The following is a 72,089-nucleotide window of genomic DNA, read 5'->3' as shown; positions in this document are numbered from 1 at the left end:
AGAGTCACATTAAAGACTCATAAAAATTCATAAGAGTTGGCAATGGTTACAAAATGAAGAGTCTTGTGTCATTGAATAATTTTTATGACTCCATAACTTGTCCTCAAGTTATGGAAGTTCAAGAGTCACTTCATTAAAGGAAAATATGTAACCATAATTAAATCCATAAGTTATAAAATAAAGAAAAAGTTAGTTCTTTTATTAGTTTAAAGTCTTCCATAACTTGTCCTCAAGTTATGGAACTTGAAGAGTTTTTGGATTAAAACTACTTTAAACACATAAGTTATGGAATTAATTAGTTTTGAATAGTTTCAAAACTTGCCCTCAAGTTTTGGAATTTGAAAAAGTTTTCAAGTATGAATACTTTAATTCCAAGTTAGCCCTTAGAATTTTAAAAGTTAAAATTCAACCCTTATACTTTATAATATTATAAGTTAATAATATATATATATATATATATATATATATATATATATATATATATATATGTGTATAAGAGTAAAGTCAGTCTTACCGCTAGTACGCCTCATTCACGAAGCCGGTCTATAAGGTGGGTATAAGGTTGTTGCCTATAAAATGGCAACTTAATGGGTGTCCACTCTCACCCACCGCTTGCTTGACCGGTGGAGGGTCGTTAGCCGAACGGGTTTGACAAGACTATAATTCTCCCTTCATTAAAAGTATTAATGATAATACTAAGTAACTAAACTCTTAATAATACCCAATCTTAGTTACTTAGGAAAATGTGAATAAGGTGCTAATCCATGAAATTACACTTTACACTTTGTCTAAGTCGTTAGTGGAGCGTGTGTGGTTAACCGGCACACTAACTTGGACTTAACAAGGTAGGTAAAGGGTGACTTAATATTTATCATAGTATCGATGGAGCGTGTGTGGTTAACCGGCACATCGATTGAGGGGTAATTTATTAAGGGTACCAAGTGATTTGCATGGTTACTTCACACCTTGTTTTGTGATCCTCGGCATCCCAGTCACAAAACCTGAAGGGCACACTAGAGATTGAAACATGCCTTTGAACAGTTCAATGAATCTCAAAGATCTAGGAGTTTCAAAACCTAATAATACATTTCGTTTATCTTGGTGGAAATTGGTGAATCGTCATTCACCTACCTTCAAATATTTTATAGCTTGGATTACGGCATACCTCTTCTAAGTTATAAAATAGTTTGTTGGGTCCTAGCCTTAATATTTCATATTGGGTGTCATATTAAGGACTTAAAATCAACTATCTTGAATATCTCCCAAAAGATGTCTGGTTTAGACACCTATGATCTTCCCAAATCTCTTGAAACAAGGTTTCCTAATGAAGATGATGTCCCATGGATATCATACTTCTTTCTCCTCCTCTAATTATTCTCCCTAACCCACAAGTTCTTGAAAAGTTTAAGGTCACTCAAGCCCTATTGGCAAGGCAAGGTCTAGGTGTGATCACATCTTGGAGATGTAGTCACATATTGACAAGCCGGGAGAGTTGGGTGTCAAAGTCTTGAGAAAGTTGGTGGTTCAACTACTTTCTAAGTCACATAGTGAGTTCTTTTGGAACACCTATGAAACAGACTATGACAAGACCCTTAATGATCTTATCTATTTGCTAAGATCAACTTCCTGAAACTTTATGGACATTGACAATAGTGACACAGGAAATCCAGAAAAGCATTCTCTTCCCAATGGAAAGGGATCGGCCATAGTCAACTCGGTTGACCAAATGGTAAAGAGAAAAGCTAAGTCTGTGATAGTCCTGTGTACCTTTATCAAAGGGTCCATATGTTTATATTGCCAAAGGAAGGGGCATTGGTTGCAAAACTGCCAAATTTACCTAAGGATGTTAAAGTCAATAAGTTTGACTCTACTTCAAGTAAATTCCACTATCCAACTCTGTTAAGTTTCTATTCTGAGATTCTTGATACATGATGTGACTGGGTCACATGGTGATGTTTTAAGAATCAAAGAAAAAGGTGAAGAAACTTAAAGAAAGAATATGTTGAATCTGATCGCATAGATGGATTTCTATCGCGTAGTTTGAAGATCGGATTCTTGAGCTACTTCTCAGGAGTTATGAGATATTGCTTAGGAATAGATAACAACAAGTTTTCATATGGATTGTAAGGATAAGTTTTTTTTTCCGCAAAGTTTTAAAATAAAAGAAAATTTTTGATTTTATTTTTAAAATATCCTTACAATGGCATTTGAGGAAAAATTGTTGCTTATAAGATTCCATTAACAGCAAGAGTGGAAATATGAAATTGATTCTTTCATTTGTGGTAATGTCTATATTTACCAAATAAGGAAAGATTCTCATCACCCAAGTTTCAATTGGACCGGAACTTGGAATCATGCAAGTTGTATAGCATGATGAATGAGAACTTTCAAATTTTGGAAAATTAAGACTAATTACTTATTCACATGGATGTGTGAGTCAAGTAATGGACTAAGGGATCGAGTACATAGTCTTGTGCACTGGTCAAGTCCACCACAAAAGATTGATTAAACTATTCGTCATAGTTTACAAAAGTTCAGTAAATATGATTATACTTACAAGCTTAAGTGTAACTCTGAGACATTGGAAAAAGGTTTCAATGTATGGCAGAGCGAATAAGAAGAATCAAATTAGGCAGAAGGATAAAAGTTTCTCAAATCTGAAAAGATGGGAGAGTACTTTAGTATCAGTTTTGTGATCATCTTAATGATTAAGAAACCATATCAAAATTATTTCTCAAAGGAAATCTTAGTGCATTCTTATGACTAAGAAGAGGAACTTGAATTGTTGAAATGGTTAAATCAAGAATATGAGTCATACTACAAGCCTTAGAGTCATACTCCAAGATTGTAACTTGAGTGACATGTCTTAAAGAAGGTTTAAAACACTTGTCAAATGTAAGAGTAAAAGTTTTCTACTCTTGTACATTTGAAATTGGTAAGTTGTGATGTTTTGGATAAAACAAAGATCAACTTAGGCCAATTGTGTGAAGTGTTTATCTTGATTAGAATCCGCACTGTCTCTTGGATGTTTGACAAGGAAGTCTTATATGTCAAGAGGACAGTGGGAGTCTTAAAGGTCTTGAAAGTCTCAAGAACTAATCAACAATAGAACCTGAAGTTCTTCACTAGCACACGACTTGAGGTTTATAACCTATCGTGTTGACATATCTGTGCCCATTCCAGTTAAAGTTGGCTTTGCATATGAGTTCTTAGAGTTCTCAATTGGTTGCACAACTACTTGGAAGCAATGGTAGGCCCTTGAGCTGCCAGGTGGCAAGAAGTTAAGATTGAGTTCAATCCATACGGTTTTGGATTTGTCATTATCTTTGTCTTGTGATTATGGTTTTGACAAATTCATATGGGTAGGAACTCATACACCATATAAATCTAAGTGTCATAAGGTTTCTCTCCGATTCATGAAAATGATGGTGAGAAAACACTTTCACTAAGTAGATTTTATCTAGATAGCAATTGTGATATTTGCATTCTCAAAGTCGTTAGTGGAGCGCGTGTGGTTAACCGGCACACTAATATGGACTTGTGAGAAGTGGCAAAAAGGTCTAACCATTATGATTACGGCATACCTCTTCATAATTGTTTAGACACACAAGTGTGCTATCTAGGGGAAGGTGTATGTTTTTGATAAAGTCTTATCCAAACAATCTAGTATCCGAAATCTGAACTTTGGAAGAAAGTCAGCTGATTTCTGGATACATGTCAGAGCTAGTGGGAGCATAAGTGTTATGCTAATAATCATCATGTTAGTGGGAGCATGATAATTATGATAAGTATTGCAAGTTAGCAATGTTAATTATAGAAAACAAAAGTTTCAATTGGGAAAGAGTTGTTTTGCTATAATTAAGGGAGAGGAAATTATACTTTGTCTCAAATCTATAAGCTTAGATCGTGAGGTTTTAATCATTTAGTCAAGGATATATATATATGAATTTCATGTTGGAATGGCTCAACATAAGGAAATTCTGTATATGGGTCCATTATTTGCGTTCTAAATCGAGTTTTTCAGCATTTTTCAGCAATTTCATGTTGGAATGGCTCAATGTGCAACTGACGCGCAACTACAACTCACACATCTCTGTTTGAAGAATATAATATATTATCGTCTCATGATTCGCTTGTGATAAAATCCATTAAGTGATTCAAATGAGCGTGGGTATAATCCAATACTCATAACTTATGAGCACTCATGAATGTTGTAGCAACTCTTGCTATGTCCGATACCTTAGACATCTACAAGCCAACTTCATGACAGTCTTGATTCATACCTACTTCCAACATATGACCGACTGTGGAGAATTTGAATAACCCAGTTATTCGGGAAGTCAAAACATGCAAAGTGAAACACATGAATAATACTAATCCAATATGGCCCCAAGCACCATTGAAAGTAAATAGAACACCTTTTATTTAAATACCATATTTATTACTCATTATTCATTGTATAATGTTTCGAATGATCAACTTTATACTTGAATCTGAAACAATAGTCATGTCATGCTCCAAGCATGTATACTATGTTTGTCCAAACAATAGTCATGCCATATGCACACTATGTTTGTCTATGATCCTAACTTTGTGAAATAGACCAATTGAACATGATTCCAATGATTCTCATTTCACAATCCCAAATCCTGAACGTAAATGTAAGAATTCCAAATTCTTGCCATTTACTGAAATCTCTTAGATTCTAAACTTATATGCATTGATCCTATTGTAATGACTATGTACAAAGTCACAAAGACTTGACAACAGACATTTACAAAGTATTCCAATGGAGAGAAATTCCTAGGAAACGAAGTCTTAAATTCAAAGTACATTCCTTTGAATATCCTTCTTGCATTAAGTTTTCTAATTTTACACAGATTTAATGAATAACTTCCACCTATGGAAATATTTCGACATTCCCATTTTGACTATCACGTCTGAACAAGAGTTGCCTCTTTTCAAAATATGTGAATATGGCCCTTTCAAAAATTTACACCATACTTCTAACTGTCCATGAGCAACCAATCTTTGGTAAACCTTAGATTGTCTTCGACAATTGCTTAATCATTTTAGTCATATCCAATTCAAGACCTTTTCCCCTCTTAATTCCTTAGGCATTTGGATAATTTAGAAAGGATAAATATTATAGCACATGTAATCGATCATATACCCAAACCATATGGGACACGATTCATGATGTCTCACATAAAGACATGATCCTAGACCAGTCTTTTACTACAATATTTTTTATTTGTCATATTTTCATAATTCGACTATGAAGAGGGATGTCGTAATCATAATCGAATTTTGAGAACGCAATATATACAAAATTTCCTTATGTTGAACCATTCCAACATACAATTCATATATACATCCTTGAATAAATATTATTAAAATCTCAATCTAAGCTTTTAGAATTCAAATGAAGTATAATTTACTCTCCCTTAATTATAGCAAAACAACTTTTCCGAATTGAAACTTTTGTCTTCTATAATTAACGCTCCTAACTTGCAACACTTATCACAATTATTATGATCCCACTAACATGATAATTATTAGCATAACAATTATGCTCCCACCGGCTTTGACATGTATCCAGAAATCAGCTAGACTTCTAGAAATCAATACTTTATTGACTTTCTTACCAAAGTTCATATTTCTGATACTAGGTGCTTTGATAAGACTTTATCAAAATCATACACCTTTCCTTAGATATCTCACACGCGTGTCTAAACTATTTTAGAACTATGAAAAGGGATGTCGTAATCATAGTATCAATTATTTAGACCTTTGCCATTTCTCACAATTCCATGTTAGTGGGTCGGTTACCCACACACGCTCCACTAACGACTTTGAGAATGCAAATATCACAATTGTTATCTACTTAAAATCTACCTATTGAAAGTATTTCCTCACCATCATTTTAATGAATCGAAGAGAAACCTTATGACACTTAGATTTTACGGTGTATGTGTTCCTATCCATGTGAATTTTTCATAACCACAATCACAAGACAAGGTAAGTGACAAATCCAAACTCATATGGACTAAACTTGTGCAATCTTAACTTCTTTCCACTTGGCAGCACAAAGGCCTACCATTGCTTCCAAGTATTTATGCAAACAACATAGATTTCATAGAACTCTCATGCATAGTCAACTCTAACTGGAATGGGCATAGAAAACAAGAATATGTCAACACGAGAGGTTACATACCTCCAGTCGTGTGCTAGTGATAAACAACAAGTTTTATTCTTGATCAGTTCTTGAAACTTTTTCAAGATCTTTAAGACTCCCACCGACCTCTTGACATATAAGATTCTCTTGTCAAGAACCATTCTTTGACAAAACAAATATTCAAGAGCTAGTGTGGATTCTTATCAAGACAACACTTCACACAAATGATCTCAGTTGGTCTTTATCTTATCCAAGACATCACAACTTACCAACTTCAAATGTACAATAACATCTTATTCTTTATTTGAAAAGTGTTATAAACCTTCTAAAGATTATGTCACTCAAGTTACAATCTAGGAGTATGACTCTAAGACTTGTTTTTGGAACGAAGTATGATTCATCTTTTTGATTTTAACCATTTCAACAATCCACGATTCCTCCTCTTAGTCAAACAAATGCACTAAGATGTCCTCAGAAGATCAATTGTGATATGGTTTCATAATCACTAAGACAATCATAAAACAAGACAATCAAGTACTCTCCCATCTTTTCCGATTGGAGAAACTTTTATCTTTCTGCCTAATTTGATTCTTCCCATTCGTTCTGCCATACATTAAAACTTTTCCAATGTATCAAAATTACACTTAAACTTGTAAGCATAACCATATTTACTAAACTTTAGTAAATCATGATGAATGGCCTAATCGATCTTTGTGGTGGACCTGACCAACGCACACTCAACTGTACCCGATCCCCTAATCCTTCACTTGACTCACATATACATGTGATGAAGGAATTAGTCTTAATTTCCCAAAGATGAAAATTCTCATTCATCATACAATACAAGTTGCATGATTCCAAGTTTCTATCCAACTGAAACTTGGTTGATGAGAATCTTTCCTTATTTGGTAAATTATGACACTACCATAAACAAAAGATTCAAATCCATTTTCCAATATTTCTATCAATGGAATCATATAAACAACAATCTTTCACAAAGGCCATTGTAAGGAAATGTAAAATAAATAAAATAAAAAATTTTCCTTTTATTTTAAAATTACGGAAAACTTATCCTTACAATGCAAATACGTATGAAAATTATGTTATTATACATTCCTAAGCAATCTATCATAACTCTTAAGCAGCAGCTCAAAATTCTGATCATCGAACCATGCAATCGAAATCCATCTCTGCGATTAGAATCAACATATACTTCCTTTAAGCTTCCTTTCTTTTCTTTTATTCTTAAAACATCAACATGTGACCTAGTCACATCATGTAATAAGAATCTCCAAATAGGAAGTTACTAGAGTTAGATAGTGGACTTACCTGAAGTAGATTCAAACTTTTTGATTAGACCAACCTTATGATCTTTCAAGTAAATAGGGTAGCTTCGCAACCAATGCCCCTTCCTTTGGAAATAGAAATATATGAACTCTTTGGGAATGGTACGTGGGACTATCACAGACTTAGCCTTTCTCTTTACCATTTGGTCAACCGAGTTGACTATGGCCGATCCCTTTCCATTAGGAAGAGAAAGCTTTTCTGGATTTCCAATGTCAGCATTGTCAATGTCCCTGGAATTTTAGGAGTCGATCTTCCAATCGAATTTGCTTTACCGGTGCTCCAAATCATTGCCGATTTAGCAGCATCAAGCACATAGGTAAGATCATTAAGGGTCATGTCATGGTCTGCCATATAGTAGTCCTAAAGGAACTTACTATGTGACTTAGAAAGTGATTGAAGAACCTAGTCAACAACCAACTTCCTCAAGACTTTGACACCCAACTCTCCCAGCTTCTCAATAAATGTGACTTCATCTCCAAGATGTGAGTACACATAGACGTTGCTTGCCAATAGGGCTTGAGTGAGCTTGAACTATTCAAGCACTTGTAGGTTAGTAGAATAATTGGAGGAGGTGGAGGAATTGAAGTATAATTTCTATGATCCAACCACGGGACATCATCTTCATTAGGAAAGCTTGTTCCAAGGGATTTGGGAAGATCATAGTTGTCTGAACCAGACATCTATAATGGGAGATATTCAAGTTAGTTGATTTAAGTCCTTAATATAACACCTGATAAGAAATATTAAGACTAGGACCCAACACAATATTTTACAACTTGGAAGAGGGATGTCGTAATCCAAGCTATAAAATATTCGAAGGTAGGAAAATCACGATTCTCCAATTTCCACCATGATAAACGAAATAGGTATTAGGTTTTAATTGGTTTGAAACTCATAGATCTTTTGAGATTCATTGAACTATTCAATGGCATATTTAAATCTCAATTGTGCCCTCTCAGGTTGGTGACTGGGATGCCGGTGATCACAAACAAGGTGTGAATAACCATGCAAATTGACTTGGTGCCCTTAATATTTATCACCTAATCGATGTGCCAATTACTCACACGTGCTCCACCGATCTATGATAAACATTAAGTCGCCATTTGCCACTCTTACTAGTCCATGTTAATGTGCCGGTTACCCACACACGCTCCACTAACAACTTGGTAAGGTACAAAGTGTAATTTCATGGGTTAGCACCAAATTCACATTTTCCTAAGTAACTAAGATTGGGAATTTATAAGTGTTTAGTTACTTAGTATTTATCATTATACTTTTAATGAAGGGAGAATTATAGTTCTGTCAAACTCGTTCGGCTAACGACCCTCCATTAGTCAAGGAAGCGATGGGTGAGAGTGGACACCCATTAAACTGTCATTTTATAGGCAGTAACCTTATACCCCCTTATAGACTGGCTTCGTGAATGAGGCCTACTAACGGTAAGACTGACTTTGTTCTTATACATATATATATATATATATATATATATATATATATATATATATATATATATATATATATAACTTTTAACTATTAATATTATAATAGTATAAGGATTGAATTTTAACTTTTAAAATTCTAAGGGTTTAACTTGGAATTAAAGTTTTCATGGGGAAACTTTACAAATTCCAAACTTGAGAGCAAGTTTTGAACAATTCAAAAACCTTTTCAATTCCATAACTTATGAGTTTAAAGTAGTTTTAATGAAAAAAAAACTCTTCAAGTTCTATAACTTTAGGACAAGTTATGGAAGACTTTAAAGCATTTAAAAATAAGACTCTTCATTTTATAACTTATGGAAATCTTATGAGTTTTATAAATCATAAATGTGACTTTTTATATAACTTGAGGACAAGTCACAAAAATACATTTTATGAACAACTTTTAGATCAATTTGGACTGAAAACATATTATAACATAATTTTTCTATTAATCTAAACTAACTTATAAGAACAAGATAATTCAAATCATCAATCTTCAAGAAATTAGCATGAACATGTGAACTAATAAAAATCTTGAAATTATGACAATTATCTTTGAAATTGGATTAGCATGAACATTACCACATCAAAAATAGGTTTATAAGTTCAAAAACAGCTTAGGGTAATGTTCCTTGTCGATTGCCAACCAAAAAACCTGAAGATATGCTGTCATGGGTCCAACTCGTCGAGTGCATGAACAAACTCAATGAGTTGGATGATTTTAGGCATGGACTCGTCGATTCCCTCTGCTGACTCGTCGAGTCAGCTGTCCAGACAGCATATAAACTTCGATTTTCAACCTATTTTAGCAATAGCATCAAGTATAATTGAAAACAATCCATGGTTCAGATACCACTGATGGGTTTTAGTATATTACAACATCCTATGGTGCACATAAAACCTAAATACCTTGGAACTATGTTTTCACTAATTATACATGCAAATGATTTCTAAGGCATTAAACCTATGACTATCATGCATTTTCATATACCAACAACAACTTGGAATAACTTGAGAAAAAGTTTAAAAGCTCAAATGGTTCACACAACACAAACAACAACTTGGAATAACTTGAGATAAAAGTCTTTATGCTCAAAATCAGCTAGCCCTCTCATATGAAACCTTAGGGCCGATTTCTTGGGCTATGGGGTCTTTATATGTTGTGGCTATTAGGGTTACACCATGTAACTCATGTCTTTCCATATTCTTCATGCTCCATGGGTTAAAACCTCCATGGAGTATCCATGGGTTACTCCATAGGTTTAGCCCAACATAAAGAACTATGGATCATAAGCCCACATAGATAAGAATGAATGATTTACACAATCAATCTCCATATATTTAATTAGTGTCTTTTGATCACAGAATTAATTCCAAATTAATTTTTGATCAATACTAATTAAATAATATGATTTCATATTAATATATTAGAACTTATATATCCTTTTCTTACAAAAGTCTATCCAAATTGTTCCGATGCCTTGCAACCCAAATGGACCATGCCAAGTCGGGTCGAATACATGCCATTAATAGTTATGGACTTAGACACTAATCCAACAAAAAGTTCGAACATATGTGGGAGTGATTGCAATTAGAGTTTTTGGGTTTTTGATCTCGTATTGAACCTTCTGTTCTCTCTAACAGCTTCATTTAACTTATAAGCTTTCATGACTTCCTCCGGGTCAGGCTGTGGCCATGGTTGGATTTGGATCCCTTGTTGGCCAACCACCACTCTGCTACTGGTTCTAACAGAAGAAGTAGTATTAGTCAACGACGGCGAGAGGGGCCGAAAGGAAGTGGTAAAACATAGACTTTCTGCTATATCGGTGGCAGTTCCAAATGACGTTAATGTTGAGGTGTAGAGATTGTTAATGGAAGAAGTTGAGAAAAGGAGAAAGAATAAGAGATGATAGAATATAAATCCAAGACTAATCAGACTAATCCGACCCCGATTTGCATAGCTCTGCTGCAACACTAGCAGCTTTATATTTTCCCCAAATCAATTTCTACTCCACAAAAGTTTATATTTGATATGGGTTTCGATTTTTACACTTGAAATTGATGGTTAATGATATTAAATAATTATACCACTTTGAGAGAGGCGGTGGTTTGGGTTTTTGGAAGAAACCATGACACACACACACATAGACCCTTTAATATTAAAAAATTATTTATTTATTTATTAAGCAAAAACTTCATAAATGGTCCCTATGGTAGTAAAATGACAGAAATGCCCATCACTTAACGGCCAAAAACCTACGGAGTTAGTGAAAAGGACCATTTGTTAAAAGTTCTTAGGCACTAAACTTCAGATTTTAGGATACCATGGAGACCCTTTATAAAGGTTTGTCTATATATATATATATATATATATATATATATATATATATATATATATATATATATATATATATATGTATATATATATATACATACATATATATATATATATGTGTGTGTGTGTGCATGTGTTTGTGTTGTATATAAAAGAATTGGTGAGATATAAATACATTAATGAAGCCATATTTTGTTTACATACTTATTAGAAAATGGATGTATGTGAATGAGTGTGTGTATTTGTGTATGTATACAATTACATGTGTAAGTCCCCAAATCACTATGTATCAATTAGATTTCACTATGATGGTGTAGAATCTCAATCAAGTTAATGATGCAAGATATAATATTGAATAAGAACAAGATGATTAATCTTCAATTCACACTATTATAGATAAATAGGCGGGCACATAAGATTCTTGATTACACTTGGTTTTCTCTTTGTTTCTCTGTAAATCACGTTCTTGGCTTACGACAGCCCCCAAAAACGTCCCTCACTCATTACAAGGCTACAATAACACTATTTATACCTAGACCTAATAACCAAATCCCAGCCCAAAACCCAAACAAGACAATATTAAGCCTAATCGAAATCACATGTGATTTTGGTCCAAACAACACCAAAACATGGTTTTTCGGTCCTAGACCGAGAACTTTAATAGCTTATGAAAAGCAAAGTATAAACCACAATTTATGACCTAACAATCTCCCCCTTGGTTTATAGTTTTCTTTTCTTATGTCCTAACAATCTCCCTGTGGGTTTGTAGCTTCTTTTTGTTTTCAATCTTCTCTTCATTCTTGGCTTCAGTTTTAATATTTGATTTCTTCACAAATTTAAAATGAACACATGAATTTCTGCATGAATGACTTTATCTTGAAAAGGTCGGCTTCCTTCAAAGATTTGACCTTGAATGCACATTGGGTGTAGAGGCTTCTTGTAAAGATTCTTGAAAATCAACACTTTCAACTTTGAAAAACTTCAGAGATAATAACAGAGAGACCGATTCTTCTAGATCACTTCAGCAAGTTCATAGACAGCAGCAAATTGATTGAGGAGGCTTCAATGCAACTGTCACATAACTTCAAGTACAACTTCACCTTGCTTCTGGGGTTGAAAGATTGAATGTTGAAAAATAATCTTCACTTCTTGTTCCTTCGAATGAGAATTATTTAATGATCACCATTGTGCCTTGAAAAGTAACCATGACTAAAAAGTCTCTGTGGATCACAGAATCATAAAGACCCTTCTCACCATAGTTGTTCAAGGACCTAGCCTTGGCTCGGAAGGAGACTACTCACAGTATCTGTGTGAACACGGAGGAACGCACTGCGATTTGTTGAGTCTCATAGAACTACTCATGACCTTTTTGACGCTAGCCCCTGTATATCCTAGATCAAAGATCTCAATATAGTTTTTCAAGTTAAACAAGTTAACTTGGCCCTTGGCGAGACGTTCAGCGATAATCGTGCCTTGCGAGGTGCATCGCCCTGGTGCCATGACATTTGTACAGTTTCAGACTTTTAATTCCTTAAATATGACAGTTCTTTGAAAGATACTTCCTAACTGACAATTTGTAAAGTTTCAATCCTTCAATTCCTTGTGAAAATAGAGTGAAGTGTAATAACCATCAACTCATTTCGTAGTTACTTCTCCTTGCTCGGAAAATTCCGATACAGTCTCATTGACTCTTTTTTTTTAATTCGCTTTTTAAGACAAACAAAACTTTGAGATAAAAAATAAAAGTAAAAATAAACTTAGCACACAGTAGGAATAACTAAGAAATAAAATTAAAATTAAAAATACACTCAAAATAAAATATTTTTGGATTTTTAATTTTCTGAAAAGGAAATATGATAGAAATAAGCATATTTTTGGATTTTTTTTAAAAAATTTATGATTTTTTTAATTCTCCCATTATATTTGTGCATAGAGGAAAAATATGAAAAAATTTAACAAAAACAAAAATAATAACTAAATTTAAAACTTTTTGGGATTAAAGTTGACAAGAAATTTTATATCGTTTATCAGCACACACCTACATGTTTAGCTCTGGTCAATCACCAATATTGTGGTCCACTTAAACACAAAGGGTATTGACAAGTTGGACATAATATAAGTGATAAGACATTTCAACTATATTCCAAAATAGACCATTTTGCTGATGACGACCAAGGATATTTTTGTCCACTTAAATTCAATAGCAAGATCTACAATCAACCTTTAGTCATGAACCAATTCAATTTTAAGTTCACCAGAACATGTTCCCCAGTTCATGACATACCCTAGCAATCAAGGAATTCCAAAGAGATCTTTACTTTAGGTGAGTGTTCAATTATTTTAAAGAGAAGATGGATATAGAGATGCATATGTTGTGCCCCAGGTTGGATCTCTTCCAATCACATAGAGGGGACAACATACGACTAACATATATAGAGGGTTAGAGAGGTAGAAAGGTGCATATGTTGTGTCCCAGGTCAGATCTTCATATCACACAAAGGGGAAAACATACGACTGACATAGATAGATAGAGATAAGCTTAGAAATAGAGTGCATATGTTGCGTCCCAAGTCGGATCTTTCGATCATGCAAAGGGGGCAAGATATGACTGAACGAGAGGATAAGAAAGAAAAACAATTTCACATAGACCTACTTTATCAGAACCCCCCAGTCACCCTATCAACACCAGAATTAAGCACATTAGTCCGTATATCAAAGAAATGTTGAGCCACAGTTCTAGATGATAATTAACTTTAATGTATCTTGTGGCTCCCTTGTTTATCTCACTACTCAATCTATCCAAGCATCGTATGGTCAGTCCAAATGAAACTAAATAAGTCCAGATGAGTTAACATTGTCTAGTCCTTTCATTGTCAGGTATGTCTAGTCTTTTAATTTTGAATCCTTCGTGCCTACCAGCACATTGAACACAGAGCCTAAACAATTTAGCTTCAGTGCATTACACGCATCTCATATTGCCCTTTAGCAGTAAACTTCATATCACTTCCCAATAACACTTACCAAAGAAGACATATTTTTGGAATTTTTGAGTTTTTATAATTTTTATGTATTTTGATTTCTCCCCCTTAATTTGTGCATGTGGAAGCAAGGAAATAAAATAACTGCACAAATTAAAAAAAATCTTCAAAATGAATCATTTTAAAAAAAAAACTTTGAAGTATCGAGAAGAAAACTCAAACCATAATTCAGCAATTGAAGTTGCATCCAGATGAGTTGAGAACAGCACGCATATGCAGCAACATGTTTAGCCTCAATTGTGTTTCAATTCCGAAATAAAGTTAAGATGTTCAATATTCATCATGCCATTAAATATGATCCCTATTTGTGATTCTTTCCTTCTTCCTTCCCGCAAAGGATACATACTCTCAATTAAAGTTCTTAATGTAATGAAGTTGACAGATGTCTTTTATCATGTGCCTGGAACAGCCACTATCAACATACGGAAGTCTGATGATATTCCACCATAACTGCTCCAGCACATAGTGCGGATTAGTTGCTTTTTGGAACCCATTCCATTTTGAAGTTGGGTCTACCATCACTATCAACCCAAGATACTCTTTCCCATGACATACCTTGTTTATCACACACAGGAGATGAAGAAATGTTAGAATCATTAAATGATTTAGGAATGTGAACTTTTGGTTCACATATGTAGTCGGGTTTAACCCAAGTAAGCTATGATGTCTTACTGTATACATTAGGGTCATTTATAATTAAGATTTGGAGGCTTAGAGTGAGTGATTCCGCCTAATTTCATGTTCCTTGTCTGGTTGTGGATTTAGGAAAGAGTCACTTAGTCGATTATCTTTCCAATCTTAATTATACATGACTTGTATACCCCCAAGCGATTATAGAAAGACCTGGTAGGGATTATATTATGAAATTTCATCATTTTCAATTATCAAAATACTCGTACTGCTAGTACTCGCTAAATGCGGTACAAAATGTTCGCAGTAGTAATAACAAGAATAAAACTGAAAGCACTGAAAAAATACACATAGAATGCATTAGCACTCTAACAAACACTCTTCCCAAACTGACATAACACCTATTACCATAAGAAGTTCCGACGACGTCATTTGACATGGATTTGCTTGGTCCTCACCATACCAATTTCATATGATATGAAAAGACCTTTTGTGACAACCCAATATTTCAACTCTATGTAATGACCTAAAAAGTCAAGTATTGTAACCACTTTTGATATAATGAAATTACTTCGAAAATTAAAATGTTCAAAAGTCTCTTTTTGGTTACCTACTATGTTAGATATCATTAAACCGTGATCGTACGTAAAATAACGCCCAAATCTGACTTCATATAAGGAAGTTATGATTTTTCAAAGTTCGGCTTAGCGACAGACAGCTAAAAACTCGAAATGGAGATCGAGCGAATTTTGGCCGGAATGACCTAAATGAGAATCGAAGGTCTCGACAATGGTTTTTCAACGGTAAAAAGTCTGGCAAAACGGACGTCGGATAATGAAGTTATGAATTTCTAACAAAATTTTCTTACTGCGACCTTTTAAAAACAAATAATAAAAATAATTTCAAAATTTGCCGACGGAGTCTAAAAGAAAGTTGTAAAGCGTAGTCTCACCTACGCGTGGATATAAAGAACGTCGAAAATGGAGTTCGTATGAAGAAGATATGAATTTTTGAAGTTTATTAAATAATAAAAATATAAATTTTAAATCAAAATTCGGTATTATCCGAAGGAGGAGTCACCAGGCTGTACACTCGTACGCCCAGTGTACTCGAGGTCTAGGCCTCGGATCGTCCACGTCGCCCCTATGCAAGGCTATGCCCCGTCCCATCCGAAGTTCCAAAGCAGTCGAGGATGTGGTCACGCATGACGCACGCGTACGCCCAACGTATCGAGGCGGTTCCCAGCCCCTATAATAGGGATGCGAGGGTTCCGAAGAAAAGGGCCAATTCCTCTCATCTTTCTTGCGTATTTGCCTCGTTTTCCGTGATCGTGATATCCCGAAGCCCCGGTTTCCTTGCCCAAGTCCCGAAGGTCGTTTGTGCTCCCGAGATTCCCAAGAATCCCGAGAAAATCTGCTTTCTCGAGTCGAAGTTCTGCTCGGTTTTCATCTCGCCTTCTCCGATGTTTCAAGTGATTTCATACCCCTATAATCCACACTTTTAAATGTTTTATAAATGCTTTTATATACTTTTAGGGGGGAATACATGTAAAACACACGATTATTATCATGTGTTATATAAAGTTTCATTATACACTTTTATCAATGGAATCATATGTGATTTATAACTATTATAGGGAAACTTTTGTATGCAAAATATATCACGATAACATCTTGTCTTTTGAAATGAAAAATGTTGTTATATATATATATATATATATATATATATATATATATATATATATATATATATATATAAATCAAACACTCTGCTTGTACTATATATATATATATATATATATATATATATATATATATATATATCAAACACTCTGCTTGTACTGTATGTATAAGTGTCCATTTTTGGCACTACAAAAGTTATACTTTCATAACAAGTGAGCATTTCACTAGGGTTTACTATACAAACGAGACACACTTTTAGAAAACTATAATAGGTATAGTTTTACGAGAACATCACGAACTTTTACTTACTAGATACACTATTTCAAAGAGATACATTCATATACAAGAGCAAACGAACATTTTCATACGTAAATCTGTTTTATACTAAATTTTGTGAGACATTAACCTTCACGTACGTTCGAGTACACATTTCAAGCCCTGTATTATATACCAGAATCCCTTGGAGGAGGAGCATAGTGTTTGTGTATAGATTTATACGGGATTGACAACCCCGCGCCCTAACTGTTAGCTACAGTACACCATTTGGGGTGACAAACGTCAGAACATTCCAACGCCTGAAGAACGTTGTGTATAGGCAATTCTAGTCAATAGCATGGTTATAAAACTCACATGGAGTATTAAAAACACATTGATTTACGGGGTTTTTCAGACGTCTTGGCGACTTTACACGTACATAAATTAACTACTTTAGGCATGAAAACATTATTGTGTTACAGTTTTGGAACTTCTAAATTGCCACCCACATACGGAAAAACATAAATTTTCTAGAAACAAACATTGGTCTTAATAGAAGGCTACATTTATACTAGTAGAAAATATGGGATTTTCTAGGAAGAAACAAACAAAAACAAAACATTTCATTTTAGTTCATACAAACATTGTCATTTAATACTTATGAAACTCACCAGCTTAAATGTTGATCTACTCTTTCAAAACTACTTGTATGTCCCAGGGATTCAATAATAACAAGTAACAAACAGCTTTTGAAGAAGGGACGCAGTGTCGCCAGTTTAAATTCATATTTTGGCATCATATTGTAATTGGTTTTGAACATGTACCTTTTAACAATGTAAACTTTCAATTATATATATGATGGTTATATTGCTTTCTTTACTATGTATTCAATTGTTACAGTACTACATGAAGTCATCCGCCCCCGAATGTTTCCGCCATTCCAGTTTGGGGGTGTGACATATTGGTATCGGAGCATTGTTTATAGTGAACTAAGTATATCGAACCACATAAGATATACAAACTATAAATTCTTAAGGGACTAATACCCTCTGACAAAACATTTTTTTGTTTTACGCCTAAGCCGCGTTTCGTTTAACTTAAATTGTTAGTTCATTTAAGTACAAATACATGCATGCAACAACTTTTTTTCATGATTATAACTATACAAAAAGTATTTTGACAAGTTGGACACTACGATTAAGACTCGATATATGTAATCAGATTTGGGCCAAATATAGCATGATCAACTATATTTGTCCGAGATTGGACCAATGTATATCGAGGAATGTTCGTAGTGAGAAACAAGTCAAAACTTACCAAAACATCACAAGAATCAAACACATGAATTTAAATACTATAGGAGTATTTGTTACATAAAATAGCTTAACTTACATGTTTAGTCTTACAAGTTCCAAATTTTATTCAATTCTTATAACCCTATTCTCATATAGTCAAATGGCTGGATTTCATCACCCCGGCGACCCCTACTATCCCAACCAAGGCAACGGAGGATGGATCGAAGAGGATCCCGAGGAGGACGAAGAACCCATTGAATTGGATGAAGAGGAGGACTCCGGTACTGACTCAGAGCTGGAAGTAATCAACCCACCACCCGCATAACCTCCCGTCTTCGTGAGAAACTTTCAAGGACCGACTCCCATTTGGGGAAGTCACCTCCACCATTGGAGCCAACAACAAAGTCTACGCCCTCCCTATGGCATATGTCGAGAATTCTACGATGTCCGCGGTGGAGGTTCAGCCGATCGAGCACTCCCATTCATGGTGGGCAAACTAGCCAACCAGTCCTACCAATCCGAAGTTCAAGCTAGCCGGATTCGGGAAGTCAACGTGGAAGTACAGGTTCACACTTCCGACATCCGTAGGCTGGACAGAGCTTAGGACAATGCCCAACTCCAAACCGAAGCATTTTAAACACAAATGATTGCAGGCCTCTCCGAATTAAGGGAACAACAAGTCACCTTCGATAGGCGTCTTATGGAATCAAAGCAATCGGATGCGGAGTCAAGCTCCAAGCACAACCTACGTCGCAAGTAGTGCTTGCCAAAATCCCAAATTTTGTTATAAGTTAGGACCTCGTCTAAAAGTTTTATTTTTCTTAAACTTTGTAACCGGAGACCCTTATAGGGGTCAAATTTTCATGATCGTTGTATCAACTATTATATTAATATAATTGGCACGCTATTATTACTACGTTGAGAATTTCGTTCAATCCTTAAAATATTGTGGAGAAACCATACGCTTGTTTCGTATATTCGGATTTATGAATAACTTTCATTCTTCTATCTTTGAGACTCATATTATCATCTGTTGTTGAACTATAGCGATTTAGTTCATGAGACACATTCATTTTCTATGCTATGGAATTCTTATCTTTATCTTCTCAACCTATAGTTGAAGGATGCCTCCGCATAGAAACCCAAGAAGAAACAACGGTGGGGAAGCACCGATGCCACCACCGCCTCCACCTCCTAAATTTGATGCTGCCATGTTCCAAGCAGCAGTCACAACAGCTGTGGTGACTGCCATGTCACAAATCAATACCCCTGTTACTACTGGTTCGGGAATTGGCACACTTCCTTCCAACGATGGCGAGAGTCATAGGCAACCCTGAGAGTGCACCTATAAAGACTTTATGAATTCCAAACCCCGTATGTTTAATGGAACTGGTGGTGTAAGAATACCAAAATCTTGCCATTTACTATAATCTATGAGATTCTAAACTTACATGCAATGATCCTCTTGTAATGACTATGCACAAAAGTCACAAAGACTTGGCAGCAGACATTACAAAGTATTCCAATGGAGAGCAATTCCATGGAAATGAAGTCTATTCAAAGTACATTCCTTTGAACATCCTTCTTGCATTAAGTTTTCTAACCTTACACAGATTTAATGAACTACTTCCACCTATGGAAATATTTCCATATTCCCATTTTGACTATCACTTCTGAACAAGAGTTGCCTCCTTTCAGAATATGTCAATATGGTCCTTCCAAGATTAACACTATACTTCCAATTGTCCATCAGCAACCAATCTCTGGTAAACCTTAGATTGTCCTTGACATTTGCTTAATCATTTTAGTCATCTCCAGTTCTATTCCTTTTTCCTCTTAATGCCCTAGGCATTTGGATAAATTAGAACAGATGAATATGACAACACATATAATCGATCCTATATCCAAAGCATATGTGACACGATTCATGATGTCTCACAGAAAGACATGATACTAGACCAGTCTTTTGCTATAATATTTCTATTTCTATTTGCCATGTTCTCATATTTCGAATTATGAAAAGGGATGACGTAATCATAATTGAATATTAGAACGCAAATAATATTTCCATATATGGATATCCATATGTTGAACCATTCCAACATAATATTCATATATATACTTGACTAAATTTGATTAAAATCTCAATCTAAGCTTTTAGAATTGGGATGAGGTATAATTTCCTCTCCCTTAATTATATTGAAACAAGTTTTCAAACCCTGCAACTTTACAAATTGAAACCTTTTGTTTTCTATAATTAACATTGCTAACTTGCAACACTTTCCATAATAATTGTACTCCCACTAGGATTATAATTATTATCTTATTTGCATAACACTTATGCTCCCACTAGCTTTGACATGTACCCAGAAATCAGTTAGACTTCTAGAAATCAATACTTATTGACTTTCTTACCAAAGTTCAGATTTCTGATACGAGATGCTTCGATAAGACTTAATCTAGGCATCTCAAAATCATACACATTTCCTTAGATAGTTCACATGTGTGTCTAAACAATTTCAGAATTACAACCATAAATCTGTAATGTTTAGACCCTATGCCATATCTCACAATTCAAATTATGAAAAGGGATGTCGTAATCATAATTGAATTTAAGAATGCATATGTCACAATTCTATCTTCTTAAAATCTACTTAGTGAAAGCGTTTTCTCACCATCATTTTCATGAATCGGAGAGAAACCTTATGATACTTAGATTTTATGGTGTATGTGTTCCTATCCATGTGAATCTGTCATAACCGTAATCACAAGACACGGTTAGTGACAAATCCAAACTCATATGGACTGAACTTGTTCAATCTTAATTTCTTGCCACCTGGTAACACAAGGGCCTACCATTTCTTCCAAGTAGTTATGCAAACAACCGAGAACTCATAGAACTCATACGCATAGTCAACTTTACTGGAATTTGCACAGAAACAAGAATATGTCAACACGATAGGTTACAAACCTCAACGCGTGTGTTGGTGATTATCGATAGGTTTACTCTTGATTAGTTCTTGAACCTTTTCAAGATCTTTAATACTCCCACTGACCTCTTGACATATAAGATTCTCTATGTCAAGAACCATTTCTTAACAAACAAATATTCAAGAGTTAGTGTGGATTCTTATCAAGACGAACACTTCACACAATTGGTCTTACTTGGTCTTTGTTTTATCCAAAATATCACAACTTACCAATTTCAAATGTACAAGAGTAAGTAAACACTTTACTCTACATTCGACAAGTGTTATAAACCTTCCTAAGATTATGTCACTCAAGGCACAATCTAGGAGTATGACTCTAAGACTTGTTTTTGGAACGAAGTATGACTCATCTTCTTGATTTAACCATTTCAACAATTCACAATTCCTCTTCTTAGCCATATAAATGCACTAAGATATCCTTAGAGGATCAATTGTGATATAGTTTTCATAATCATTAAGATGATCATAAAACATGATACTTAATTACTCTCCCATCTTTCAGATTTGGAGAAACTTTTATATTTCTACCCAATTTGATTCTTCTCATTCGTTCTGCCATACATTGAAACTTTTCCAATTAAGAATTATACTTAAACTTGTAAGCATAACAATATTTGCTAAATTTTAGTAAATCATGACGAATAGTCTTATTGTTCTCTATGGTGGACCTGAACAGCGCACAACCAAGCGTACCCGATCTCCTTGTCCTTCACTTGACTCACATATACATGTGAACAAGGAATTAGTCTTAATTTTCCAAAGATGAAAGTTCTCATTCATCATACAATACAAGTTGCATGATTCCAAGTTTCTATCCAACTGAAACTTGGGTGATGAGAATCTTTCCTTATTTGGTAAATTATGACACTACCACAAACGAAAGAATCAAATCCATTTTCCAATATTGCTATCAATGGAATCATATAAGCAACAATTTTCACAAATGCCATTGTAAGGAAACTTAAAATAAGATAAATTTCAAAAAAAAAATCTTTATTTATAAAAATTGCAACAAATTTATCCTTACAATGCAAATAAAAGTGAAAATATGTTGTTGTCTATTCCTAAGCAATCTATCATAACTCTTAAGTAGCAGCTCATAAATCTGATCATCGAACCATGAGATCGAAATCCATCTCTTCACGATCAGAATTAACTTATTCTTCCTTTAATCTTCCTTTCTTTTCTTCGATTCTACAAACATCAAAATGTGACCTAGTCACATCATGTAATAAGAATCTCCAAATAGGAACTTAATTGAGTTAGATAGTGAACTTTACTTGAATCATAGTTAAATTTATTGATTTTAACCATCCTAGTGAACTTTCAGGTAAATAGGGCAGTGTCGCAACCAATGCCCCTTCTTTTGGCAATAGAAACATATGGACTCTTTAGTAATGGTACACGGGACTATCTTAGACATAGCCTTTCTCTTTACCATTTGGTTAACCGGGTTGACTATGGCCGATCCCTTTCCATTGGGAAGAAAAGACCTTTCTGGACTTTCAATGTTTCCATTGTCAATGTCCATGTAAGTTTGGGAAGTAGATCTTCCAATCAAATTTGCTTTACCAATGCTCCAAATCATTATTGATTTAGCAGCAACAAGCAAATAGGTAAGATCATTAAGGGTCATGTCGTGGTTTGTCACATAGTAGTCCTTTAAAGAACCCGCTATATGACTTAGGAAGTGATTGAAGAACTCATTCAACAGCCAACTTCCTTGAGACTTCGACACCCAACTCTCCCAACTTGTCAATATGTGACTTCATCTCCAAGATGTGTCCACATATAGACATTGCTTGCCAATAGGGATTGAGTGACCTTGAACTTTTCAAGAACTTTTCGGTTAGGGACAATAATTGGAGGAGGTGGAGGAAGTGAAGTATGATTTCCAGTCCCATTAATGCACAACAAGTGATTAATCTTTCACCTTGATCACCATTTGGGATATCATCTTCATTAGGAAAGCTTTATCCAAAAGAATAACGGAGACCATAGTGGTCTGAACTAGACATCTATGAGGGAGAAATTCAAGCAAGTTGATTTAAGTCCTTAATATAACACCCAATATGAAATATAAAGGCTAGGACCGAACATAATATTTTATAACTTGGAAGAGGGATGTCGTAATCCAAGCTATAAAATATTTAAAGGAAGGTAAATAACGATTTACCAATTTCCACCATGAAAAACGAAATTTAACATTAGGTTTTAAATGAATTGAAACTCCTGGATCTTTTGAGATTCATTGAACTATTCAATAGCATGTTTAAATCTCAATTGTGCCCTTCAAGTTTGTGACTGGGATGCCGAGGATCACAAACAAGGAGTGAATAACCATGCAAATTAACTTGGTACACTTAATGTTACAACCACCTAATCAATGTGCCGGTTAACCACACACGCTCCATTGATCTATGATTAACATCAAGCTACCATTTCCCATACATTGTCAATCCCAGATTAGTGTGTTGGTTAACCACACACGCTCCACTAACGACTTAACAGGGTGCAAAGTGCAATTTCATGGGTTAGCATCAAATTCAGATTTTCCTAAAGTAACTAAGATTGGGAATTTAATAAAGTTTAGTTACTTTATATTTATCATTATACTTTTAATGAAGGGAGAATTAATGTCCTATCCTACCCGTTCGGCTAACGACCTTCCACCAATAAAGGAAGTGGTAGGTGAGAATGGAGACCCATTAAACTGTCATTTTATAAGCATTAACCTTATACCGCCCTTATAGACCAACTTCGTGAATGAGGCCTACTAACGGTAAGACTGACTTACTCTTATACATATATATATATATATATATATATATATATATATATATATATATATATAAATATTAAACCTTTAATATTATAATAGTATAAGGGTTGAATTTTAACTTTTAAAATTCTAAGGGTTGGAATTAAAGTACACATGGGGGTAACTTGACAAATTCTAAAATTTGAGGGAAAGTTTTGAACAATTCAAAAAAAAACTTTTGGTTTCCATAACTTATGAGTTTAATATGGTTTTATGGAATACTTTTCAAGTTCATAACTTAAGGACAAGTTACGGAAGACATAAACTATTTCATGATGACATTTAAAACAAGACTTTTCATTTTTCATAACCTATGAACTTTAAATGAATCTTTTAAAAAGAAAAACTCTTCATTTTCCATAACTTGAGGAAAAGTTATGGAGTTCATAAAAACCATTAAGATCAATTATTCCAATTAACACAATAATCAAATAATTTTTCTATGATCTAGATCACACTCATAAGTAAAAATAATTCACATCAACAATTCTCAACAAAATTATCTAATCATAAAAACTAATACAAATCTTGAAACTTTGACAATTATCTTATTTTTGGATGAGAATTATCATTACCATAGCATCAAAATCAAATTTTATGAACAAAAACATTTTGTGGTAATGATCCTAATCCAAAACAGGCCAAAAAAAACTCGAAAATCTGCATCCAGGACAATCAACTCGTCGAGTTCCTTAATGCACTCGACGAGTCCAAGAGTATCTTCAAGCAACTCATCGAGTCACCCAGTGGACTCGGCGGGTCTTGCTGTCAGAATGCAGAAAAAACGATTTTTTTGCTTTGAAAACCAATAATAACATCAAGTATAATAGAAAACAACCCATGGCTCTGATACCACTGTTAGGTTTTGTATACTACAACATCCTATGGTGCACATACAACCCTAAATGCCTTGGATCTATGTTTCCTCTAATTATACATGTAATAGTGTTTCCAAAGCATTAAGCCTACAACTAGCATACAAATAACATATGAATAACAAAACAAGTTTTAGACATACCTCCTGATGTTGTTGATGTTTCAAGAAAGACATTGGCCTTTAAGAACTTAGTGTCCTAAGTGTTTCACCTCAAATGGAATCACAACACATCTAAGACAAAAGGATGACATTTTGAGAGAGAATTCCATGCACCAAAATCGTCCATCTTTCTCTAAGAATAGAAGCACACGAAAATGATCATGAACTAACATATTTATATGTAGAATTCCAAAGGTCATGGGTAAAACCCAAATCCATACCCATGGGTTTATGATCCATGGTTCATGTGGCCCAACTCTTTATGTATCCATACATAAACTTAGTGCAACATGGACCATAAGACCAACACATATAAATATAACCAATTACCATAATTAGTCCCCATAGATTTAATTAGTCTCTTTTGATCACTAAACAAATTCCAAACTAATTCTTGATCAATACTAATTAAATCATATGATTTCATATTAATATATTAGAACTTATAATACATTAATAAATCATATATAACCTCTTCTCAAAAGTCTATCCTAACAAATTGTCATGATGATATGCAACCAAATGGACCATGCTACTCTCGGGTCAAGTACATACCAATAATAGTTATGGGCTTAGACATATAATCCAACATAAATCTCCTTATCTTTTCGAAAAGTTACATACCAGTTCTAATACCATAATTAAACATTTAGAAATTTGAACACATATAGTTTCCAGATCCGGTTGGTAACAGACCATAGATCTGATCAAATAATGGCATCATAAAGCATCACAAATCATTTAGCTCATAAAGAAATTTAGGCATCTTCCTTAAATGAGCTAGTACTCGTGTCTATTCAGGTGTACTACTAAAATATATTAGACACACTCTTCACGATCATCGCTTAGCGTTCTAAGTTTAAGTCAAGAAATACATCCTTATTCCTAGTTCACTTAAACTAATGCTCTGATACCAACTATATCCCAAAGAGTAAATTACACGAATGGTCCATATGGTTTGGGGTAATTTGTATGTTTGGTCCCTAACTTATTTTTTTAACTCGGAAGGTCCCTACTGTTTGTTTTTGTTACGCGCTTGGTCCCTACTGTTTGTTTTTGTTACACGTTTGGTCCCTATCTTAGCTAAAAAGACTTTTATTTAAATAGGTAAAAATGATGGGGTGGGTAAGGTAAGGTGAAGGGTGTGAGATTGTGGGTGTGTTTATTTAAATAAATCAAAAAATCAAGCGCAAAATAGTCTTTTTAGGTAAGTTAGGGACCAAGCGCGTAACGAAAACAAAAAAGTAGGGACCCTCCGAGTTAAAAAATAAGTTAAGGACTAAACGTGTAAATTACCGTAAACCATAGGGACTATTCGTGTAATTTACTCTATCCCAAAATTCACGATCATTTTAAAAAAATTATTTCTGCTTATTTTAAAATCAGAGTATTCATTTTCAAAGATTAATATTGCGGAATTTTTTTCCCAAAAAAACATGATAAACATATTAACAAAGCATTTCCGAAGAAATGTATTTTGTTTATATTAAAACTTTGGGATGTCATCGTCAATACAGAAACATAAGCATAAACAGACCTTACATTCATTTACACTAGTGGTCTACATCTCCTTTAATCTCTCAATGTAATGTAGCTTCGTATCGACACCTGTGATACAAATAAACTAAGTGGGTTAGGATGGGAAACCTGGTGAATACATAGGGATTTTAATCCCACAATGTTATATCATATATATATATATGTGTGTGTGTGTGTGTGTCTGTGTGTGTGTGTGTTTTAGAACTCACAACAAATACAGTTTCACCTGATATTAGCAATTTTTACCCCACCCCGTCGATCCTTACAACGACACGATCTATACTCTCGGATCTAAAGTTAACCTCTTTACCAAATTCATACTCCCGGATCTAAAATTAACCTCTTTACCTAATCCATACTCCTGAATCTTAAATTAACCACTTTACCGAATCCATACTCCCGGATCGCGTATATCTAATCCATGCTCCCGGATCAATAACTATGCCCATTCCATACTCTCAGACTAGGGAAAATTGACTATGTTTAACCCATGCTCCCAGATTAATGAAAAATAATTGTGTCCTCTCCATACTCTCGGACTAAAGACAAATGAATAAGTCTAATCCATGCTCTCGGATCAATGACAAGTTTTAAAGTTCTACGCTCCGTGTATATGTTACTCGTACTCATAAGGAGATACTACCTAATATTCCTCTTAATTAATTTTGGTTTACTCTATATCCTAAATCATCATATATTATCATATATGCTCTTAACACATATTTCAGACAATATCAAATATTTTATACACAAACATATATTTAATATTTTAATCAATACTTGTATTAAAATCATGTTCCTGAAAGAGACTATGCATTCACACATAAACTCTTTAACATATATTTAACTCTTTAATTAGTACTTGTATTAAAATCATGTTCATGAAAGTGACTATGCACTCACACATAAACTCTGAAACATATATTTAACTCTTTAATTAATACTTGTATTAAAATCTTGTTCATGAAAGGGACTTGCACTCAATTGTTAAAGTGATGATTCCAAACTTGGGCAGCGCTTCACTTCTAACAATTCTATTGTCCTTCAACGAAACCTAGTATCATTACTGCTAGATTTTAGTCTAATATTTATAACAATGATTTATGAGTGATATTGTTTTATAAGTGTTAAACAATACTTTCAACCACTATCTACAGACTAGGGCCAGACATGAAACATCGGAGGGCAGGACTATTTTGGCATTATAGCACTTCAGAAATCCAACAATCTTATGCGGCCCTTCAAACCAGATTCACCGTACCGAGAGTAGTTAAAATATATTATAATAACACTTTGTATATTATATTTTGTAATATATTTATTGTTTATAAGTTCATAATAACGATACTGAACTTAAACATAAGTTATACTCAAGGTAGGGTAAGCATAACTCACTTACAAGAGGGTTTGGCTAGGAACCGGGCTCTATGGTGGTAGAACTCAAGAGCCAAAAGCTCTTCTTCTCGGAGCCTTATGGCACTTCGGGACTCACCTATTAGCACTTGAGAAGTACTATGTCTTAGGAGGGGTTTAGAGAGAAGGGTTAAGGTATGGAGAAAATGGAGAACCTCGCATGTTATTTATAAGCTATAAATTGGCTCAACTCGGAGAGTTTTGGGCCTCCAACTCATCATGTTGGTGTGTCACATGTCACCATCTAGTGGCAAGGCGTGGGGAGGAAGCAATGGTCAGGATTGTGCCACGTGTCACTCGAAGATTACTCTAAAAACTAATTATCTTCTAAAACTCGTAACTTTCTCATACGATCTCCGGTTTTGAAGTTCTTTATATCCACGCGTAGGTATTGACAAGATCTACAACTCTTTTTTTGACTCCATCGGCTAATTCTCGGCCGATTTTAAATTTAACAGTATGCGAAAATTACACTATTTAACGACCTTGTAAAACTCATAACTTCGACATACGGACTCCGTTTTCGACTGTTTTTTTATTGTTGAACACCAATTAATGAGATCTTCAATTCTCATTTAGGTTGTGTCGGTTAAAAATTGATCAATCTATAATTCAAACTCCGGGTTGTGCACTGCTATGCTAAATCTTAAAAAAATCATAACTTCCTAATATGAAGTCAAATTTGGATGTTTTTTTATGTACGTTCTCAGTTTAACGTCTACTATGAATTTTTTTTACAATTCTAAGGCTAAAAAGTCATTTATCAAAAATTCTCTTTTTACATTACGCGATGTCGTGTCGGTTTTAAAGCAAAACTTCGACAGGTCATAACTTCTTCGTTATAACTCGGAATTCAACGTTCTTTATATGTACGGAACCCTTGTGATATATGCTATAATTTGGTTAAGATTATTTATTCTAAATAATCTTCCATCTCAAAGTCATTTTTTGATGTTTATTGTCTCTAAATTGACTAGCCCGAATCTACGGGCATTACACGCAGAGATGATCGTTTTCAAATTTGAGGAGTGGCAGACCTCAAACCATTTCACCAGAAACTATATTATTCATGTATCGAAAGTTGAGATGAACAAGCCTCCAATGCCATAGCCAACTTACGTCAAGAAACAACCTTTGAAAGAAGATAAAGTTAAGGCTTTCTGATGATCCTGTTGATGTCTAAAGGATACATATTTTTTATGCGATCTAATTTGATAAGACATTCTTTTCGGTATTCTCTCATAACATAGTTATACTTCTTGTAGAATTCAACTCTTCGGTGTTGATTAGTGAGTTGAGCCACACTAATCAAATTATGCTTGAGATCAGCTACATACAACACATTAGAGACAGAGAAAATTTTGTTGGTCAAGACATCATAACCTCGAATTTTAGAATTCAAATTGTTGCCATAAGTAACATAACCAGCATTAGGAGCGAGATTCAGATCAAGCAGAAAGTATTTTGCCCAGTCATGTGCATAGAACAAGCACTATCAATATACCATATTATATCTTGTTCTGAAGCACAAAAAGCCTAAAAAATCAGTGAGTTTTGGAGTTTTTAGGCTCCGAGTTAGATTTAGGGACGTTAGGCACAACTTTCCTCAGAGAGACAATTTTCGACATGTTGTTGGAAGAACTATATACACAGGTATTTTAGTTGTGTTTTCAGACTTTTTTTTACTTTCCATCCAAACTTTTGTTTTAAACCTTTAGAAGGTTTTCGAGAAATAGTGTTTTGAGCATCTTTTCCATTGTTAGTTGTGTTCGATGGCACATTTTGTTTTGAAAGTTGTTTAGGTTTAAAAATTGTGCCATCTGAGGTAGAAATAAACACAGAAGAAGAAACTATTCGAGAAGAGCTGGTTTTCTTAGATGAGGTCTCAACAGTTACATTTTTAACATAAGTGACAGATGTGTTCCGAACATCCGAGCTAATAGGATTAGATGGCCTCTTAAGGATACTAACAGGCATGAAAGTATTGTGGTTCCTAGTAGCTAAACTAACTATTTGAGACACTTTCTTTTTGGATTTCTCAAGAAACGTAGAACATTTCCTAGACCTAGTTTCCTTTTCAAGAGCTTTTCTAGATTCGGTCTTTGGATGAACAATGTCTTTCTTGTTCAGCCAGGGTTTCTTCCAAGAGTCAGATGATGACTTGGATTTTTGTCCAATCGATAGATTGTTGAAATGAGGCTTAATTAACACTAGAGTCGATTTTGATATTACCTTAGAATTGGAGACACATAAGTCAGATGAGATGTCATCGTCACGCTTAAGTTCTACATCATTATCAAAAGACGCCCAAAATGAATTGGATTGGTCTGAGTGATGTATGTTTGTCTCAAGAATGATTTCCTCAATAACACAATTTTTCGGAGGACCAAAGTTCGGAAAATAAACTCCATTACAGCATGTGCTAAGTAAGGATTCTAAAGACTAGTTCAGGTCCAGGGATATCAGAGGCAGAAAAGGCGTTGAATTTGAACTCATGAATCAGAGATTGATATTTGTCCGACGTCTCAGGAAGGGGTGACAATGGTGAGATAAGGGTATCCGAATAAGTATGGTTCGGAATGTCTCCCATAAACATTAGGTTTTGAAGTTCCTTCAAGGGACGAACAACAGGTTTCAGACACTCGCTTCCGAGACTTGGTGCTTTGAACCAAGGGTGATGAAAATTATGTGTCATCCGTTCGTTAGCTTCAAGAACATCAATAGAGTTATGCAAAGCATCAATTTTGGCATTAGGATGTTGATTATCAGTAACTAAGATGTTTCTTTCACTAAAAGTAATTTCACATTTTTCTTTCAGAATAATACATTCATCTTTCACCATTACAAGTTCCCTCTCTAATGATTCAATCTTAAGCTTGCAGTCTTCAAAACGTAATCTAAGACTAGTCAACTCACTATCCAGCTTTTCACTAACTTGTATGGAAGAATCATAGGCTCTATGAATAACTATCATATCTGATTCAATTTGAGTTAGATAAGGTTCACAAATAGTCGAATCAAAGTTATTATCAGTGATCATGGATTTTACCTATTGGATGATGCTTTGGCCAGGTGGATCGTTTGTTTCCATGTAGCAGTAGTTTAGCTCAGCATCGTCATTATCATCTTTCGAACCAGAAGGTCGATACCCTTCATCACATTCAACTGATTGTCTAACCACCAACCATAAATTCCTTGCAGTTTTATCTTCACCTTCATCTCCGAACGACCAATACCCATCAATATTTCTTAAAACCATGGTAAAAAAATCTTTTTCACTTTCAATGAATTCATGTGCTTTACGAGCATAGTAGGCAGAGTCTTTCACCTTTGGTTTATGAGGCATTTTAGCCAAATAGTCCTTTGCAAAGTGGTTTCCGAGACCACATTTGTGGCACGTAATCTGGGGTTTGACTGATTTCGAAATTGGTTTATGTTCCAGGGATGAGTTGGAATGTTGAGTTGATATGCAGGTGGATTTTCATTGGATTTGGGGTAAGGTTGAGGATTGTTGTGAATCGATTTTGTGGTGGTTTTCAATTGGGATTCCAAGGATATTTGTACTTCATAGACATAAGTGCAAACTTTTTCTGGAAATGAAGTTCAGAATAACCAGGTTCTGGATCAAGTTCTACATCGTACAAATAGTTCAAAATCAGAGGAATAGGTGCAACGGGTTGAGTAGGTATGTCACACCCCCAAACCAGAACGGCGGAAACGTTTGGGGGTGGATGATGTCATGTATAGTATCACAACAATTGCATAATAGTAATCGAAGTACAACAACCATTACATTGATAAAGTATACTTTTACATTCGTGTTCAAATCAATGTATACTTGACACCAAAACGTATAACAAAAGTTAAAAGACATGAGTCTATGAAGCTTTGTCTTCTCAAAACCTGTGGTTACCTATTTACTAATTTCATGAGAATACAAGTAGTTTTGAAAAGAGTGTCAATAATTAAGTTGGTGAGTTCACAAGCATGTTTGTAACTGAAATCTTTTATTTGTTCCATGAAAATGTAAGTATGTTTTCCCAAAAAATCCTATATTTTCTGTTGTAATGTGTTGTAGTCTTAATACCCTAAGACCAAAACGTGTAAATGTTATTGTACTCTGAAATAGTATAATGTAGTTTTAATTCACATAAAACCATGAAAAGTACGTTTTCTCTGTACTGGAATAGTATTCTACATTTGTACTTGTATAAAAACTATGTAATCGTAAGTGCCTGGATTCACCAACTGTACTTGTAAAATATTGTATTATAGTTTTATTATTTAATAAAACTATGTGAAGTTGTTTACTTATTAATACACTAATCGTTTTATTCAATACCAAATTGTGAGTTATCATAACCATGCTTGATGACCATAAGATGGCCTGGACACGATGTTCTTCAAGCGTCGCAATCGGTACAAAATTTGTCGCCCTAAGCCTGCCGGCCTAACTATAGCAAACAGTTAAGGTGCAAGATTGTCAGTCCTGTATAGATCTATACACAAGTGTCACGCTCTCCTTCCGGGAGACTCTGGTTATAATTTCAGGACTTGGTTGGTACTTAGATAAGTACGTGAAGTGTGTCTCACAAAATGCTATATTGACGGTTACGTGTAGGATAATGAAAAGTTACTTTGAAATGGATAAACTATATTTATTATAATTTATATGTTTGTTTTCCGTATTATATTCTGAACTTTGAAAAGTAATATGTATGTTCCATAAACTATACCTATTATAGTTTCTATGTATGTGTTCTACTAAAACGAAAACCTTTGTATTGTTAATAATTCAACAAGTTTAAGTTGTAAAATCTGTGATACGTTTGTTCAGTGAAATTCAATATTTATACCCAAATGGTATTAAAATAGTTTGTAAAAATATATTTTTGTTTAACAACTTTTAAATGGTTTTATACTTATATAAATATAATATTTATATAATTATGATTAAATAAGCAGTCGAACAAATAATTATACCCCAAGTCCACAACCAAACAAGGAACAGGAAATGGAACAAAATTATCAATTCTAAGTCTGTTGAACCTTAATTATCTTTTCTAATAAATAAAGGTTTTTTTGTCACTTGTCAAATTTTCAAGAGTTTTGTCATATGTAACTTTATGGGAGTTTTAGAACTATTATTTTCCACTTGTCATTTTTTGGGAAATTCTTTTTTTTTTTAATTCTACAAAATTCTAATCAGTTTTATAAGGAAAAACAATCATTCTATTAATTTGATAATAAAGTCTCATAAATGTTCTAAAGAATATTTGATTTCTTTTATAAATGTTCCAAAAGATTACATTATGTTATGTAAAAATATTATTCTATAAAATATTTAATGTTTAAATATTGATATTAAATTTTTATTTTTAATAAACTCATGTAGTACATGAGTCTCACACCTAATATATATATATATATATATATATATATATATATATATATATATATATATATATATATATATATATATATATATGCAGCTACGTTCAAATGTTTCTAGCAAGTATTGTGTGCATGTATGCACCAATGAGAATTCAAGAAAAAAAATAAATCATTAATGTAAAAAAGGGGTAGATGAGTCATTTTGTTTTATAAACTAAAAATAAATTCTTATATATTTGGTATATCCCTTAAATCACGTCTACTATTATTTAACTTATTTCAAACCATCATATCCACAACCCTAATGCAAATCATCGACCCTTTTTTTCGGTGACGCGTCTTCTTCAACAGATCGGGAATAAGGAACGATCGAATGGGAGCAGTCAAAAATCAAGGGCACTAGTGAGGCTCAAACAGATTCGCAAGGAGGGCTAAGAAAGGGACTTCGGTCCTCATCGTCATCTTCATCAGATCGAGAAGGCATCAGGCGATTGAGGGAAGTCAAATGGTGGTCCGGTGGTTCAGAAATCGTGATGGGAGGGAGGCGACTGGGATGACTGCAAATTGAGGGCGGACTGTCAATCCTTGGCCATCCATCATGGGTTCCCATCTCGTTGTTAGCGAAATTAGTTGGAAGAGAGAAGTAAGGCAAATCAGCAGCTAGTATGGGTGTTTGGCTTTGAACCTTATGGTATGCATTCAAAATCAAATATGTTGTTGGAAATTATGTTTATAGGTAAACTATTTCAAGTAAATCAAATATGGTTTTTGGCTTGTTTGATGATAATGCCTAACAAGTGTTTGCTGAAATGCTTGAAAGAGAATTTAAAGAATTTAACCTTGTGATATGCATTCTGTCAGAATTACTAGCAACACATGTTTTATGTAATTGTTTAAAAAGATAATTAATTTGTTTGTGTGTTATTTTGGTTCAATTTGTGATTTTGAATTCCAATTTCTATTGTCCCTCGTTATTGTATATTTGAAATCTAAAATTATATTAGCAGTAAATACAATACTTTTGAATGTATTCTATGTATTCTATATATTCTATCAGAATGTATCCTACTAGAATAAAATCGATGTATTCTGTCATATTCTATGTATTCTACCAGAATATATTAAGTGATAGTTAATTGCAAGTAACATGTTTTTAACAATTATTGGTTTTTGATGTATTTGTGATAGGAATGGCTAGAAGAAGGCGTTGAAGACCTAATAGGAATAACTTGAAGAATGAATAAAGTTTGATCATACTCACAATTTAAGAATGTTGTTATTTTTTAAGAATTTTAATCATTTTTGTTGATATTCTTTTAGAATATGTATAATTATATTAAAATGTATAAGGATTTTAGTCTGTAAGAATATTTATGAATTTGTATTTAAGTTCAGATGTATAAGACTATATTAGAATGTTTGTTATTTTTCAACAGCTAATTCAAGAATTTTGTTTTTCTTCAATAATATTCTATTAAAATAAAATACTGAAAGAGCATCATTCTAACAAAAAATATTCTGTCATAATAAAATCAGTAAAAATTGAAATTGAATTAATTAAAAAATTCAGTTTTTTTTTTAATTAGGAGAATTAATCATCCCTAAAAATCCGAAAATTTCCTTTTATAAATGTAGTTAAATGTCCAAAATACCCTTTTACTAAAAATTGTGTGATTATTTGGTACATGTTACCCCATTGTAATATCATACACTCTCAAATCATGGGCATTGATTAATTTCATCCGTTGGTCCAGATCTGTGCAATCTGGCACACAATACTTAGTAAAAACAAAATAACATAAGCCTATATATATATATATATATATATATATATATGTGTGTGTGTGTGTGTGTGTTTAATAACGGCAACGATTGACAAAATATTTAAAACATTTAGATATTAACACAAAATTTCTTGTGTTACACTTGTATTCCCCCCCCCCCCCCCTAAAACAATGAAAAATCAAAAAAACGTAGGGGTATGAACTCACCGCGGGTGTGTGTTCTTGTTTGATTACAATGTGGTTGTGATGATTCTCGGGTTAAAATACATTTTACAAACGTATCCTAATAATATTATACACATGATATTATATTTAAATTAGTGAAATGAATGATTAATAAAGTGTTATATTAACACTAAATAATATATGATACTTACCAAAACTTGTAATTATTTGGAAGAATCAAACTCTTGGAAAGAAAAGAGGTTTGAAGTTGAGAGAGAAATGAGGTGAAAATATCTAATGGAAGTGTTCAAATGATCCATTTTGTTGCTTAAGTATGAAGGAAAAGAAAAGTAAGCGGTTTGGAGCTAAATATCTAGATTTTAAAGGAGTTTTCGGCCAAAAAGGAGATGATTTCGGTGCATGTTCTCGGTCCAAGGGATTCCTACCGAGGAGGGTTTGCGGTCAGCTATGTGTGGTCCGAAGAAGAGGCGGCTTCGCATGTTTGCGGTCTTGACCGCAAACTTGATTTCGGTCCAAGGGATGTGGAGCCATGCGAGAGTTCTCGGTGGAGATTTCGGTGGGGCGATTTCGGTCCTTGCATTTAATTCATTTTTGAGTGATTTAATTCTAAAAATCAAAACACATATATAATAAAATTATTTCCATTATATTAAATCAAATAATTTTAATTATTTGACTTTGGTTTGACTTCCTTGACTTTTATTGACTTGTATTTAAGTTATATATGCATAGTTTTTCAATATATAAGTTACTTATATATAAGTATGATTATCAAAGTATGCAAATAAAATAACTTATATAAACATGCCATTAAGGCCTTTAAGTTCTTATTGTATTAATGCTATGACAAGGATTTACTTGTATATGATTGTAGTTTAAACTTTTATTCGAATAAGTTTGACATACATTGATTTGAAATAACGGGTTGTTACAAGGTCGAGTAGGTTAAACAGGTGGAACAGATGAGATGGCTCCAAAAGGATCTGAAACAGACGGGTTCAGAATCAGTGGATTGACAGAGCTTACTAAAGCGAGAGGAGCTCCTGAGAGTTCTCTTAATGTTTAAGCAACGTTGGATTCATGACCTTGTAATTCGTCAAAAAACTAATAGAGCTTCGGTTTCTTCAGAGAACCATTATTCTGAAGACATGATTTAACATTTCCCCATCCTTTTCCAAGGTTGTTAATGAACTTGAGATTGTACTTGAATGGAGTTCGTACTATGCCATGTGTTATCATGTTGTTCACAACGATTCTGTACCGATTTGATGTAGAGGCTACAGATTCACCAGGAGTTGTAGTGAAGATGTCAAATTTGTTTAAAATTGATGTCAAATGCTTATTTTTCATGTTCTTAGACACTTCGAACAAGTATTGAAGTGTATCCCAAATTTATTTGGCAGATTTGCATAATTTTATGTGCTCAAAGAGAGAATGAGGAACACCAAACACCATCTCTAAGAAAGCAATCTGATATGCATGAAGCTTTTCAATATTTGAGGCAGTTAGTGGTGTTGTACGGAGTTCTTGACCCATAAGTGTAGCAGAGGCATCTCTGACCATTTGTCTTACAGGAACATGAGGACTTTCTTTTACAGATCTCCATATATCTTCACCTTTTTCTTTACCAAGTAGAAATCTCTCCATTCTAACTTTCCTGTGATTATACTCTTCAACAACTAGTAATGGGGCACGCGTTGGGAAACCCACGCTATTTGCTATTTGCATTGAATACATTTGTTGAGTTTGATTAGAAGCAGCGACTGAAGTTAAGATATTAGAGTTGAAGTGGTATATATAATAAATTTTATCCTTAACATATAAATGATTAAGACACCAAGGTAATCTTCAATCAACTATAATATGTTCTTATGGATTCAAAGGACAACCACTTAGGCTCTAATACAAATTGTGAAAGCAATAAATGATCTGTGCAGACAAGGTTTGAAAACTCAAGCCTTGAATTAACTTAAGATCAATGTTTGCTGCTAAAAAGATCCAGTCAAGTATAGTAAACTAGTCTTGTCTTGGAATATAAATATTACACAAAGTATTCAAGATATAAAATGATTAACAAGTATGAACAATGTAAAGTAAAGTAACTTAAGAACAATAAGAATGTAAGAGAAAGAAAGAGAGAGAGAGAGAGAGAGAGAGAGAGAGTGTGTGTGTGTGTGTGTGTGTGTGTGATTTAACTGAATGATTCTTGGTATTGATATGATACAAAATGATGCACTCATACATGTGTAAACAATCAACCTTACATCTCCTTAAATAGGCATGGAGTGAGACAAATAAGACAAATCCTGTAAAGTGCATGGACTAGAAGGCAACTGAAGATCAATAGACTGTCAAAGTTGCATCTGTTGATCTTGTCCCATGTACTGTACAATAAAACAACTACTAAAAGACAAATTAGTACTAGAAATAATTAATGCACTATACAGAGTCAAAGAGAAAGTAATAAAAAGGATATGTCTCAGACAGATCTTCTCTTCGGAATAGGTATCATCTTGGAATTCTTCTGCATAGGAATAAGCTTCACTTCGGACTGCTAAGGGATCATTTTTCATGTATCAATATGAGCAAATGAAGTAATAAAGTAAGGAGGAACATTAAGAAGCCATTTTAAGGATGATCTTGTGAGGGTTGAACCGAAACCCTTACATAGACAAGCTTCCTTCAAATGTGTGTGAATGGGGATGATCTTCATTTTAGAGAGGTTAAGTAATGTCCCAAAAGTTATAGAGATTTTTGTTGATTTGAAAATAGATTAATCAATCAAAACCTCAACTTAAAAACCATAAGTGGCATTCATTTGTTTGAAACTATAGTTTTATCATAGTTGAATTAAAGGAAAGCATAAATCATTATCTTCAATGCATGTGTATAGTCCTGCCAAGCTCTTCTCACGAACAACATACAAAATATTTAATCCACAATTGTAAGTGTTAGGGCCAAGATCCTCAACCCTATTCAGGATCTCGGATCTTCAAGATCTTTCAGGATCCCGAACCATCGTTGAGATGGTCTTTAAGAATGGAAACATCCTTCATACTTAATGAGAACAAGCATTGTTTGATTAAGAACTTGTTTGAAAAGTGTATTTGTTACATATAAGGAATCTAGTTTAATCCATAAACCCGATGCACTCTCATAGTCTACAACGTCATACAAAACTTTGTTTAAAAGTGACAGCAAGATCTTTGTATGGGATTTCCCATCCTGTTGGAATTTTTTTTAATCCATATTCACTGGAAAGTAGTAGCCAAAACCCTTATCGTTTCCACAACACCTTCATCTTGATACGCCATTGACTAAAGCTATATTTGTGTCCCCGTCAAGTCATGTTTGATTAAGTTTATTAAGTCAAAAAAAATACACATACTCGAGTTAAAGTAAGCTAGATTTAGATGCTAGGTATTAAGTAAGCTCAATATGAGTGGTTCATATCGGATCTTTCAACACTTTATTGTTAATGTTTTTAAAGGGTTAGGTGTTGTTTGTTTTGGAAGTGGTTAAATGTCTTTTGTCTTTTTCCAAGTTTGCGTAAGAAGACGTGCACTTACGAAACGTCTGTCCGCAGAAGGGAAAAGTGTTCAAAAAGTACTTTTGTAGAAAAACAAACGAGGCCTTAATGTCATTTTAACCCAACAAATTTTCTTAAATTTTTTTAAAATGATCCTTCATGTTGTTTTTTTTTTTTTACTTTTTAGGGGCATAATATGGACTTTTCAAGTTTAAATGATCATTTTTAAAATTATTAAGGGATAACCTAGTTACCCTGCAAATCCAATTGTTGAATCGCTTTCTTTTTCCTTTTCCTTCATCAAAACTCCTCACTAAGATGAGTTTATTAAAAATTTAAAACTAATAACCTCATTGATGTTTAGTTTCATCACTTGTTAATTTCATTTTGCAACAAGTCCTTCAACAATCACATGGTTCAACAAGAACCTTGTTGTCACTTAAGGGAAGCAAAAAAATGTCAATGAAGTTATCTTCTTCACCTCTACTTTCGTCAATAACTCCAACCCTAAAGCTACACAACCACTTCAGTAGTTCTAAAGTGAACCCATCAATTCATCTTCTCTCGTCTACTAGTAAACTCTATTACTCCTTACCCTTTTCCATTCCCAATTTCATTCTTGTTCATTTCTTCATTTTCACTAGTAGGTTTACACAACAAAAACAACAAGAACAAAGAATCATATGTTGCCTTATCGGTAAACGACAATCTATCAACACACATACAACCAATAAGAGAAAAAACATTTAAAAAAAATCACCCCTTTTAAGCAAAGGAAAAGATGATGACAATAGTTTAAGTCTTGTTTGTCCTGGTTGTCGAGTTTTTATGCTAGATAACGACTCAAGTTTACCTGGGTATTATAGAAAAAGGAGGTTATGGTTACAAATGTGTTTGATGACATCGAAGCTGAATTGGATGATAATAATGAAGGGGAAGGGGAATTAGAGAGTGAAAATGACGACGACTTGGACCTAGATGATAAATTGGATATTGAAGATGAACTCGATTGGGAGACTGGATAAAGAAAGAAGAAACGAGTATACAACTTGGTGTGGGGTACATGTGGGCTGACTTGGCTACTACATCGTTCCCATTTAACTACGTGGATTTTACTAAAAGGTACCAAATAACCAGGTCGATATGCACATTGTTCTCTCATAAAGCAAGAAAAAATTAAGAACCTTTTAAACCAATTCAAATAACTTGCTTACCCAACAATGATATTAACCTTTTTTTTTAAATAAAATTGCGTTAAAATGTAATGTAGTTGTATTCATTTTCTAATCGTAAGTCAAATAAAATGTAATGTCCTTTCAAATTCCAATAAGAAAAATAATCCGTACACGTTACCAGGTTAATATATTGATATGATAGTATATTGGAAAAAGTTGAATCTCTTTGATGTGACCCTGATGTGGCATTTTACAAAAAATAATGTTAATCGGTTTCAATTTTCTCGTATCTATATATAAAAGCCGAAAACCTTAACTTCTTGTTTTGATTCTTTTCCGCTAAGGCACGCAAGAGTCTTGCAACTTGAACTTATAACCTGCATAAGCCAAATCAAAATATAGATGTAAGTTGTTGCTACTTTACTTAATAGACTTAAAGGGAGCATAACCTTACATATATATATATATATATATATATATATATATATATATATATATATATATATATAACTTAATGTAGAAAGAACAACTTAATAAAGAAAGTCAAGGAAATAAGAATTTACTTTTCAACCGGCAATACGAGGTTATCTTGACCTTCTAGAAGCTTTGCAGAACGAACGACATCGCCAGTCTTGATCTGAGGGAGAATATCTCTTCCGATAGTTGTATATCTAAGAATTTTTTTAAGTTGGAGTTAAAAAAAAAAATCAAAAGTGAATTACAAATTTGGTCCATGTACTTTATCATAAATTACAAGTTCGGTCCACATTTTGAAATTACCCCTATGTCGTCCTTAAGTCTGCATTCGTTGGGAACCATATCCGCAAATGGAATGCAAACTTAAGGATGACCCTAAGACACCTTTCCAAAATTTGGACTGAACTTGAAATTTTGAGTAAAGCATAGGGACCAAATTTGTAATTTACTCAAAAATCAAACTAAGTAGTTTAAAGATATATAATTAAATACCCGAATACAGAAAACTGGCCCTCATCAAAAGATAAGCCTCCTAAGCCAGACTGTGGATGCATAACCATGTATTATATATTTATATAAAGTTATAAAATCATGTTTTTTTAAAATTTTATAAAATGATATTTTTAAGAAAAGAATAAACTTACATAGCTTTTATCATAGAGATAGAAGAAGAATTGATTTGGTGATGAGTATTCTTCGGATGCATCATCGTGGGCCATAGCAACTGCACCATATACAGATAATGGAAGCACAGGCAATTCTCCATCCTTCCATTTGGGAAAAATGAGAAATGTTAATTAATAGTTATAAGAAGAAAAAAAAATGAAATAGATCATTTGAAGAACACAAAAAGGAAAAACCTGTATGCTTAATGTTGTTTTATAAAGTGGCTCAAATTGTCCAGATGGCATTATCTCCAAAGGAACACTATAACCAATACTCTTGTTAATTCCATTGTCTGAGAGAATTGCTTGATCGGTGCATTTTAGCGTCATCCCATTATATGCCCCATCAACTACCTAATCATATGTCCATTTACCTTTTCATTCTCCAAATTCTAAAAATTATATTCTAATTCGTTTTTTTTTTTAAATGTAATATTTCACTCTACCTTACCAGTTTTGCAAAATTTCCTGTTGTTAAGGGTGCTGAATATCCATCTAGGACAACCTGTGCATATGGTTAATATTTAATAATAATCAGGTAAGATTCTGATTTCTGAATACATTAGAATCATAATATTTTAAGAATAGCAATATACATTTTTTTAAAAACATGGAAAGATTTTGATTTCTGAATACCTGGATTTTAGCAGATTTTATTGGTATACCACCAGCTTGTGGAGTAAATGATGATCCATCTCCTTTTTCAACCACAAATTCTACAATTGCTCTTCCTGTGAGCCTGAGATTTCAAGTCATTAATTATGTTTTCTAATTAAATACATACACAATTTTGTTGAGTATTTGAGATATTGAAACTGATTTGGCATGTTTGGTTATTTAAAGAAGCCTTTTTAGGGTTAATCGTTTTATGATTCCCTACGGTGTATTTATAGTAGAAGTTCTTCATCGAGCTTGGTTTTATATTTATGGTAAATATTTTATGTTCCCTCTAAATAATCATTAGGTTGGATTTTGAGGTAAACTTTTCGAGATTAGGGTTTTCTGTGTACGTTCATATCATAATATCAGATTACTTGCATATTATGGTGATTGATTCTTGATTGTTCTTGATATTCTGCATTTGTCATCTTGGATTTATTTCCAACAAATTTTTTCTGATAGATTGGTTTTTTCTCTATAGTGATCCAATTTGAAGAATATAGATTGTGAAAAGAAAAGATGTAGGTAAAATTTTCACCTAGGATAATTTGAATATTGTGCAGGTAATAAGAAAGATAGCCCAGGAGCCTGTCAAAAAACAAAATAATGCAATTTTTATGTTTTATACATGGAATGTTTATAAGTTATAATAATTTGTATTAAATGAAATGCACCTGTAGGAGCTCAATCTGGGCAATAGAATCCAGTGAAGATGCAAGAGCTACTGATACTCTATCTGGATCCTTTTCCTTTATATATCCAAGAAGAGTCTGCAATCCCCCCTGCAAGGAGAAAAACATCATTTTCACATATAACTCTGGACAAATTTCATGAGGGTACTTTCGTAAAAAATTGATTTCAAAAAGGTGGTGTGTGTATAACACATAGGAAAGAATCACTATATGAAAAGCTCCTTAATCCATTATAAATTGGTGTTTTAGTACCTTCCCATCAATAAGAGAAGCATAAATTTCAAGCCCCTTTTCCCTCTGATCAGATGGGATGCTTGACAAAATAGATTCCTTTTCATCAACCGCAATCTGATCAAGAAACACAGAGAGTACTGAAGAGAGAGAGAGAGAGAGAGAGAGGTGAAGAGACAATGAGGATAGAGAATTTGGGTGTTCTACCTTTAGAGCTTTCTTTACATTACTCTCCATTGTTCCAAAAGGTTTTCTTTGAGGAATCCTGAGCAAGTATGACAGTTCCTCAAGAGAATTCTACAAGAAAAAAAAAATGAAAGTTTCAACATAAGAAGTGTCAAAAGAATGGAAGTGGATTGGATTGACGATGAACAGTTGGATGGACCTGTATACTTTTCATGTTTGTGTTTGCAGGGATGGCTTTTCTCAAAGCTAATTCTCCAGTTCTGGGAACCTTTGTGTCTGGAGAGTATAGCACTGCTTTAGCAGGTGGAAGAAATGAGGGATCCCATCTGGACAAGGGCACTGGAGATACGAGTTGAATGACAACAAGAATGACAGAGATTGTAGCTCCTAATCTCATAATTCCACGCTCTAAAACAGGCATGTATAGTTTGGTGATGGTTTTTTTGTGGTCTGAACATTCCTACATGACACAATGTCACAATCCCATTTATAAAACTGGGATAAACTGAAGAAAGACGATCAATGATGCAGTATTTTGCATTCACAGTGTTAAAACATCTGAGAATTGCACAAAAGTGCACATCTGTAACAACATATAATCTGAAGCTAATGCACTTCTATGGAAATACGTGCAAAATTAGAAACAAGGTATCAATTTTTCCCAACATAATCATGTATATGGTAAAGAGCAACCAAACTAGAGAAATCATTCTAAACAACCATTAATTGAAGAGCGAAATTGGCACAACTAGGTAAAACAAACAACACACAATCGAAATTCCAAAATAATTTTGCCTCAATTCTGGATCCAAAGTTCCAAACCACTGAATTGGAGCTCAAATTCATTCGGTAAGCTTAATTTCTTCCTAATAACAAAATGCATGTTATTCCATACAATGATACAATCATCGCATAAGGAATCAAGGAAAACACTATTCCAAAACTACAACACAGGTAAAGTAGAACTAGTACTAACAGTTGAGTTGTCAATTTTGGAGAAAATGCAGCTAATGAGCTTCGGCTGAGCCTGAGGTGATCTCGCCGGAGTTTTGTTGAGCAGGATCAATGACCGTGTGGAGACACAATACCTTCTGAAAACAGAGGAGTTAATGGAGACATTAATCGAAACTTTAGGGGACATGAGTGACGAAGATAACGGAGCCGCCATGGCCAAATTGTTGCAGGTTTTGGCGGGTCTCATCGTCATCCAAATCCTATCTATTCCCGTTACTTGCAGTTGGTAGGGGGAGCGCGTGGAGATCAAGTCATCAGGCCTCCGCTATTCCCTTGTTCTCATTGGGACACGCCAGCAACCGTTTCGACAACACCATGGAACCGCATGTACTCGATCTCCTCCAAAAAAGAAAATTTTAGTTAATTTTATCAAATGAAATGTTGTTATAACATCTCCAATCTATTAAAAAAAAGTTATTATCGATACTAATTAGCCATAGAGGAAGAAGTCCAAATTAAAACAAAGTTCGGCAGACATTCTGTTGGTAATTTGTTATCATCAATATTATTTAAGTGTAATGGGATTACTTTGTTGACCAAATGTGATCTTGATAAATATTAAACAAGTAAGGAAGGTGTGGAGTACATATTTGTTTAAGTTTGATCAAGTTTTCAAAGTACACTTTCCGTTTTATTTCGGTTTTTATAGTTTATGACAGTTTGAAACTGTCATATGACAATTTTCAGACAAAGATCATAAATTCGGTTTTGGTCTCATTTTTCTGGTACTGACGAAACTATCATCAAAACATTCTAAATTCTTGTCTCTCTAAGTCTTATCCGATTAAAGAATATTGGGAGTACCACCCAAATGCTTTAATCTGAAAGTGTTTTACATAATTCTTAAAATTCCAAGCCTTACTATACCCTAATTTCTAACACATTCAAAACAAAATATATATACATTTGACGGTCAAAAACATAAAATACACAATGCTTGACCGATGAACACATTATATATCATTAAAAATGTTGTGGAATAAGATTTGATTGTGATTTTAGTGTAATAGTGTAGTCGGTTCATTTTATGTAATGGGTGTATGTTACAAAGGGGATTATATCTTAGTTTTAATACAAATATGGAGGTGCAGAGTGCTTACATATACTATTATTCTAGATTGATCTCAGTACGATCAAAAGGACAGAGAGGTCAAGGGGGGCTACGTCCCCCTTACGTGGTTCCAAGGGGTAGCCTAAACTAATTTCATGAACATTCTCTGATGAACTCGACGAGCCCATCGGATTTGACATCGATATGACATCCCCTACCTGATCATCCACAAATCCAGTCCGCTACCATAAACTAATTTCATGAACATTCTTTTAGTTATGCATATCAAAATTATGAGGGTGTTTGGATGAATTAGCTTATAGCTTATTAACTTATAGCGGTGTGAAAAAACAACTTTTGCAAAAGTGTTTGGATTCAAAATAAGCTATAAGCTATAAGCAAAAGAGGGGGGTTACTTTTTTAAAATCAACTTACTTAGCTTATCCCCACCATAATAAGTTGATTTTTAATGTTTCATATTCAAACATTTAAATTTAGCTTACAGTGATGAGGATAAGCAATAAGTTATAAATACTCTCTTTTTTCCCTATCTAAACACCCTCTATATATTTATATGATGCGAGAATTTAACCAAACAAGATTAGTGCATTTTACATAAACATAAATTGAAAATTGAACTAAACATAATTGAAAGGTAAACAACATATGTAAAAGTAAAAATAAAACCATTCCTTAAAATATAACAACTATCTAAACTTATTAACAATTCACTTGGGACCCAAGAGAAGAGTTTAATGGAGAAGTGACCAATTACAAAGTAAATCTTCATTTAGGCATTTAATCAGAAAAAAAAATACTCGGATAACTAAAAACACTTTCTATTCAATCGGATACTTATAAGAACCTAGCTCTTCTGAGAAACTCATATTATTATCAGCAAATAAATGGTGTGACTGACAGAATAGAAGCCATATTAGAATGTGATATTGGATCGGTTTATAAAGTGTACCTTATGATTTTTGGTGCATTCATTATGCATCAAACGAACAAATATGGGTAGGTATGGTCTCATCGAGTGAAGGAAGATGGCGAGTTTTGATCTTCTTGAGGTATATCTGGGTTTCGAGCACACCAGCCAACTCACCAGGTGGAGATCGGTCCCCCTTCCTTAAATTAATTTTCATGTATGGATGTGGAAACGAGATGAATAGAAAATTCATGAATCAAAATTGAAAAGGAGGCGATTACATGTAGCTATGTCTCTTTCTCGGTGTCTTTTGTTTTCAGTTTGTTGCTTGTAATGGTGGATTTTGGTAGCAAAAAGCTCATGTGAAGCAGTCGACTCCTTGATTTCTTTATCTTTTGTGGTCAATGTACCACTAAGTGAAGAAGAAATAACTATTATGTTATAGAATAGAGAAATTAGGTCAACATATTTATTTTGTTTCTATAATTACAGGGATTTCATTAAATGATCTCATTAATTAAAAGTGCAAAAAAAACAAAATACCCTTACTAATTTAATAAATTATTTAATTTTTTGTTAATTTATAATTGGTTCATTCATGCACACAATAGTTGTTAGAAACATTTAAATCTCGCTCTCTCTCTCTCTATGTGTGTGTGTGTGTGTGTGTATATATATATATATATATATATAGGGCTAGGTTCAAATGTTTCTAGCATCTATTGTGTGCTCGTACGCACAAATCTGGACCAGCGGATGAAATAAAATCAATGGTCATGATCTGAGGGTGTAGGATATTTGAATATGGGTAACATGTATCATATAATCACACAAATTTTAATATAAGGGTATTTTGGTCAATTAACCTATATTAAAAAAGAAAATTTCGGATTTTTAGGGATAATAATTCTCTTAATTTAATAAATCTGGATTTTTTAAATTAATTCAATTTTAATTCTAAAGTAATTCTTTAAAATAAACTGAATTTATTCTGACAGAATGTCAGCCATAAACTAGTAACGATATTTTCGATTTTATTCTTACAGAATATAGTTCCAATTCAGATATTTTTTATAATTAACCATATTTAAGAATTTTACATTTTCTTCATATATTCGACGTTAAATACAAATTCATACATATTCTTACAGACTAATAGCCTTATACATTTTTAATATAGTTACATAGATTCTAACAGAATATCATCAAAAATGAGTAAATTTATTAAAAAAATAGAATTCTTCAATATACAATTATTGAACAAATTCACTTGATCTTCTTCAATGGTCCAAATAATCCACTTGATTCCAACTATTCTTACAAAAATGTGATGTATTATCGTAAGAATGTAATTCTTCGCAAATATACTTGATGTTGAATTCGATTCCAAGTCTTTCTCTTATATGATTAATATTAGACTCATTCCTCAAGTCATTCTAAAAGAATAACATGCATTACTCATTAGTATTACCAATCAAGCAAATATATTTGTTATTAACAAACATTCTTAAAGACATTCTGACAGAATGCATTTATACAAATAAATTCTGATAGAATACAGTACAAAATATTCTATAAGAATGCGTATACTTTATTCTAGCAAGATATTACTTAGAGTCTAATATCTATCAAAAAAACATGTTTATTCTGCAAGAATGATGCCATAAATATTCTCCCAGAATGGTTTTGATTATTCTTAAATAGTATGAAATTAATTCAAAGAAATAAAACTAAATCATCATGTTCATGGAATAACTAACCATAAGAAAAGCTAAAATAGAGAAAATAAAGACCCATTAGACCAACACAAACCATATTAACAAAACTACATTGGCTAATTTTTTCAAATGACTTATCAGTGGACATCATATACAAATGAATGGATGAAATATTTGGTTCAAGCATTTTAACAAACAGTTGGTGGGCAAATTAAGATGTCATTTTAGTCTGAAGTTAGATACTAGTTTAGGGAACAAGACCTTCAAGGGACATATGATGCAATCAAAATTCAATAACAAAACAAGCCCACATTTCAAAATGGCAAAACATACAGTATAGTTGAAAAAAACAGCATACTAGTATCATGTTTTTCCCCATCTTTAGGTTTAAAAATTCCCCCAAATTGCATGGTGTTATCGAAAAACATAGATGAAGATCAATTACCTAGATTTATAGGTCTGCCAACGTCGATACCAGCACCATAGCCGACGCCAAATCTAGTAAATACATTACCCACCTTCAAATCCAGTCAAAGACCTTCTATTTTTCACAGAAATTGATGTCCAATTGATGTAGTTACTGTAGTGCTATCGACTTTTCTTGTGTAATCATTCATTGTCTTAATCCGGTTTGGAAAGAAACAAAATCGAATCGGGGGTGTTTGATGGTGTTGGCCGGTGAAGGTTTCAGCTCTGATGGAATCTTCAATTGGAGAGGGTGGCGTTGGTGGTGAGATATGAAAGAAGAAGGCGTCGTAGGTGGGGAAGGAAGTCGTAGATGATGATAAAGGGGTCGATGGGTATTTTGTAGAGATCAAAAACTAATTTTCCTGATTTTAAGGATATTAAATGTTTTAAATATTTACGATAATTAAATGTAGCCAAGATTACTATTATACCCTTTTTATTATTTATTAGTGAATTTATTTTTGCTTAATTCTGATTGGTTGTTAGAGGCACATAATACTTATTGGAAACATATGAACCTAACTCTCTCTCTCTCTCTCTCTCTCTATATATATATATATATATATATATATATATATATATATATATATATATATATATATATATATACATACATACATACATACATACATAGAGAGAAAGAGGTAGGTTCCGTTGAGATTCAAAATAAAATAGAGATCTTCAGATTCAACCTCAGCCACATATTTCACATCTGCCGCTCCAACCCTCCAGCGTACCGACATGGTGGGTCGGTTATAATTATAAATGATTATATAGCATCGTCGTTCCTTTCTCCACCACCACCATCCCAACCACCACAATCGCACCACCACCACCACTACCACTACCTCTGCCACCAACCGATCCCACCACTGCCACCTCCGTCACTTATACCACCGCCACCTCTGCCACCACTACCTCTTCTGTCACCAACCGTCATAATCATATATGATTACTCAATCTGTGAACAGACATATATGTGTAATCATTTATGATTAGATATATACTTATAAACATGTATAATCATATATGATTATACTTCTATGCCATATAATCATTTATGATTAGGTATACCCCGACGTTGTTGGTATGCTGGAACATTAGAGTGTAAAATAAGAAATATGTGGCTGAGGTTAAATTTCAAGATCTCTATTTTTTTAATCTCAAGTGAACCATCATAAAACTCTTAGGAACAATATATTTTTCTTTCCTCTTTGCTTTGACCACAAAACTTTTAGAGATTGAAATTTTGGCCCTTGCTTTGAAACTGTAGCCCACTGCCTTAAAATGCCCTAAATCTATTTCCTCAATCCACTGCCTCAAATAATATGACTTTCATCACTGACTCGATGCTTCTCAATTCTTTAGATAAGCACTCTACCAGAACAAAAAAATGAAGCGGTCGGAAATATATTTCAATTTTGTATGTCGGTTGTTTCAAACCCATTATTCTCTCAAACCACTTTCTGCTATCGCCATCCACCATTCCATTTTGTTGCAAGAAATGTCATTGCTTCGTTTCTCTCACTTTAAACTCCACCGAAAGGAATGTGTCGCTAACCGTTCAAGTCGTATATGGCATTGGCTTCTATTTCCTGGTGATACCAGGATGTTTATAATTATATTGGCGATCCACACAAGGATCCGGGGTTTCCATGACCGGTGCTCGGTGCCAAGGAATATCCTTACCCTCGGCGTTGCAAAGTTGATCGGCATCACAGTTTGTCAGATATATCAACATTCCATTGTTTTTTAATTTTTATATTAACATTCACCTGAAGGTAGTTTGTCAGATATACCAAACGTTCCATTGTTTTTTTTCTATGTATTATTTTGAGGATTTAATCTAATGGCCATAGGTCTTCCTGGTGAGGGTGGCTTCATGCGGTATTTGTAACACCCGTAGATCCGTGCTAGTCAATTTAGAGATAATAGGGGTCGAAAACGACTTTTCGGCAAAATATTATTTATAATAAATAGTCTTAACCAAGTTGTAGAATATGTCTCAAAGTTTCCGTACATATAAAGAACGCCGAAACCCGAGTTATAACGAAGAAGTTATGGCCCGTCGAAGTTTTACGGCAAAACCGGCACGACACCGGGAGACGTAAATAGTGAGTTTATGATGGAGGAATTTTTAGCCTTAGTGATCTAAACCAAAGTTGTAGTATATGTTAAACCGAGAACATACAAAAAAAGAACGCCCAAATCTGACTTCGTATGAGGAAGTTATGATTTTTTCTAAGATTCGGCTTAGCAGTGCACGGCCCGAAACTCGAATTTTAGTTCGAGTGGTTTTTGGATTACACGACCTAAATGAGAGTTGAAGATCTCATTAATAGGAACTCAACAATAAAAAGATAGACGAAAACGGATTCCGTATGAAGGAGTTACGAATTATTCGCGGTCATTTAGCAGTCTAAACTCAACCTACTGCTAAATTTGAGATATGTCGAGAATTAGCCGACGGAGTCTAAATGAAAGTTGTATATCTTGTTTTTACCTACGTTTGGATATAAAGAACGTCAAAAACGGAGTTCGTATGCGAAAGTTATGAATTTTTGAAAATCGGCTGATTTCCACCCTGTGTGCGATGCCACGTGTCAGCACCAGGCTGCGCCTGGCTGTAGCCAGCCTGGCTCACGACGTGAATATTAAAAATTCACGATGTGAACCTTTCTCCAGCCCCTATAAATAAGTGGTGATGCCTCCATTCATTCCTCACACCTCCCCTCACTTCCCCCTCTCTCTAGAACTTCTCTCTAGCCCCGAAACCCCCCGAAAAGCCTAGGGAACCTCCCTAGCACGAGGCGGAAGCCCCGGAGCGCCCGACGGCTCCGGGAAGAAGAGCCTTTCGGCTCGGGAACGCTGCTCCAGCGGCGCCCGGTTTTGAGAAAAACCCGCTGTAAGTGAGCTATGCCTACCCTATCTTTAGTATAGCTTATGTTTTAATATAGTAACGTTATTAGGAACTTATAATGAGTATTTGGGCTATTATTATGAGTTATATAAGAGTGTTTCTTAACGCTTATATAATAGTAATAATATCTAGACTATTAATTAGTCGCGGTTAACGTTAGACTAAACTATAGTGGTAATGATACTAGGTTTTGTCCGAGGGAAATTGTTTTAACAGTAACGAAGTGTTGTCCGAGTACCGAGTCATCACCTTATTAGGTGAGTGCATAGTTACTTTCATCTTACACATAGATATGAAGTATTTTATATAAACTACGTGCTATGTGTGAATATTATATGTATAATTGCTATCTATGCTGAATGAACAATTTTATACATGTTTTAAATGATTTAAACTGTATATGTATTTTATATCTACGATAATGTTGGGGTAAAACATGGGTAGATGTAATAGATGGAGTATGAGTTGGATGACGAGTTGAGAGGTGAAATAGACCGTGAGTTGAGGGTGAGAGGCGGATGATGTGAGAAGCCTTTTTCCCAAATGATGGCCCCGTCATTCAACAGAGTATGGATGACAACCACGGACTATTCTAGACAGTCCAGTGGAACACTAGCAGGCTCGCAACCTGTAGGTGTTGTGAACGATGTGTTCACCGGTGTACTCTAAAAAAACTCATTGACACGTATTGCGAGTGGATACTATCGATAAACGAAATAGCCCTGGCAACTATGGATTTAGTGCCTGTTGAGCAAACCTTGACAGCTATAGATTTAGTGCCCGTTGAGTAAACCCTGGCAACGATGGATTTCGTGCCGATTCCTTAGGATGATCCTTAGGAATGAATTAACGAGGAGTAGCTGATTCTTAGGGTAGACCCTTAAGAGTAAAGAAGATAATGGGGATGGGTAATTGGGTTAACTGTTTGACGATTAAACATAATAATTATATTATTGTGGGTTGAAACCCTATGTACTCACCAGATTTCCCAACCTGACCCACTTAGTTTATTTATATCACAGGTGTTAATATGAAGTCACATTACACTGAGAGATTAAGGAGATATAGATCACTAGTGATAATGAATGTAAGTTTTGTTTATGCTTATGTTTCTGTATTAACAATGACATCCCAAATGTTTTTAAATGAATAAAAATACATTTCTTCATAAATGCTTTGATAACGTATTTATCATGTTTTACTGGGAACAAATTCTGCAACATTTTTATTAAAAGAAGTACTCTGATTTTTATAAAGCATAAACAAAATCGGTCTTTTCTGGCCGTGAAAAATGGGGATGTCACAGTTGGTATCAGAGCATTAGTTTAAGCGAACTAGGAATATGGATTTATTTCTAGACTTAAACTTAGAATGCTAAGCGATGATTGTGATCTGTGAGCACTAGCTTATGTAGGAAGTATACCTAATATGCTTTTATGTGCTAAATGATTTATGATGCTTTATGATGCTAAATGTATGATCGGATCTATGGTCTGTTGCCAACCGGATCTGGAAACTTTATGTGTTCAAATTTCTAAACGTTTAATTACGGTATTAGAACTGGCATGTAACTTTTCGGAGTGATAGGGAGAATTACACGTCAATCGTAAATTAAGTCTTCTCTATCTAAATTCTCAACACTCCACAACGAACGTCTGATTTGGTGCATAAATCAACATGGTGAGCACTAAAAGTGGATTTGGAAGCAGTAACCCACAGCCCGAACCACCAGTGATTGAGCACGTGCCATAGATAGCAACTGCACCCGATACGATCACGATGGCAGGAGTACAAGCAATGGTGCAGATGATGTTGGATCGTCAGATGGAAGAGACAAGACGATTACTTCAACAAGATAAGGACGAACTTACTGTGCCAGCACGCCAGGCACCTACTCTTGAGGTAGCCATCAGGGTTAAGATTGGCAAGAAGAGGAAATTTGAGGGACACTTCAAGCAAGATTGTCCGCTGAGAGTGACAACACCAAATGTACCGGAGGGTTGACTTTTGTTGACTTTTAGGGTTTGGTCAACTTTAGTGTAATTGAGCCAAGTAAGGGGTAAAATGGTCTTTGACCTTCCTGAGAGTGATTAGAGGGAATGGTCTAGCCTTGGGAAATATGTTGATGACGAGTGTTTATTTCATATGGTTAGGTGGAGGCTAGGTCTTACTTCACTGAGTCCGAGATTTTCGAGTTACCGGGTTGCACGAGGTGAGTCTTCTTACTATACGTTACCTAAAGTGGTATTATGTGTTGACCAGAGGGTCTTATGTGTTATGTATGAGATTATGTGCTATGTGATATATATGTATGTTGTATGATTTTATAGACCGGACCGGAGGGTCCAACAATACAGACCAGGCCGGAGGGTCCAAGGAGTTATGACCGGACCAGAGGTCCAACGAGCTACGAGACTGGAGGGTCTCACTGAGACACATCGACTGGAGGGTCATGCTATAGCCTCGAGTGGTGTATGTGTTGTATGCGGTATTTTGGGGAACTCACTAAGCATTTATGCTTACAGTTGCTGTGTTATGTGTTTCAGGTACTAGCGAGGACCGTAGGAAGGCGCCGGCGTGACCCGTACACACTAGAGAAGGGATTTGATTTTGTGATCTTGGGATATGTTATGTTTTGATAACTATTGTTGAATACTTTTGAGAATATTTTTATATAAATTTGGTTGTTGAAAAATGAAAAAAAAAATTGTTTTGAAAATTATGTTGTCACAGAAACAGAGGCCCCACAACAAAAACCCTCATGTCTTACAGCTAAGGGATCGTGATAGTTTGTTTTATTTACTTCTTTTTATAGTTTATTTTAGCATATTTCATTCATAATTTAGATAATTTCCATGCATATTTTCCTTTTTGTTATTTTATGACTATTTCGGGTACTTTCGAATCTTGTGAGCATAATTGCAGGTTTTCGGGTCTAGCGGAGCGGGAGTGCTCGGGACGTATGGAAAGCGATGGGAGTTGGTAGACAAAAAGGATGTTAGGCTTGGTGATTGTGGAGATGATGCATGGAGCGAGCTTGATGATTATTTGAAGGCTTGGAGAAAATAAAGTTTGAATTTGTAAGAACCGGAAGAATATTCGAGCGTGTGGAGATTGTTAATCGGGCGAGTGCACGAGCTTTGGAGGATTTGGAGAGGCCAAATTGGGCTTAAAATGAAGAAAAACTTGAAGAAAATGGGCTAGGAGTTGACTGGACTCGATCTGGGCTAGTGGGATATGCTTTGGAGGCCCAAAAACTCAAGGAAGCCCATGCCAGGCACCACTCGCGCAACAGAACGCGGGTCGCGCAAGGCCCTGCAGGGGCACTTCTGGGAATTCATGTTTTGAGCTATATGGGGAAGGTTGGTGCCTATCTTTTGAATACTCTTGGACATCCGATTTTTGAAGATTCTCTCTGGAGTTTTGAAGACTTTTGAAGGCCAAGAACACCTCAAGAACATCATCTTTTTACCTCTTGATTCTTGCTTAATGTTTGGTACAATCTTCTCTAACTTTGTTTCTTTGAGTTTAGCCATGCTTGGCTAAACTAATCTTGGTTGACTTTTGTTGAGTGTTGAAGAATCCATGAACATGTTGTTAAATTTTTATGGGAATGTTTTGTGTTTTAACATCTTATCACTACTTGTATGTTTTAGTTCATGAGTTTAAATGTGTTTGTGGTGATTAGTTGGCTAATTTCTTGATTAAGTAAAGGATCCTCAAATTAGCAAGCAACAAATGATTTTTGTGTTGTTTTTGCTTCACACAATCATAAAAACATTTCCTCCAACATGGTGGTGAAAGCATTTGACCCCTCTTGGATTTGGTGACTCTTTGGTTCTTAATGTTAGTTGACTTTCACTAATTACATGCTTAATGGAAATTGTGACTTTGACTAAGGAATTTGTTATGAGCTTCTCTAACCATTTTAACAACTAAGAAAAGTCTAGGTAATCTAAAGCTTCTTGGATTACTATAGCCAAATTAAGGATTTAAGTCAAGTATTGCACCATTGGATTCTAATGATATGTTCATCAAAAGTCAAAGTGAGGAAACCTTAAGCCAACCATCCTTCTCTTATTGATTTTACATCAAACTCCTACTTTTGTTGAAATTGTTTATTTAAATCTTAGTTTAATTCTAGTTTATTTCAAGTATTTCAAAAGACCAAAACCTCCAATTTTATTTTTATTGTTATTTTACAAGTATTTTTACAAAGAGATTTTTCATAGAGTTATAAATTGAATCAATCTCCGTGGATTCGATCCCTTTACCACTATACACTATTTTAGTGTGTAATAATTAGGGTTATTAATTTTGTTGGCCTCGACAACCACCAGATCGCTTAATGCCATCGATTTTGCCTCTATTATACGCTCGATCTGCAATTTATTCATGTTTCTTTTTTTTTTTTTACGATTTGAGGGCTTTAGATCGGAGGAATGGTGGGTTTTTTGATCTAGTTGCAGGTTTGAGGCGACACTCTCCAATGGTGGTGGTGGTTTGAGTTGCAGGTTTCAGAATAGAGGAATGATACATGGAGTTGCAAATCTGGAAGTGGTTTGTAGAAGTTATTGCTCTTCCTCTTGCAATTGATATTATATATGTAGATCTAGGAAGGGACAATTTCACTCAAGGTCAACTAATCCTTATTCTTAATGATGTTGGTGGTGTTAGATCCTTCGTAATTCAGGGGTGTTGTTTTCACTTGATGTCTTTACTCTTATTTGATTCATTTTGGATTTAATCCATTGGAAAATTAGGGAAAAAGTATATGGTATTTTTGCACTTGATAATTCTGTAAATGAAAATCTAGTGTTGATGATTAGAAGACATCCTGGGAATAAAGATTGTTGAAGATGTCATGAGGAGGAGGAGTAGGAGGAGAGAGAGAGAGAGAAATGTGGGTCCAATTTAATTATTTATTTTGTTTTTCATTTAAATTAAATGAAAAAACATAAAAAATATCATAAGGGCATTACAATCATTTCAGTTTACCGAGGGACCAAAAACGCTATGAAACTACCTCAAAAGGACCACCAATCCAAAAAAACTGTGGTTTTGACTAAAACCCCAAAAAAATGCATACCACAAGGACCATTTTTGTAATAAATGTGTAAGGGGTAAAAAGGTAATTTAAAATTTTGAAATGGACTAAATCTATAACGAAACTAGCTGAAATGTTAAAAGTTTTGGAACCATATGGACTATCTATGAAATTTTTTGAACTTAGAGACTTCATGTCAGATTTCTGAAAAACATAGGGATCATTTATGAAGTTTACTCAAAATTATGTTATAATGTATTGTACATCCATGTATATTATAGATTATGAACGTTGTTTACGAGGAGTTTGTTTTTATATATAGGGCGTATTTGACAAAACTAGTTGGTAGCGGGTAGCGGACAACAGAAAGCGGAAAACTGGTAGCTGGTAGTGGGTAGCGAAAAGATGGTAACCGGTAGCATTTTGTTAAAAGCTATGTGCAATAATTTTTAGATTTAGAGCGTTTTGTTTAAACTAAACACTAAAAGCTTGTAGTTCCAAACGAGCATTTTTGTTCAAAACAAAACGTTTTGTCAAACGCAAAAAACTAAAAGCTCGTAAATGTTATGTGTCATGCTCATAATCGATCAATTACTTCATTAAACTCAAATATCTTATCAAACTAATGTATTTATCGAGATTTTCGCAAGTATCAAATATAAATTACGAATTTATATGTAAAAGAAATCGAAATAAAATGTACAAAAAATCAAAATAACAGGCTAAGGGCCTGTTTGTTTGCATCTTAATACCTCTTAATAAGGGGTAGGTCTGAATCTTTAAGATTCAGACCGTTTGTTTACCTCTTAAGTTTTGGTCTAAATATGAATTTTAGCACTTACCAAATCAGATTTGAAACTCCATTTGAAAAAAAATAAAAGACACCCTATTGTCACGGGATGCTTCAATCACCGTGCGCCACTTAGTATTTTCTCCGACTAAGTCAGGCTAACTTCGATCACTTAGATGTATTAACGATTAAAGGAAGCAAGAGAAACGACAAGAAACACTTCTAAGAAAAGAGCTTCTTTATACAACTTTACTTCTTACAAGAGAACTTCTTGGATGCCTTGGACAAATGAGCCCTCCTCCTATATATAGGCATCCTACACCTCCACTTGATTCCAACTATTCTTACAAAAATGTGATGTATTATCGTAAGAATGTAATTCTTCGCAAATATACTTGATGTTGAATTCGATTCCAAGTCTTTCTCTTATATGATTAATATTAGACTCATTCCTCAAGTCATTCTAAAAGAATAACATGCATTACTCATTAGTATTACCAATCAAGCAAATATATTTGTTATTAACAAACATTCTTAAAGACATTCTGACAGAATGCATTTATACAAATAAATTCTGATAGAATACAGTACAAAATATTCTATAAGAATGCGTATACTTTATTCTAGCAAGATATTACTTAGAGTCTAATATCTATCAAAAAAACATGTTTATTCTGCAAGAATGATGCCATAAATATTCTCCCAGAATGGTTTTGATTATTCTTAAATAGTATGAAATTAATTCAAAGAAATAAAACTAAATCATCATGTTCATGGAATAACTAACCATAAGAAAAGCTAAAATAGAGAAAATAAAGACCCATTAGACCAACACAAACCATATTAACAAAACTACATTGGCTAATTTTTTCAAATGACTTATCAGTGGACATCATATACAAATGAATGGATGAAATATTTGGTTCAAGCATTTTAACAAACAGTTGGTGGGCAAATTAAGATGTCATTTTAGTCTGAAGTTAGATACTAGTTTAGGGAACAAGACCTTCAAGGGACATATGATGCAATCAAAATTCAATAACAAAACAAGCCCACATTTCAAAATGGCAAAACATACAGTATAGTTGAAAAAAACAGCATACTAGTATCATGTTTTTCCCCATCTTTAGGTTTAAAAATTCCCCCAAATTGCATGGTGTTATCGAAAAATATAGATGAAGATCAATTACCTAGATTTATAGGTCTGCCAACGTCGATACCAGCACCATAGCCGACGCCAAATCTAGTAAATACATTACCCACCTTCAAATCCAGTCAAAGACCTTCTATTTTTCACAGAAATTGATGTCCAATTGATGTAGTTACTGTAGTGCTATCGACTTTTCTTGTGTAATCATTCATTGTCTTAATCCGGTTTGGAAAGAAACAAAATCGAATCGGGGGTGTTTGATGGTGTTGGCCGGTGAAGGTTTCAGCTCTGATGGAATCTTCAATTGGAGAGGGTGGCGTTGGTGGTGAGATATGAAAGAAGAAGGCGTCGTAGGTGGGGAAGGAAGTCGTAGATGATGATAAAGGGGTCGATGGGTATTTTGTAGAGATCAAAAACTAATTTTCCTGATTTTAAGGATATTAAATGTTTTAAATATTTACGATAATTAAATGTAGCCAAGATTACTATTATACCCTTTTTATTATTTATTAGTGAATTTATTTTTGCTTAATTCTGATTGGTTGTTAGAGGCACATAATACTTATTGGAAACATATGAACCTAACTCTCTCTCTCTCTCTCTCTCTCTCTCTCTCTCTATATATATATATATATATATATATATATATATATATATATATATATATATATATATATATATACATACATACATACATACATACATAGAGAGAAAGAGGTAGGTTCCGTTGAGATTCAAAATAAAATAGAGATCTTCAGATTCAACCTCAGCCACATATTTCACATCTGCCGCTCCAACCCTCCAGCGTACCGACATGGTGGGTCGGTTATAATTATAAATGATTATATAGCATCGTCGTTCCTTTCTCCTCCACCACCATCCCAACCACCACAATCGCACCACCACCACCACTACCACTACCTCTGCCACCAACCGATCCCACCACTGCCACCTCCGTCACTTATACCACCGCCACCTCTGCCACCACTACCTCTTCTGTCACCAACCGTCATAATCATATATGATTACTCAATCTGTGAACAGACATATATGTGTAATCATTTATGATTAGATATATACTTATAAACATGTATAATCATATATGATTATACTTCTATGCCATATAATCATTTATGATTAGGTATACCCCGACGTTGTTGGTATGCTGGAACATTAGAGTGTAAAATAAGAAATATGTGGCTGAGGTTAAATTTCAAGATCTCTATTTTTTTAATCTCAAGTGAACCATCATAAAACTCTTAGGAACAATATATTTTTCTTTCCTCTTTGCTTTGACCACAAAACTTTTAGAGATTGAAATTTTGGCCCTTGCTTTGAAACTGTAGCCCACTGCCTTAAAATGCCCTAAATCTATTTCCTCAATCCACTGCCTCAAATAATATGACTTTCATCACTGACTCGATGCTTCTCAATTCTTTAGATAAGCACTCTACCAGAACAAAAAAATGAAGCGGTCGGAAATATATTTCAATTTTGTATGTCGGTTGTTTCAAACCCATTATTCTCTCAAACCACTTTCTGCTATCGCCATCCACCATTCCATTTTGTTGCAAGAAATGTCATTGCTTCGTTTCTCTCACTTTAAACTCCACCGAAAGGAATGTGTCGCTAACCGTTCAAGTCGTATATGGCATTGGCTTCTATTTCCTGGTGATACCAGGATGTTTATAATTATATTGGCGATCCACACAAGGATCCGGGGTTTCCATGACCGGTGCTCGGTGCCAAGGAATATCCTTACCCTCGGCGTTGCAAAGTTGATCGGCATCACAGTTTGTCAGATATATCAACATTCCATTGTTTTTTAATTTTTATATTAACATTCACCTGAAGGTAGTTTGTCAGATATACCAAACGTTCCATTGTTTTTTTTCTATGTATTATTTTGAGGATTTAATCTAATGGCCATAGGTCTTCCTGGTGAGGGTGGCTTCATGCGGTATTTGTAACACCCGTAGATCCGTGCTAGTCAATTTAGAGATAATAGGGGTCGAAAACGACTTTTCGGCAAAATATTATTTATAATAAATAGTCTTAACCAAGTTGTAGAATATGTCTCAAAGTTTCCGTACATATAAAGAACGCCGAAACCCGAGTTATAACGAAGAAGTTATGGCCCGTCGAAGTTTTACGGCAAAACCGGCACGACACCGGGAGACGTAAATAGTGAGTTTATGATGGAGGAATTTTTAGCCTTAGTGATCTAAACCAAAGTTGTAGTATATGTTAAACCGAGAACATACAAAAAAAGAACGCCCAAATCTGACTTCGTATGAGGAAGTTATGATTTTTTCTAAGATTCGGCTTAGCAGTGCACGGCCCGAAACTCGAATTTTAGTTCGAGTGGTTTTTGGATTACACGACCTAAATGAGAGTTGAAGATCTCATTAATAGGAACTCAACAATAAAAAGATAGACGAAAACGGATTCCGTATGAAGGAGTTACGAATTATTCGCGGTCATTTAGCAGTCTAAACTCAACCTACTGCTAAATTTGAGATATGTCGAGAATTAGCCGACGGAGTCTAAATGAAAGTTGTATATCTTGTTTTTACCTACGTTTGGATATAAAGAACGTCAAAAACGGAGTTCGTATGCGAAAGTTATGAATTTTTGAAAATCGGCTGATTTCCACCCTGTGTGCGATGCCACGTGTCAGCACCAGGCTGCGCCTGGCTGTAGCCAGCCTGGCTCACGACGTGAATATTAAAAATTCACGATGTGAACCTTTCTCCAGCCCCTATAAATAAGTGGTGATGCCTCCATTCATTCCTCACACCTCCCCTCACTTCCCCCTCTCTCTAGAACTTCTCTCTAGCCCCGAAACCCCCCGAAAAGCCTAGGGAACCTCCCTAGCACGAGGCGGAAGCCCCGGAGCGCCCGACGGCTCCGGGAAGAAGAGCCTTTCGGCTCGGGAACGCTGCTCCAGCGGCGCCCGGTTTTGAGAAAAACCCGCTGTAAGTGAGCTATGCCTACCCTATCTTTAGTATAGCTTATGTTTTAATATAGTAACGTTATTAGGAACTTATAATGAGTATTTGGGCTATTATTATGAGTTATATAAGAGTGTTTCTTAACGCTTATATAATAGTAATAATATCTAGACTATTAATTAGTCGCGGTTAACGTTAGACTAAACTATAGTGGTAATGATACTAGGTTTTGTCCGAGGGAAATTGTTTTAACAGTAACGAAGTGTTGTCCGAGTACCGAGTCATCACCTTATTAGGTGAGTGCATAGTTACTTTCATCTTACACATAGATATGAAGTATTTTATATAAACTACGTGCTATGTGTGAATATTATATGTATAATTGCTATCTATGCTGAATGAACAATTTTATACATGTTTTAAATGATTTAAACTGTATATGTATTTTATATCTACGATAATGTTGGGGTAAAACATGGGTAGATGTAATAGATGGAGTATGAGTTGGATGACGAGTTGAGAGGTGAAATAGACCGTGAGTTGAGGGTGAGAGGCGGATGATGTGAGAAGCCTTTTTCCCAAATGATGGCCCCGTCATTCAACAGAGTATGGATGACAACCACGGACTATTCTAGACAGTCCAGTGGAACACTAGCAGGCTCGCAACCTGTAGGTGTTGTGAACGATGTGTTCACCGGTGTACTCTAAAAAAACTCATTGACACGTATTGCGAGTGGATACTATCGATAAACGAAATAGCCCTGGCAACTATGGATTTAGTGCCTGTTGAGCAAACCTTGACAGCTATAGATTTAGTGCCCGTTGAGTAAACCCTGGCAACGATGGATTTCGTGCCGATTCCTTAGGATGATCCTTAGGAATGAATTAACGAGGAGTAGCTGATTCTTAGGGTAGACCCTTAAGAGTAAAGAAGATAATGGGGATGGGTAATTGGGTTAACTGTTTGACGATTAAACATAATAATTATATTATTGTGGGTTGAAACCCTATGTACTCACCAGATTTCCCAACCTGACCCACTTAGTTTATTTATATCACAGGTGTTAATATGAAGTCACATTACACTGAGAGATTAAGGAGATATAGATCACTAGTGATAATGAATGTAAGTTTTGTTTATGCTTATGTTTCTGTATTAACAATGACATCCCAAATGTTTTTAAATGAATAAAAATACATTTCTTCATAAATGCTTTGATAACGTATTTATCATGTTTTACTGGGAACAAATTCTGCAACATTTTTATTAAAAGAAGTACTCTGATTTTTATAAAGCATAAACAAAATCGGTCTTTTCTGGCCGTGAAAAATGGGGATGTCACAGTTGGTATCAGAGCATTAGTTTAAGCGAACTAGGAATATGGATTTATTTCTAGACTTAAACTTAGAATGCTAAGCGATGATTGTGATCTGTGAGCACTAGCTTATGTAGGAAGTATACCTAATATGCTTTTATGTGCTAAATGATTTATGATGCTTTATGATGCTAAATGTATGATCGGATCTATGGTCTGTTGCCAACCGGATCTGGAAACTTTATGTGTTCAAATTTCTAAACGTTTAATTACGGTATTAGAACTGGCATGTAACTTTTCGGAGTGATAGGGAGAATTACACGTCAATCGTAAATTAAGTCTTCTCTATCTAAATTCTCAACACTCCACAACGAACGTCTGATTTGGTGCATAAATCAACATGGTGAGCACTAAAAGTGGATTTGGAAGCAGTAACCCACAGCCCGAACCACCAGTGATTGAGCACGTGCCATAGATAGCAACTGCACCCGATACGATCACGATGGCAGGAGTACAAGCAATGGTGCAGATGATGTTGGATCGTCAGATGGAAGAGACAAGACGATTACTTCAACAAGATAAGGACGAACTTACTGTGCCAGCACGCCAGGCACCTACTCTTGAGGTAGCCATCAGGGTTAAGATTGGCAAGAAGAGGAAATTTGAGGGACACTTCAAGCAAGATTGTCCGCTGAGAGTGACAACACCAAATGTACCGGAGGGTTGACTTTTGTTGACTTTTAGGGTTTGGTCAACTTTAGTGTAATTGAGCCAAGTAAGGGGTAAAATGGTCTTTGACCTTCCTGAGAGTGATTAGAGGGAATGGTCTAGCCTTGGGAAATATGTTGATGACGAGTGTTTATTTCATATGGTTAGGTGGAGGCTAGGTCTTACTTCACTGAGTCCGAGATTTTCGAGTTACCGGGTTGCACGAGGTGAGTCTTCTTACTATACGTTACCTAAAGTGGTATTATGTGTTGACCAGAGGGTCTTATGTGTTATGTATGAGATTATGTGCTATGTGATATATATGTATGTTGTATGATTTTATAGACCGGACCGGAGGGTCCAACAATACAGACCAGGCCGGAGGGTCCAAGGAGTTATGACCGGACCAGAGGTCCAACGAGCTACGAGACTGGAGGGTCTCACTGAGACACATCGACTGGAGGGTCATGCTATAGCCTCGAGTGGTGTATGTGTTGTATGCGGTATTTTGGGGAACTCACTAAGCATTTATGCTTACAGTTGTTGTGTTATGTGTTTCAGGTACTAGCGAGGACCGTAGGAAGGCGCCGGCGTGACCCGTACACACTAGAGAAGGGATTTGATTTTGTGATCTTGGGATATGTTATGTTTTGATAACTATTGTTGAATACTTTTGAGAATATTTTTATATAAATTTGGTTGTTGAAAAATGAAAAAAAAAATTGTTTTGAAAATTATGTTGTCACAGAAACAGAGGCCCCACAACAAAAACCCTCATGTCTTACAGCTAAGGGATCGTGATAGTTTGTTTTATTTACTTCTTTTTATAGTTTATTTTAGCATATTTCATTCATAATTTAGATAATTTCCATGCATATTTTCCTTTTTGTTATTTTATGACTATTTCGGGTACTTTCGAATCTTGTGAGCATAATTGCAGGTTTTCGGGTCTAGCGGAGCGGGAGTGCTCGGGACGTATGGAAAGCGATGGGAGTTGGTAGACAAAAAGGATGTTAGGCTTGGTGATTGTGGAGATGATGCATGGAGCGAGCTTGATGATTATTTGAAGGCTTGGAGAAAATAAAGTTTGAATTTGTAAGAACCGGAAGAATATTCGAGCGTGTGGAGATTGTTAATCGGGCGAGTGCACGAGCTTTGGAGGATTTGGAGAGGCCAAATTGGGCTTAAAATGAAGAAAAACTTGAAGAAAATGGGCTAGGAGTTGACTGGACTCGATCTGGGCTAGTGGGATATGCTTTGGAGGCCCAAAAACTCAAGGAAGCCCATGCCAGGCACCACTCGCGCAACAGAACGCGGGTCGCGCAAGGCCCTGCAGGGGCACTTCTGGGAATTCATGTTTTGAGCTATATGGGGAAGGTTGGTGCCTATCTTTTGAATACTCTTGGACATCCGATTTTTGAAGATTCTCTCTGGAGTTTTGAAGACTTTTGAAGGCCAAGAACACCTCAAGAACATCATCTTTTTACCTCTTGATTCTTGCTTAATGTTTGGTACAATCTTCTCTAACTTTGTTTCTTTGAGTTTAGCCATGCTTGGCTAAACTAATCTTGGTTGACTTTTGTTGAGTGTTGAAGAATCCATGAACATGTTGTTAAATTTTTATGGGAATGTTTTGTGTTTTAACATCTTATCACTACTTGTATGTTTTAGTTCATGAGTTTAAATGTGTTTGTGGTGATTAGTTGGCTAATTTCTTGATTAAGTAAAGGATCCTCAAATTAGCAAGCAACAAATGATTTTTGTGTTGTTTTTGCTTCACACAATCATAAAAACATTTCCTCCAACATGGTGGTGAAAGCATTTGACCCCTCTTGGATTTGGTGACTCTTTGGTTCTTAATGTTAGTTGACTTTCACTAATTACATGCTTAATGGAAATTGTGACTTTGACTAAGGAATTTGTTATGAGCTTCTCTAACCATTTTAACAACTAAGAAAAGTCTAGGTAATCTAAAGCTTCTTGGATTACTATAGCCAAATTAAGGATTTAAGTCAAGTATTGCACCATTGGATTCTAATGATATGTTCATCAAAAGTCAAAGTGAGGAAACCTTAAGCCAACCATCCTTCTCTTATTGATTTTACATCAAACTCCTACTTTTGTTGAAATTGTTTATTTAAATCTTAGTTTAATTCTAGTTTATTTCAAGTATTTCAAAAGACCAAAACCTCCAATTTTATTTTTATTGTTATTTTACAAGTATTTTTACAAAGAGATTTTTCATAGAGTTATAAATTGAATCAATCTCCGTGGATTCGATCCCTTTACCACTATACACTATTTTAGTGTGTAATAATTAGGGTTATTAATTTTGTTGGCCTCGACAACCACCAGATCGCTTAATGCCATCGATTTTGCCTCTATTATACGCTCGATCTGCAATTTATTCATGTTTCTTTTTTTTTTTACGATTTGAGGGCTTTAGATCGGAGGAATGGTGGGTTTTTTGATCTAGTTGCAGGTTTGAGGCGACACTCTCCAATGGTGGTGGTGGTTTGAGTTGCAGGTTTCAGAATAGAGGAATGATACATGGAGTTGCAAATCTGGAAGTGGTTTGTAGAAGTTATTGCTCTTCCTCTTGCAATTGATATTATATATGTAGATCTAGGAAGGGACAATTTCACTCAAGGTCAACTAATCCTTATTCTTAATGATGTTGGTGGTGTTAGATCCTTCGTAATTCAGGGGTGTTGTTTTCACTTGATGTCTTTACTCTTATTTGATTCATTTTGGATTTAATCCATTGGAAAATTAGGGAAAAAGTATATGGTATTTTTGCACTTGATAATTCTGTAAATGAAAATCTAGTGTTGATGATTAGAAGACATCCTGGGAATAAAGATTGTTGAAGATGTCATGAGGAGGAGGAGTAGGAGGAGAGAGAGAGAGAGAGAAATGTGGGTCCAATTTAATTATTTATTTTGTTTTTCATTTAAATTAAATGAAAAAACATAAAAAATATCATAAGGGCATTACAATCATTTCAGTTTACCGAGGGACCAAAAACGCTATGAAACTACCTCAAAAGGACCACCAATCCAAAAAAACTGTGGTTTTGACTAAAACCCCAAAAAAATGCATACCACAAGGACCATTTTTGTAATAAATGTGTAAGGGGTAAAAAGGTAATTTAAAATTTTGAAATGGACTAAATCTATAACGAAACTAGCTGAAATGTTAAAAGTTTTGGAACCATATGGACTATCTATGAAATTTTTTGAACTTAGAGACTTCATGTCAGATTTCTGAAAAACATAGGGATCATTTATGAAGTTTACTCAAAATTATGTTATAATGTATTGTACATCCATGTATATTATAGATTATGAACGTTGTTTACGAGGAGTTTGTTTTTATATATAGGGCGTATTTGACAAAACTAGTTGGTAGCGGGTAGCGGACAACAGAAAGCGGAAAACTGGTAGCTGGTAGTGGGTAGCGAAAAGATGGTAACCGGTAGCATTTTGTTAAAAGCTATGTGCAATAATTTTTAGATTTAGAGCGTTTTGTTTAAACTAAACACTAAAAGCTTGTAGTTCCAAACGAGCATTTTTGTTCAAAACAAAACGTTTTGTCAAACGCAAAAAACTAAAAGCTCGTAAATGTTATGTGTCATGCTCATAATCGATCAATTACTTCATTAAACTCAAATATCTTATCAAACTAATGTATTTATCGAGATTTTCGCAAGTATCAAATATAAATTACGAATTTATATGTAAAAGAAATCGAAATAAAATGTACAAAAAATCAAAATAACAGGCTAAGGGCCTGTTTGTTTGCATCTTAATACCTCTTAATAAGGGGTAGGTCTGAATCTTTAAGATTCAGACCGTTTGTTTACCTCTTAAGTTTTGGTCTAAATATGAATTTTAGCACTTACCAAATCAGATTTGAAACTCCATTTGAAAAAAAATAAAAGACACCCTATTGTCACGGGATGCTTCAATCACCGTGCGCCACTTAGTATTTTCTCCGACTAAGTCAGGCTAACTTCGATCACTTAGATGTATTAACGATTAAAGGAAGCAAGAGAAACGACAAGAAACACTTCTAAGAAAAGAGCTTCTTTATACAACTTTACTTCTTACAAGAGAACTTCTTGGATGCCTTGGACAAATGAGCCCTCCTCCTATATATAGGCATCCTACACCTCCTCAAAGGGAAGTCTCTAGATTTCGTACATTCCCGAGTATTCTAGATTGTTCTTACAAGATCCTTATCTATACAAAGTTCTACACAATTCTATTCTATACTTTTGCATCCTAGAGAATTCTAGATCGTTCTAGGGACTTATGGTAGATTATTACTTGTTCTACCATCTTCTTGATCGGTCTGGAAGATTCTAGAACACCGACTCGTGACACCCTCCCCCACCGAAATCCTTGACGTCCCCATCAAGCCTTGGACTTGTATGCTTCGATCTTGTCTCTGAACTGTCATAAGTCTTGTTCTCGTTCCCAACTGGATTCCGTATCGGGTTGTCCCTTCCATCGAACATAGTACTCGGTCCAGTTGGGTGATCCTCTTTTGCGAATTATTCTATCGGCCAGAATTTCGTCTACTTCCTTGTCAAAGGAGATCACATTCGCAACTGGAGCTCGTTGTGATTCACTCCTAGACGGGTCTTCTTCATCTCGATTATAAGGTTTAAGGAGACTTACATGGAATACGGGGTGGACCTTTAAGTGGGTTGCTAAGTCGAGCTTATATGATCTTGTCCCGACCTTTTGGATCACTTGATACGACCCTTCATATCTTCTTGTTAAGCCCTTGTGTACTTGTCGAGTGGACTTGAACATTCTCTCGGGAAATTTCACCATCACTTCGTCGCCAACCATAAATTCACGCGGTTGTCTGTTTCTGTCCGCCCACTTCTTCATGCGTTTGGCTACTTTGTTCAAGTAAGACCTTGCTATGTCAAGTTCTTCGTTCCACCTTTTAGCGAACTTGTATGCGGGTGGACTAGCGCCTTTATACCCCCTAGTTAGTTCTTGTGGTGTCAGAGGTTGTTGACCCATGATGATTTCAAAAGGGCTTCTTCTGGTAGCCTCGCTCCGTTGTAGATTATAAGAAAATTGGGCTACATCAATTAACTTAGCCCAATCCCGTTGATTAGCACTAACAAAGTGCCTTAGATAAATCTCCAGCAAATGATTCACCCTCTCGGTTTGTCCATCAGTTTGCGGGTGGAAACTGGTCGAAAAGTGGAGCTCGGAACCCATGAGCTTAAATAATTCCCTCCAAAATTTCCAGTAAACCGAGGGTCTCTATCACTTATGATGCTCCGAGGGAGTCCCCAATACTTTGCCACATGTTTGAAGAATAACCGACCAGCTTCCTCGGCTGTGCAATCTCTAGGCACGGGAATGAACGTCCCGTATTTGGAGAAACGGTCTACGACCACCATGATGGAACCATAACCTTCGGATGTAGGTAAGGCCGAGATGAAATCCAAAGTTATACTTTCCCAAGGGTGCTCCGCAATCGGCAACGGTTCTAACAACCGCGCTGTCTTGGACTGTTCCACCTTGTCTTGTTGGCATACGAGACATGTCCGAACATAGGCGTCTACATCGTCCCTCATCCTTGGCCAGTAGTAAGTCTTTTCTATAATTGCCATGGTTCGGTGTGTTCCAGGATGCCCTGCCCATTTTGAATCGTGGCATTCTTTTAGGACTTCTCTCCTTAAGTTGTCCCATTTCGGAACATACATTCGATTACCGACAGTGAGTAATAGTCCATCTTTGACCCAAAATTTTCGAGTCTTCCCTTCTTTAGCCATCTCCATTAAGCTTTTTGTTAACGGGTCATGGATTATTCCTTCTTTGATGTGATCAGTAAATGAGCAGGTTACCCGGGAGATGGTTGCCAATTCTGCTTTCCGACTTAGAGCATCGGCGATGACATTTGCCTTCCCTGGCTTATACTCCATGACATAATCGAACTCAACCAAGAAATTTTGCCAACGGGCTTGCTTGGGACTTAGTTTTTTCTGATTTTGAAAGTAGCTTGTAGCGACATTGTCAGTTTGAATTACAAACCGATTCCCGAGTAAATAGTGTCTCCATACTCGAAGGCAATGTATAATGGCTGTCATCTCCTTATCATGTATCAGATACCTTCGCTCGGTCTCATTAAGTTTCCGACTTTCGTATGCCACCGGATGACCTTCTTGTAACAAAACACCGCCTATAGCAAAGTCTGAGGCGTCAGTTTGTACCTGGAATGGCTTCGAGTAATTGGGTAATGCTAGAATTGGTTCTTTCGTGACTGCCTTCTTTAGCTCCTCAAACGTTTCTTGACACTTATCCGTCCACTCCCATGCGACCTTCTTTTTAAGTAGATCAGTTAGTGGAGTTGACCGTGCCGAGTATTCTGATATGAATCTTCGATAATAATTGACCAGACCTAGGAACGATCGTAGTTCGGACACGTTCTTAGGTGGTCCCCATTCTGAAATTACTTTTATTTTTCTTTCATCCATGTAGATCCTCCCGTCCTTAATCTTGTGCCCAAGGAATCTTACGTCAGGTTGGGCAAAAGTGCATTTCTCCATCTTCACATATAATTGGTTTTCCTTTAATGACTGAAAAACCAATCTTAGATGTTCCACGTGTTCCTCCAACGTTTCTGAGTAGACTACGATGTCGTCTAGATACACTACTACGAACTTATCCAAGAACGGGTGGAAGATTTTGTTCATGAGGGTGCAAAATGTGGCCGGTGCGTTTGTGAGTCCAAAGGGCATAACCAAGAACTCAAACGATCCATACCTGGTCACACATGTTGTCTTTGGCTCATCTCCTGTTGCTATGCGAACTTGCTAATACCCTGATCGTAGATCTAACTTTGTGAACCATCGAGCATTTGTGAGTCGATCGAAGAGATCGGCAACTAAGGGGATTGGGTACTTGTTCTTCACGGTTACCTTATTCAAGGCTCGATAGTCAATACACATTCTTAGACTACCATCTTGTTTCCTTTGGAACAATACTGGGGCACCAAATGGAGCTTTGGAAGGTCTGATGAAGCCAGCGTCTAGTAACTCCTTCAACTGTTTTCTTAGCTCTTCTAATTCTGGTGGTGCCATTCGGTAAGGCCCCAACGCTGGTGGCCTTGCTCCTGGTTCTAATTCTATCTCATGATCCACCTCTCTTCGTGGTGGTAGTTTCTTGGGTAATTCTGGTGGCATTACCTCTTTAAATTCCTCAAGTACTTTCTTGATTTTGTTCGGTACCTCCATTTCTGGAAAATCGACTTCTTCTTTTAATGTGGCTAGGAATGTCACCTCGCCCCTCCGAAGGCCTTTGCTAAGTTGCATGGCTGAAATGATACGGGAATTTGCCTTGCTTCTTTCTAAGGGAACGATGTGAATCGAGGATCCCTTAGTGAGGCGCATGGTTTGATCTTCAAATGAAAAAGGTCGGGCTTCGTCTAGGAATTCCATCCCAAGCACCATGCAGTAATCATCCATAGGGACTACCGTTAAGTTTATGATTCCTGTCCATCCTCCTATCTCAATGGGCACATTGTGGGCGACACCAAGGATGGGTTCGGATGGGGAATTTACTGCTTTCAGCCAGCCTATCTCCTTGGTGTATTGAATATTCCTTTTCTTGGCTTCATTTTCAGCAAGAAAGTTATGAGACGCACCTGTATCGACTAGGGATTTAGTTGCCTCTCCATTTATTTTAGTCTTCACGAACATGAGACCTCCTCCCTTCTTTGGTTTTGTCTCTTCCTTAGCCACCGAGTTGAGGAGACGCATCGAGCTTAGTTGTTGTTCGTCCCTTTCTTCATGTTCATCTTCAAAGACCATGGCGTTGAAACTTTTCTTCTTGGGACAATCTCTTATTAGATGGGGACCGTCACATAAATAACACTTCACCTCCTTATGAGTCCCTCCTTCGATCGCCTTTCCCTTGAAAGTTGAGGGTTTGACAGCGGGTCTATTGTCCCTTGGTGACGGCTTTGGCGCAACTTTATCTCCCCCACTAGTCCTTCTAATCAGTGCATCTCTTCGGAAGTCCATAAGGTCTTCCGCTACAACAATCGCTTCATCAACATCTTGGACATTCCTTCGCTTGAGCTCGTTATAGGCCCAAGATTGTAGTCCATCTTGGAAATAAAATAACTTGTCTTTTTCTTGTAATTCAGGCAACTCCAGCATTAAAGCAGTAAATTCTGCCACATAATCTTTAATCGACCCAATGTGTTTCAGTCCCCGAAGCTTCTTCATTGCTACATCTTCTGCGTTGTGGGGACAAAACTGCTTCTTGAGTTGCCTTTTGAACTCATCCCAGGTATCTATGGTGTATAGCCCTTTTTCTATGTCATTATGCTTCCGCCTCCACCATAGGGCAGCATTCTCACATAGGTATAGGACAGCCGTGTCTATTTTGGGCTTATCGTCCTTTACCCCGATTGCATTGAAATAACATTCTACGGACCAGAAAAATTCTTCAAGAAGTTTAGGGTCACGCTTACCTTTGTACTTCAGGGGTTTAGGTGCATCGACATGTGGCGTCATCTTTGTACTTGCTCCTCCAGCAATTGCGGCTTTGCACAACTTTACTTCGGCTTCTAGAGTAGCTACCTTCTCACGGAACTCATTCTGCAGGGTGTTAATAAGTCCAAGGACTTCTTCCTTGATGACACCGATGGTCTCCTTCAATCCATAGCTCGTGTCACTTATCTCGGCAACGAACTGATCGACGGTATCCTTCCATTCAAGGATCTCACCGACGTTAATCTTCGTCCTTGTAAGCTTGTTCTCTAAGCTTGCCAAGGCATCTATCGATTGGTCCCTCTTCCTGGATTTTCTTCCTTTCCCCTCGACGACAGGGGGCACGTTTGCGACTTCACTACTTCCTGCTTCCGTAGTCATGATCTCTTGCTTGTACGAACAACCTGGCTCTGATACCACGTGTCACGGGATGCTTCAATCACCGTGCGCCACTTAGTATTTTCTCCGACTAAGTC

General features: G+C 35.2%; 2 protein-coding genes across 2 annotated transcripts; both read right to left on the bottom strand.

Moving 5' to 3' along the window:
• Positions 1–40,232: 40,232 nt before the first annotated feature.
• LOC145073823 (Cyclophilin-like peptidyl-prolyl cis-trans isomerase family protein) lies at positions 40,233–44,280 on the bottom strand. Its single transcript, XM_079020310.1, has 13 exons — positions 43,996–44,280; positions 43,219–43,479; positions 43,041–43,130; positions 42,855–42,950; positions 42,585–42,692; positions 42,449–42,498; positions 41,887–41,989; positions 41,702–41,755; positions 41,446–41,604; positions 41,230–41,352; positions 41,078–41,127; positions 40,672–40,779; positions 40,233–40,485 (listed from the first exon to the last, which is right to left on the bottom strand). The coding sequence occupies exons 1-13, from the start codon at positions 44,224–44,226 to the stop codon at positions 40,479–40,481; spliced, it is 1,440 nt and encodes a 479-aa protein (XP_078876436.1). The 5' UTR covers positions 44,227–44,280; the 3' UTR covers positions 40,233–40,478.
• A 23,263-nt stretch (positions 44,281–67,543) lies between these two features.
• LOC145076287 (uncharacterized) lies at positions 67,544–68,125 on the bottom strand. The gene has a single exon (XM_079022219.1). It carries the CDS (start codon positions 68,123–68,125, stop codon positions 67,544–67,546), a length of 582 nt encoding a protein of 193 aa, XP_078878345.1.
• Positions 68,126–72,089: the final 3,964 nt, after the last annotated feature.

The sequence above is a fragment of the Lactuca serriola genome, chromosome 9, assembly GCF_051521515.1.
Source record: "Lactuca serriola cultivar US96UC23 chromosome 9, Lser_US96UC23_V15, whole genome shotgun sequence".
In the NCBI taxonomy this organism is placed as follows: Eukaryota; Viridiplantae; Streptophyta; class Magnoliopsida; order Asterales; family Asteraceae; genus Lactuca; species Lactuca serriola.
Note: the sequence above shows the minus strand (reverse complement) of the source record. Positions and strands in the feature narration are given on the sequence as shown.

What these genes read in the sequence shown, in the direction of transcription:
- LOC145073823 (XM_079020310.1), bottom strand. Translation starts at nt 44,226, where the DNA reads ATGACGATGAGACCCGCCAAAACCTGCAACAATTTGGCCATGGCGGCT. An exon ending in CAGGAAATTTTGCAAAACTG is followed by an intron (nt 41,605 to 41,701) that starts GTAAGGTAGAGT and finishes ACATATGATTAG; the next exon opens with GTAGTTGATGGGGCATATAA. An exon ending in ATCTCTATGATAAAAGCTAT is followed by an intron (nt 41,128 to 41,229) that starts GTAAGTTTATTC and finishes ATGCATCCACAG; the next exon opens with TCTGGCTTAGGAGGCTTATC.
- LOC145076287 (XM_079022219.1), bottom strand. Translation starts at nt 68,125, where the DNA reads ATGGGTCAACAACCTCTGACACCACAAGAACTAACTAGGGGGTATAAA.